At 34.2% G+C, this 72,089-nt stretch overlaps 1 protein-coding gene across 1 annotated transcript; it reads left to right on the top strand.

The window, feature by feature from the left end:
* The first annotated feature begins 46,874 nt into the window (after positions 1–46,874).
* LOC137920012 (adhesive plaque matrix protein-like) lies at positions 46,875–47,837 on the top strand. Its single transcript, XM_068763246.1, has one exon. The coding sequence runs from the start codon at positions 46,875–46,877 to the stop codon at positions 47,835–47,837; it is 963 nt and encodes a 320-aa protein (XP_068619347.1).
* Positions 47,838–72,089: the final 24,252 nt, after the last annotated feature.

Genomic DNA, 72,089 nt, shown 5'->3' with positions numbered 1-72,089 from the left:
AAAACTGTATAGAATAAGGTACTTAATAAACTCTGCACAAAATAAATTGTTAACTAATAATAAGAAATGTAAAAAGAAATGTGTAATAAAAATTAAGAAAGTAAAATAAATGTGTAAATAAAGATAAAATAAATGTAAAGAAATGTAAAGAAAAAAATTAATAAAATGTCCCTAGCCACTTTAGAGTAAGAAGATGATGGAAGAAAGGCGAGGAAAGAAAGAAGGTATAAAAGAGCAAAACGAAAGATATTGAAATGTGAAGGAAAAAAGTAAAGAATTAAAGATATTGTGACGCGTGAAAAAGAGTGATAAATAAAGAAAAAATTTTAAAATAATTATTGAACAATAAAGTCCCTGATCCCAAAAAGTTAGGGGTACGAGAGGCCCCCAATAGCGGAGGCCATACAATAAAAGGCTAACAGCATTAACATCTAGATACAGTACATTACAGAGGCAGTTTCCAAGTGCAACTTGATCGCATCGAGCAACTTCTATGTTGTCGGTCCACTTAAAGGGGAGTCTGTCTATATACGCCGCTTCTACTGAATTTTGGTGGCCGCTTGAGAAACTTTTGGTACCAGCGAAATTCCCCTTCCACTGTCACTTTACTTCATGTATTATTATTAATAAATATGTATATTATATTATATTTATTTATTACAGTATACGTCATAATTTTATCTAAGTAAGGTTTAAACCTTCTTTTTTTTCTCTTTTATGATATTTACTAATTTCACCTAACTTCAATAAATTATGCCTGTGCCAGTAAAACGTTTAACTGATAAAAATGTATGCGACCTTGAGATCTGCGTTATGCTTTGTATAAAAATTGGTTCCAGGGTACAAATTTCATATCTTCATGCCTTCGGAAACGAAAAAACTTAGTGAAGTTTTTCAGAAAATTTATTATAGATCATGAACATCCTTTAAGAGGCTGTTAAATCGAATTACTAATAGCCTTGACACTACTCGGATTGTGAAGGCTCTCATTGTGTGAAACACAATAGCAGCTGCAATATTGATATCATAGTGCTTGAGATAACGCCGTGCGCTCAAACTTTACAAACCTGAGCTCTAGTCCGTGAGAAACTGAACTTTCGGCTCAATAACGACTAGTTATTATCCTTCGGTTTTGCATGAAAATATTTGTTCACTACATAATTGTTTTTATTGTAGATGGTGCCTTGAGGATCTGGAGTGGAAGACCACGGACCAACAAACTCAGCGTAATCTATCATCTTAGTAATATACATCACAAATACAAAAACAATATTATACTCTAGCGCATGCTAAAACAATAATATACCCTTATGCTTCTTCTTTTCAGCTGCTGAACGCCCACTGCAATGTACAGGCCTCCCTCATAGATTGCCCTGATATCCCATTCAGTCCATTGTCACTATAGACATACAAATCTTCGAGCTACGTCGATGATGTTCTTCTGCAGATATCCTCATTTATGATTCGATCCTGCAAAGAAACTCCGAACATAGCCCTCTCCATTGCTCTCTGGGTGACTCCTTGACCCTGCAACGAAACTCCGAACATAGCCCTCTCCATTGCTCTCTGGGTGACTCCTTGACCCTGCAACGAAACTCCGAACATAGCCCTCTCCATTGCTCTCTGGGTGACTCCTTGACCCTGCAGCGAAACTCCGAACATAGCCCTCTCCATTGCTCTCTGAGTGACTCCTTGACCCTGCAACGAAACTCCGAACATAGCCCTCTCCATTGCTCTCTGGGTGACTCCTTGACCCTGCAACGAAACTCCGAACATAGCCCTCTCCATTGCTCTCTGGGTGACTCCTTGACCCTGCAGCGAAACTCCGAACATAGCCCTCTCCATTGCTCTCTGGGTGACTCCTTGACCCTGCAGCGAAACTCCGAACATAGCCCTTAACATTGCTCTCTGGGTGACTCCTTGACCCAACTTATGAAGCTCGTGGTAAGTGACCACGTCCTGGATATGTATATCATCACCGACAACACACATTGGTCAAAGACCTTCCTCTTCAGATTATAATATCCTGACAAATACTAATACTTAATGGAATCAGGCGTTACCTCGCGGAAGTCCATCGTAAGTAAGAAAAGGACCAATATTTAGCCACTTCATTAGTGCCAAACACAGAGTCTAACTAATCGGTGTAACATAACTCCTGAAGATGCCCCGTGGAGGGGTGAAACACGTGTTGAGTAATTTGGTGGTGGCGGTTGTGTGATTCGCATTGTTTGCCGCATATGCATTTATCAGCAGGCTGGCGGGCGGTGCATTTCATTGCACGACTACCACTGCATGTGCGGAAGTGGCTAAATATTGGTCCTTTTCTTAAATACTAATACAATACACTCTAACAAATAATAAAATGAAAAGATTAATTATGACAAATACTAAATTAACATTATAAATCGACAAAAACAATATACATATATAACAACGAATACTACATGAATAAATATTAAATTAAAATAATATAAATAAAATGCTTACACAGACGGACAAATGAACAACCCAAATCGGCATAAATAGTAATTATAAATAGTTCTATTTAAAACGATACTTCATGTTCTATCCACCGCTGCAGCTTTAAAATCTACATGAATAGTAGATGCATAGACGTTTTTATTAGCGCAATTATTATCGAATTTTATTTACGATATTGGACTCAAAGGATCTCAACCGGACTGCAATCCTAGACAGGACATTGTCCCATGGGTGATGATACATGACAGACATTATATCTTTGAGAGCATAACTGGTAGACGGGGCGTGGGTAAGCCCCACAAGATGAACAACATAGTTTACCTTTTGGCCTATAAACACGAGTCTGATTCGTGGTGACAAATTTGTGCCATAAACAAAAGCCACGAATCTATCTCGTGGCAAAGAATTTGTGCCATAAACAAAAGCCACGAATCTATCTCGTGGCAAAGTATTTGTGCCATAAACAAAAGCCACGAATCTATCTCGTGGCAAAGAATTTGTGCCATAAACAAAAGCCACGTGTCAGACTTGTGGTGAGGAACCAGTGCATAAGATGCCGCGTATTATTTTTGTCTACTCATTAATTAATTATGATTGCACCCTAGATGTCTAAAAATTACTATTTGTACCTAAACATTGTTTATTACATCACAATTCTTTTCATTTCCCTGAAAAATATAAATCATTAAAGTTATGTACTGTATATTGTACTAAAATTATTTAACATCTGTTTCAAAAGGTAATATTTAAAAACACGGAGAAAAGATTTTAATATCATGTACTTATAGATTAACAACCTAGCTAAATACGAAAGGCGGGTACAGTCGCGCACAAAGGTTGATCTAGTTTTAATCGAACAGTTAAATAGGGTTGTCGGAAGTATAAAATATCCAGTTCGGATACGTGTGTGGATATTTTTGCACAAGCTACGGATATTGGTTTTTTTTTAATAATTAAGACTCCCATTGCGAAGCGGTAATAACGAAAGCAGGGAATAACAACTCGGTCATAATTTTGTCGGAATGCTAAATGAATATTACCGATGAGTGACAACCCTAGCTGAGGTCTCTACAGGGACAGGCGCGTGGTAACTCCACAGAGCGATACATGGAAACGATGTAAAAGCTTGACAACCTTCTAATCTGGTAGTAAAACAATATAAGCTGCAAGAGCCAACTCCTGAGTTAGGCCTGGAACTTAGATACTAAAATTAGGTTTACAATAAGCATCATCTAAGCCATACCTTGTGGATAGTGACTATATAATGACTATATATATATATGTATATATACACACATATATATATATATATATATATATATATATATATATATATATATATATATATATATATATATATATATATATATATATATATATATATAAATTTAAGAATAATTGGGACGTTATCTTATAACATTTGTTGATTTATTTGTATTTACGTTAAATGTTTTCCATGTAAAAGTTACACGAGTAATTTTATATATGTGCGTATATATATACATATAAATACACATATATATATTTGTTTATATATATATATATATATATATATATATATATATATATATATATATATATTTGTATATATATATATGACAAGAAAATGGTTTAAAATGTTCTCCTCGCAAGTTTTTCAGTTTCCTTTTCGCGAGTACTTTCCTGGTGTCTTTTTTTTTTAAAAACCAGATGGATTTAAATAGTTGTCCTCTAGTTGTACACTTATTCACAATAATAGCGATACATTTAAATTCATTTATATTCAAAATAAAAAACAATAATTCTAGTTGAATGGACAGTTTTAATGCGACGGTTTCGGATATTTTTGTATCAGATATCCGATACGGTGACGGCACGTAACATCACTGCGTGAAGAGTATCTCGGCGAAGTGATTTAACGGTCAGACGGTGGTCTCGTAAAAACTAAGCCATCTCTACCGTTACACGCAACTATTAAAAATCAACCAGTACGTTTATTATTACAATAATATCTGCGTGTTGTTGGCACTTTGTTAAAATAGACAAATTGTGAAATGTCTAGATAACCTAGATAACTTACTTATGTTTTATAACATTTTATTTTTAAATACATGTAAAATTTACATTCTTAATTCAAAAACCATATTTAGTTGATGCCTCCGGATTAAAAATGGTAAAAGTTTTAAAAGGATAACTCATGTGTCAGCAAAAAGCTTGAAATCTTTCACACCTATTACTATTCATTCTGTATAAAGTGTTCACCTTGAAATATATATATATGATTGAAATATATAAATATATATATATATATATATATATATATATATATATGAACTCCTCCGAAACGGCTTGACCGATTTTTACCAAATTTTACATGCGTATTCAGTATGTCTGAGAATCGGCTACTATCTATTTTCCATACCCCTATAGTGATAAGGGTGGTCCACTCCTAAATTTTATTTTTAATTTTTTAAACTTTTTTTTTGGTTTTTATTTTATTATGATACAGCATACAAAAATACATACAAACCTAAATTTTCACCCCTCTACGATCAACCCTTATCTTACATTTGTTAATTAAAAACATTAATTTTTTTGCAAAACAACGTTTGCGGGATCAGCTAGTATATATATATATATATATATATATATATATATATATATACTATTTTTCTATTTCAAATAGACAGATCTATAACTTCTGACAATACAAAGTCTACAGAGACAGATAGTAAATAATAATTAAAAAATTTAAAATATAGTAACTTAAGTTATTGAAAAGTTTTTTCTTATTATATAATCATATCATTGTTTATTTTTTCTAAAACTGTTGTCTTTTGCATAGAATTTACAGTAGATTGATTGAAAGCAAATGAGCTATAAATTAACTCTTAGTAGCCTTTTACTCCTATAACCAAACACGCAGTATATTTCTAGCTTTTTATGCTAGCTTACTTAGCCATATGAGACTATCATTTCCGAGACTAGATAATCATCGGTGTCTCAATGTAGTCTTATAAATGCAGGATCCCGTTTGTAGCGCACATAAAATATATTTCGTTTACGATATGATCTTTTATTTTTCGTTTGTTGTAATAATGCTATATATTAAAATATACTATATACTTTTGTAACACATAAAGTCTACGTATATGACGACAATTTCATAACATAAGGTGCTTGCACACTCCTAAGCTACCACTGTCCCACATTTTGATTACCACCATTCCCATAGACACCACCTGCAAGGCATTGGTCATTAGAAATGTAAATTGTAATATAGACATTAAGATAAACAAGAATTAAGAATAAATAAATTGTTAACTAAATGATAAAAATAATAAACGTAAAAATTGTAGAACTCTGGACGGAAAGCGAAAGAAGTGTGGATATGTGGAAGGGAATGAATGATATTGTGAAGAAAATACGAGGGAAAAGAATATATACATTGAGAAGAACTAAAAATTAGTTTGGAAATCAATTTAAATCACTTAAAAAATCTTAAAAAAACGTAATCGCCACGCTTAGCGGGTGAATTGGCGATCGCATTGTTATATTATGGTACGCAGACGACGCTGCTGCCCATCTTCTGGAAACTTTTTTGTGAGAAGAGACAATCTTGAATACATGTACCAGTAATCGAATCCGCGACCTACAATTGCAAGTCTGTCTTATATCTCTGCGCTACCATTGTTCATTTTTGTTATTCTTTCGTCACAATTATTGTTGCCAAAAAAAACTGTCTGCATATGTTGTGTATTGTTTCTTCGACAGCATTATCGTAGCTTTAAACTGAAGGATGGCATCTTAAGAGGAGACCAATATGATTCAAAATTCTATCAAATTGAGCTGTTTTGTTTTCTTTCGTATGAACCTTTACGTATGAACGAATGAATAAATAGTAATGTCGCGCGCCAAAAAAGATTTTTTTTAATTTGACAGCTGCAGACAGATAATAAAATGTAAATGTCAACTTCATTTATAGATTCGAAATTCAAATTAATTACGGCCGACTTTCGAAAGAGGGCGCGGCGTTTAGCAAAGCGTTTCCCTGATTAGAAACCGGAATAGAGATGTTCTGGACTTGGTATAATAAATGCTATATCATTTTCGCAGCTGCTAGAAATTAATGAAGGCGCAACCTTTTCGGAATGGATTATAAATTATTAAATAAATCATTTAGTTATTAATATTACGAATGCTATTGACTAATTCAATTTCTTGCAATGTGGCTCCAATGATTAATTTTCATGTTAATGTTTTCTAATTAAATAATAATGTAACTTGTCAATTCACCTATTTATTATCTGTGGATTAGCCTAAGGCAAAGCAGATTTTACTAATAGTGAACTTCGATATATTGGTGATGCAATGCTTATTATTTTTTAATACGTCTTAAATAAGTTATTTTAATTGGTTTGTTACGACATAGTTCCTGTGAGAAACAACACGAAAAAATCTGTGCGTCACAAAACAGAAACAAACAAGAATTTGTGTTCGAATATTTAGTAAATTTACTAGGCTAAGAAATCTTACGTCATATATATTATGTATTAGGGGGACCGGAAAGTAATGTCGTTTCTTTCGACATATTTTACAGAAAATCCGATTAATTTTCACCACTCCGGCATAGAAAATTTGTATACTAGATGGAAAAAGGTTGTTGATAACGGAGGTGAATATATTGTTGATTAGAATTAAAAACTTGTTAAAATGTGAATTTAACTTAAAAGCGACATTACTTTTCGGTGCCCCTAATATAAACCGTGTTGGACAATATTTTTCATTTAAAAAAACGTGTGTAATACTGCATTGTTATAGGAGATTTTTTATTATTTTTATTATTACGTAATGAAGGGGAAATTGATCCTGGTGTCGAAGCCTTGACGGTGGAAGAGGATAGGATGGAGGAAGAGGACTACTGGGCATCCGTAGAGGCGGCTATCAAACGCGAAATAAAAAAAAATATTGTGGTAGCAGACACGAACGCAAATGTCTGTGGAATATATAAAAAAGTATGAAATGTAAAGAACGAATGTATGTACTGAAATATCGAGATGAAATTCTGTGTAGTTTTTACGCAACGACTGTACTGGTGCGTGATCATACTTTGATGCTGTAACAATGGCTTAGCTGATTTTAATTATAGATAGCGCAATTTGGAATTGACGCTAACGATCTTTGTTAACCTTAAAAAGTACAGATTTAGCCTCCTACACACAGATGACCGATTGTTGTACTAATATTTTTTTAATAAATCTTTTTTTCAGACAGTTATTTATATTTATATATAAAATAAAAACGTCAAAGTTCAAAAAAACGGAACTGCGAGTATTATATGCGATTAAACTTAAAACAATACTCGTAGGTATATGGATGTCTCTGTACACCACTAACGACACCTATATCTATCCCTAAGATAATAGAGACCTACATCCGTTAATTAAACGGTTTTATTTAGTTCGACCCGTACGGAATTTATTTATTTGGCTCAAAATTAGAAATTAAAATTTAAGCACCTTCTCGTTGTCAGATTGATATGAAATTTGATACACACATTTCATTTAGATGACAATACAATATAATAAAATCAATAACTTTATAAATCTAAGATGGCCGCCGATACAAAATAGCGGATTACATATTTTTCCTTAACCCCCTCAATATGGGTATCAAATGAAAGGGCTACATTAGTAAAACACGATGATTATGTCAAAATTTAAAATTCAAGATGGACGCCGTTCCAATATGGCGGACTAGGTACATATTTTTCCACAACCACCACAATATGGATATTAAAAAAACCGTTTAACTTAAAAGTTTTTTAAATGTATTTATTATTTTTAATATACTACGAGAACCACAAGGTTCACTTTTGAACACAGGCCTACCTCTAAAATTTACTATAAGATAACTTCCACTTCATCTTGCTACGTATTTATATAATCATATGTTATCTGTTTCTACCATTTAGTATGTTTACAAACATTACTAACTAGATTTAACATTTTTCTTAATACTTTCTTATTCGAGTTTGGTCATCAACTCGCCCGATGGAGAGCGACGATCTGGTTGAAGATATTCACTCTGACCCGAAGATACTTGGGTTATGATTCTCGAAAAATAAATTCAGTGGAAACGCTTGATACGCTTTCAATAAAACTCTACAGTGAAAATGTGATAGAGGGCCGACGTCCTATATGGGTATTCCTACATGTGTATAACTAAAATTTATCAATATGGTGATGTAAAAGATTTTGTATTACAAAATTTTGGACCAGAACGTCCTTCAAGATGTGTCTAGGCATAGTACGAAGAGATACATATACGTTATAATGTAGACCAAGGTAGCTTTAGAAAGTTCTACATAAAAAGGAGTTCGCTTCAAAATTTTATATTCAAAAGGATTCAGTTGCACTAGAAGAGATTCAGATTAGAGTTCTTGAATTTAATTTTTCTGATAAAATTTATTCGTCATTGATCTACCGCAGTGTAAGCTTTGACTATAAAAGAATCCTTCAAAGAAAAAAAATAAACTTGACAGTCGGCAGAGACCTAGTGAAACAGCAGTAGCCGCGACGGTCACGCTACGATGACGTCACCGTGACGGTGACCAGCCGACAACACGCCGACACGATCTTACAACAACCGAGAAATCGCTCCTTAAAGAATCGAATTACATGCTCTTGGGAGGTAACAAATTAGATTATTCGTAACGGGAGTTTATTCCTTTTTCGAAACCACTTCTTTTTTAACAACAATTCTTTTTTTAAAACTTTTTAAATTTGGTTACGTGTAGAACGGGACGACCACCCGATGTCACACTTATTACACGGTTCATACATATCACACATAGTCACGTACTTTATGCAATAAATTAAAAAAAAATAAAACTAATAGAAAACATAGCCTTTCAGATCAGGAAGCCTTTGAAAGTTTTAAGTTAAAAAATGTCATCATGGGTTTTAATTGGTGTTAATGCTGTTAGCCTGGGGGCTTTTATAGCTTCATCGGAACTAAGTTCACGAAACGGAAGAGTCCGAGAATTTATCAAAAAAATATGTGTTCGCACATAGCAACTACTTTACCCGCGTAGAGGTGAATAGTGTTGTTGTTGTGATTGTAGCCGGATTCTCTCCCGGTTCGCCAAAAGCTGTTTGCGGTCAGGGGGCGGGTCGCCTCTAAATTGAATTATCTTGTGTAGTGTGTCATAGGTGCAGTGACTGTTGATATATCATCATAGGGGATCTCAATATGATTCTAGTTTGTATGAAATTGGGCTCCTATGAAATTCCATGTAGATCTTGCTGTTGTATGTTTCACAAACCATTCTGATGGCCGCTCGAGTCTTATGTTTTTGGAGTGAAGACCAAAGATGACAAGCGCAACAAGGAACGTCTACCCATAAGATATTAAGGTCCTATTGGAAATCCGTTGGAGGAGCCCATATCCAACAGTGGACATCCAACTGCTCAAATAATGATCATGGCATAGACCTGATCACAGTTAATGTTTCGTATTTAAAAACAACATTAATAAAATTATATATTATATAAAATGCGTTTAATTAATTGATATTTAGAATACATTCTTGCCTTTCCTAAGAAATAAGTCCTAAAACAATGTTGACTTCCTTAGGACATGGCAGAAAGACCTTCTAGACGTCATTTATTTAAATTTCCGATAACTTTCAAACGTGTAAAATATTAAAATAACTAACTTATTCCGTAGGAAACAAATATCTAATTACTAAATAAGTAAAGTGAATACAAAACGTGGACTGCGACGTAGTCAACAAAATAATTTGGAATAACTTCATAGTGGTGAACGGTGAACAAATGATTGAAATTGGTTTTCAAAACGCTATTAGTACGAATAAGAAGAAGAAAGAAGAAATCCCTACAGAAAAAATTTATTCGTATTTATCTTTACCGCCCAAAGCGAGGTGTCTGTCGTTTAAAATTTGTTAAGTTAAACTAAGGTATCTAAGAACGGGAGTCGCGGGAGTTTAGGGTGGGGGCCCTAAACTGCCACGAGCTTCGGCGACTCTGAGGCGGACGATGGTTCGACGTGGTCTCGAACCATCGTGATAGCACCACGAGGGTTTCGGGGGTAGCGTATACACGCATACCCCGGGACGGGCTATGGGGAAAATAAGCACGGCGCGGGAAGACTGCGTGGCGATCCCTGACCGGGAGATACCGCGGTCCCCCGTATAGCGCAGAGCGCGACCATCGGGGGGGGGGGGTTAGTGGGTAGGAATCCCACATACTCCTGTCCTCCCCCCAGAGGCAGGGCATCTTGAACACCGGAAGATTTCCCTCACCGAAACCAAAAAAAAAGGTATCTAAGGAGGCCTGCTATACCCGGCACCTCTGTGTGAGAAGCGACGGACCCAACAACCGCACGATGTATCAGATGATACATACAGAGAAATTACGTCTCTTCAATTATGGATGGTTTTAAAGGTCACAAGTTCCCAGAAGAATATACAGAGGCCGTGTCTTTATCTAAATGCGCACCCGGAAAGGCATCAACGCCAAACAAATCGGTTCGGATAAGAAATTAGTGAAATTACCGATCCGGTCATCGATGCGCCTAATTGTAGGTTGTGGGGTATCGTGTCTGTATACCACAGAGTAATATATTAACAGAGAGTTTAAATTTACAAAATTTTTCGAACGAAAAAAAGTCTTTTGATCACAGGCATATAATCATATACAGGTTAAGGTAGAACGAATTCTAAAATTTTATGTATATTATTACTTCATTAATATAATTTTTAATGTAGTAATAATATACGTCGTGTCGTTGTCGAGTCTTTTTTCAAATGTCGAATCTATCGCGCGGTGTCGTATTTATACGTTTACGAACAACTAACGCCATCTGTCGAAGCCTGCCGAAAATACAAACTTCCGATACAGTATAAAGTAAATGTGGTAAGTATTGTCATCACCATAGCTGACAAATCCCCACTGAATGGCATAGGCCTCACCCGACTTCCTATGACGTTAACTATATCGTTGACCTACCTACGCCGTGTCCTTTCGGCCCCAAACGCCATCAGTACCACAAGCTATGTGATCCAATGGTAATTATATATGGCGTAAATTGTGATTATTCGCTTCCAACAGCTTCTAGGTTGACATTATTTTATGCATAGTATCTATATATGGCAATATAAAATAATAATAAGACATCATCTTTCTGCTCCATTCATCTTTTTGCTCCGGCAATATTAATAATTTAACCTTTTATTTTAATTGCCCATCTTCACATTTTTAAAATTCTTACACTCTCTTATGTAACATATATATTTATTAAAATTAAAGTGAAAGGGTTAAACTCGTGTCGAGTCGACTTTCGAATTGCCTCCATTGACAATCGAATTGTCCCCCTGTGAGGCGTTTGCCCCACGTTGGGAAGCACTGGTCTACACAAATCCATATGGAATAGTTGAAGCTGAACAGTCAGCATATATACTACACCAAAATATTCCACAGCGTTTGGATCGCCTATATAAATTGGGCGCTGCATTCTAGCTCAATATTGACAATATATCTATTTAAAAGAATAGAAACCTTCGTTATTCGCCTATTTTTGCCATCTACGGCCTAATAACTTTCGACAATAAATTTTTCTAAGTAAGAAAAGGACACATTTTTAGCTACTTCCGCACATGCAGTGGTAGTCGTGCAACAAAGTGCACCGCCCGCCAGCCCGCTGATAAATGCGTATGCGGCAAACAACGCGAATTACACAACTGCTACCGTTAAATCACTCAACACGTGTTTCACCCCTCCACGCAGCATCTTCAGGAGTTATGTTACACCGATTAGTGCCACTCATATTTTTCTAAGTCTGTCGAGTCAGCCAGTATTATTAATAATAAACTTTTATTTGTTTTACTAGTAATTCAGCTTTCTTCGATAAAAGACATGAGCATTATAATAGCCTATTCATTCTTATAGTCACTCAATTATAATTTTTTTCATGAAAACACTGACGTATGTAATACTTTTAAGTTCCGCTCCGTGAAATCAGTTCAAATGATGCTGTAAAAGCTTTACGGCTAGCAGCAACAACTTCTACAGAGAAAATGCAAATGCAATGAATGTAATACTATGCATTATTTCTGAAGAAGAAATTTAAATTAATATTTAAATAATAAAATAATTTCAATAAAATAATAATATTAAAGATATGTATTTAATAATTCTTTTCTTTCCTTCCCCATAACACATAGTTATCTAACATAACAAATATATTTAAGTAGGTAATATTATTTGCTACCAAAAATAAAATGTAAAATAGAATATGAGATAAAGTAAAATAATGTGATAGACAAAACCTGTGATATTAAACAACGAGGCGAAGGAAGTGAAACGATGAATGAAAAGTAATTATTAATGAAAAGAAAAACAGAAGTTGTAGAATGTAAGTAAAAGAAAGATAGATGATGTGAAGAATGACTGAAGGGTATGGAAATAAAAAAAGAAAAGAAAGTGGTTTTCTTAAAAAAACGCCCATGTGCCTAAATAAAATAAGGGAACGAGATGCTCCCAATAGCAGGGTCCATAAAAAATCTATCTAAGATGCGTTAATTGATATTTTATATAAGTTATTATTTAGAACGATAAAAGTAACTTCAAAATTGTCAAAATAGTTTTCATTATAAAAGAAAAACATTATTTTGAGTAATAATTGCGTCTCTGCGCATTTATACTCTGTGCATTCATTATAAAATGGCTGCGGCGGTGGCAGTGAAATAAAATTGATTCGAGCCAAGCATTTAATCATTTGTATAGTGATTTACCTATCACAAATTAACAAGAGATTCGCAGACAAACGGCCGACACCGCCGCAGGCGCATATTTGTGATTGATAAAGATTTATCTGTGTTAATTTAACGCTTTTGTAGTTTTCAATTTGTCTGATACCGTTATTTCAACTATTAGATATTATTTATAAGCGTAATATAAGTGACAGTCGCCCGAGGGTGCCATTCTTTGCTTACGAAAACACCTTACATACCAGAACCTCATTTATTTAGGTACACAACAGTACATGTAAGTTAAAAACACATGTTTTATTCTCGTCATGCCTACATGTTTATTTGTCATCTAACCGACAACATTAGATATACTATATATTCATTTAGATATGTAGCAGCGCAGTGGTAAAAGACAGAGATTTGCGATCGTTAGTCACGGGTTGATTCCCGGCAATATATAAGATTACAAACAAGCTTGTAGAAGATGGGCAGCAGCATCTTCTGCGTACCATAATACCAATATTATGATCGCCAACCTAACCAAGCGTGGCGATTAAAGTATATCCCAACATAGATATCTTTGGGACAGTTCTTTGTACCTTGACATTATTATGCTGTTACTAGCTGATCATTAAAAAACAAATAAAAAATAAGGTTTGATCGTAGAAGAATGAAAATTTAGAGTTGTATGTATTTTTATATGCTGTATCATAAAATAAAAAAAAATAAAAAAATTAGGAATGGACCACCCTTAACATTTAGGGGGATGAAAAATAGATGTTTTCCGATTCTCCACCCTGGCCGATGGTACTAAGATTCACGAAAATCGGTCGAGCCGTTTCGGAGGAGTTCAATCACGCACACCACGACACGAAAGTTTTATTTATTAGATATTAGTAATTATACATGAACTGTTGTGGATTGTTTAAATGTTGCAGAATCAAAAAGAATCTAGGATGTTTTATCTGTATAGTTTTTGTCTTTACATATAGCGTTCAAATGTAATACCATCGTCATTACAGTAAAATAATAATTACGTTTTTTATAATTAACACAAGGTGCCGTATTAATAATTGTTCTATTATGTGTTCCTTTATAGATGACATAAAATTTTAAATTTCCTATCTATAATCCTGTAAAAAATATCAAATATGGTGAGAAAAGTGATTGTATGTAAGAGGAAACATTTAGCTTACGTCTTAAAACATAAAAAGAGTTTTTTTTAGGCTAGATACGTGAGCTCGGCTCAGGGTCGACACACCATAGGACTCCTTCTGAAACTCTATAACATAAACAAACTGCAAAGACTAATGAAAACATTTTTCCATCTCACACAACTACTAAACGGACACGGGTACTGCAAGCAGTACCTGCACCGTTTTAAAATAATCGATAATGAGACTTGCCCATGTGACGACTCCACAGTACAGACTTTTCACCACTTACTCAGACACTGCTCTCGATTCGCATCCTAAAGACGTAACCACGTGACCTTATGTGAAAACCTTAATATACTCACATTCAACTTACCGGACCTCCTCAGGAAAAAAATACGGCAGAATCTTTTGATTAGTAGGCCCGGCACTTTGTCCTAAGCCTCAAGGCATTTAACGGTCTGTAGCGCTTGGGCAGCATCAAGAAATAAATTAATGTATCAACTAATGTATAATTGAGTAAAACTTCCAAATTGTATTATTTACATGTATAAATTTTAGCTGTATTTACTCATAAGAAATATTGTAAATAGTGATAAAACGCTGTCATGCCTCTAAGCTGGGAGAAGAAAGATCCGTATCAAATAGCGGCAGCCCTCTCCCAACTGGCTGCGTTTAGTAAAAGCGAAAAAAAATATTGTAAAAAAACACTAGCGATACAAATTACAATTAATAAATAAAAATATACAAGATCGCGTATCGTACATTAATAAATAATACTTTGTATATTTTTTTTACATGACTACCTCTCAGTTCTAAATAAGATGCTTTAAAATTCAATAAGATTTAATTACAAGGCACCTTTAATAATTCTGGAATGGATACGACGAACCTGCAAGCGCAGCCTGGAAAAACCGCCAAGAAGATGATGGGAGCAGGCAAGTCCTATTGTAAATGTTTGCGGGAAGCCTGTGTGTATTGATGACGAAATTATAATACTAAATATCAGATACCTCGGTAATTAATGCAGGTGATTCATGCCGCGGTAATAAACGCTTTTACCGTACACCTCTCAAATCGAATAATCAAATGAAAATTATCTAAAAGTGTGTAAGAAATGATCATATGACCTTACGAATAGACAGCAATGTGTTATTTACCACTTTGATGGTAATAAAATTTATAAATGCACATATATTATGTAATAAATTATTTATTTATTTTGTATAACGCATATACTCATGATGGCAACACAAATCAAATTCGATAACCCGACTTTATAGTTCCCACACATAATTTCATTCCAATTCAATAAACTTTATGTTTAAATGGTGTAGCGTTAGCGCATAAACACGTCCCGGTGTATATGCTCGGCCGGTTGACAGCGATTGCGTCTTGTTGCATTATATTTTTATCGTAACAACTCAAAAGCTAAGTGTCTTGGCCCTATCGAACATTAGGGTGAGATTTCTTCATCATATTCTAGCGAATAGTCAAGGAGACAGTGCTTATATTATTTTATATATAATATATCACAAAAACACAGGCCAATTTATCAGCAATTACCCTGTTTAAATTGATCACCCTTAAATATAGTTACATCATTTTTTTCTATTGCAATGCGAACTCAATAACTTCTGACAGTACAAATTCCGCCAAGATACATATAAATAAAGAATAAATAAATGTAATACATAGTATATCTAACATTGAAACGCTTTTTCATATTATAATATCATTATGTTATATTATACCACATTGAACAGTCCTAACGTATTTAATTTTATTTGGAGAACAAACATGTTTAGATACAGACTAAATAATATAACCTAAAAATTGAATATCTTCTCTATCTATATATTTATTATCTACATTCATTTAAACGTTTTACGATTTCATTTGTGAGTTTTTTTGTAAATTTAGAAATTTTAACGAGAATACATCATAATTATATCTTTATCACTCCAGCCGGTTGGAGTTGCCAGCAAATAGCGTCTTTTGATGACCATAGGTCTATCTCCAAGATCATTAATCTACTTTTGGGATGGACGTCGTTCGCTGTCGCCTACGAGGATGTCCCTAGATGACTTTTAGGCACCAACATAGCTCAACATATTTGCAAATTGAAGTGACAGTGTGGCCAGAAGGGCTGAACAGATGGCCGTTGAAAACTTATGGAGTAAAACCACGGACCAGCAAAAGCATCATAGCACGTTGATCCGAAAAGGAATTTGTATAAAATTCCTATTACAATGTAAAGGGTTTTTAAGTGACTATAAATCATGGAAATTCATTGCTCTGGTACTGTAAGTATTGTAAAAATTGTCACAAAAAAATCCGATTCCAAGAAGCCGAATCGGTATGTTGTGGGTTGTTCTTATAAATTTTAATTAGTAAAGATTGCTATTGTATGGGGAACTCGATCCGATTTTAGTTCTAGCGCTAGGCGGCAGCACATGTGAAGTTATAAATGATAACGGATAAACACGGTTTACTAAAAATCGCAATTAATAACACACAATTTTTATCATTCTTTTTCACACTTATTCCGTTCATTCGATGCCTTACATCCTTCGCCTTATTCGTCATCACATATCCGGGTTATATCACATTTCTTCATCTTAATTCATATTTATTTTATGCTATTTTTTATTCTTATTTAATGTGCTAATTTATTACGAATTATCACTTTTTCGTACAATTAGATTAGATAGTACGATTTATCACAGTTTCCAATCGTTATTTTATTTACCTAACATTATTTTGGGTTTTTATTATTTGTTCCTATTCCTTTTAATTCTAGTGTAATTTTCCTTTTTTCTTCTTCCTGTTTATTTGTTTGCTTTCCCGACCTGTTTTATTTCTTTTTATTGAATCCTCCACTATCTTCCTGCAGCATTTATGGAACGCTGGCCTGTCATCATCTTTCATTAGTGAGACGATGCTATCCTCGCTATCCTTTTTGCCCAACTGGCATTCAGAGTCGAACAGAAGTCGATCACCATGGTCTGGTCCACGCTTGGTTTACAGAAGTAAGCAGGGCCCTCCGTGAGAACCCTTCCTCCTTTAAACCAGAGACTGGCTTTATTCTATTAGTGCAGGATGCTGTTAGCCGTTTTCACTTTTACAGCTTTATCGGACTAAGGTCTTGCGTATACGAATTCCGCTAATCCGCGTCATTAAATTAAAAAAAATCTACGTCACATGCATTGCCTGATGTGTATTGGATAACTAGTGAAGGTACTCGGAGAATCCCTAAAAAAATATATTGTTAAAAATTTTGACAGCTCCTAGACTATAATGCTTATTCCAGAATCATCGGCCATGTGCGTAGGTGTTGGGGCAATGTCGGTAAATCTTTCTCGCGTCAATACGCTTCCCTGCCGCTCTTCGATTCACCTCTTACAGCTCTCGAATCTGCTTAAATCTATACATTAAAGTAGGATTACTAAGCGGCCGATGTCAGATTCAGTCGAGAAGTGACATCTTCATATTCTAACACCGATAGAGATGTAGACGTGGGTGTTGATATGAATTTACTGTTGTATTATAAAATAATATTTTTATTGCCATCGATTTAGTGTACTGGTAGCCATACAATGTCCTGCCACGCACAGAATGAATATCACATATTTTTCACAAGAAACTAATATATATATATGTGTGTGTGTGTGTGTGTGTGTGTGTTTCTTCGCGATGTTTTAATTATGAATGTCGATGTTTTATGAACTGTTTAAGTATCTAAACTTTGAACTTTGATTTGAAATAAATATTACTGATATAAAAAAGGTGAATTTGTTCATATATGTAAATTATTTAAAAAAAACAGTAGGAATAGTGTTCACAAAACTTTCCTAAATTCAGTTTTTATCTCCACATACTCGTGAAATTAAGTATCCGCATTAGTGTTTTGAATTTGCTGAGTAAACAAAAGTTGCACGGAGACAAATCAAGCGAATACGGTGGTATGAGTCGAGTTTTTAACCAAAAAAAAGTCGCATATGTAAAAAAAGGACCAATATTTAGCCACTTCCGCACACGCAGTGGTAGTCGTGCAATAAAGTCTGTGTTTGGCACTTATCGGTGTAACATAACTCCTGAAGATGCCCCGTGGAGGGGTGAAACACGTGTTGAGTAATGTAGCGGTGGCGGTTGTGTGATTCGCATTGTTTGCCGCATACACATTTATCAGGGGGCTGGCGGGCGGTGCACTTTGTTGCACGACTACCACTGCATGTGCGGAAGTGGCTAAATATTGGTCCTTTTCTTACTTAGGATGGACTTCCCCGCAAGGTAACGCCTGATTCCATTAAATATTAATGTCGCATATAACTAATGCAGTATGATATCGACCAATTGAGACTTGACGCGTTTGGCACATAAAACATCCTTCAAAATGGTTTTTGCTCATCCAAATGATATTCCAACACTATCAGCGAAGACTAATTGTCAATCTAATTTCAAGCATATTTTTTTGTACATGGCTCTCGTCGGTTTTAAATACCAATTTCACTTTACTTTTATATCGCAGTAGTATTTATAATCTTTAGATTTAGATATCTAAAAAATGTAAACAATATTGTCAAACTGCAATCAAATTATAATACACAAGACTTAGTTAAACTATTCAAGGAATACATGTTTCATATCTATGTTTTAAATAGATTCTATCACACTTCGTATTCTAAGTAATTTAAATTATTACATCTAACAAGTATACTTTAAAAACCATATGTTTAAGAACTTGTTCCATTATATATCTTTTAGATTTCGAACTATTGGCAATGATATTACCATCGATTATAATACATATCTATTAATTCTTCTCTTTTATACCTTTATATAGTTTTCTTCTATATTTCGACTGCCTTCTCATGATTGATTTACATTTAAATAGAATTCTTTTTATTTTTGCATTACATTTGTAACTACTATGTTTTGAACTTTGAACCATTTTCCGTAGTATTACATAGTATTTGTGTGTACTTCGTATCGTCCCAAATAAAATAAAATAATCGTTCAAAATAATAAAACTGTAACTAATAAGGCAGGAACTTGATATGATCAATCTTAACCGACCGATTATTAAGTATAAGAAAGTGGTCATTGAAATAGTGGCTTTAAATGGCAGACAATAGCGAAGAGCCCGAGGCAAAAAGCGTACATGTTGATTGCAAATATCTAAATAGTGATAAATAAAAGCCTCCAGCATTACTGAGCTGATCCGATCTCTATCAGTCTCTGAATGAGTAGACAGGCGTCAACAGATAAAGGTTAACAAGTGATCAAAACGGAACGAATGAAACTAGTTCAGTCACAAACATCTTCGGGACTACCGCTCTCTAGAGTTACGTTTTAGATCTTATCAAATTTAAGATGTGATGTGTACATTTCAAATATTTATTTAACCTACCTTTACTTATATACTTTAAATCATTACCTTATATATGTACAGATAATCCATTCACGACTGGTTAATGTATTGTCATTGAAATTATTGCATTACCATGAAGTTTTTACGTGTGCAACGCCTACGAAATATAACACACCTATTGACTCCGATTACCATAAGAGATTTTTCAGACATATTAATAGAACTTTTAGATCATCCTGTGCTTCTTTTGAAATTAAAATGAACCTCATACAGTTTCTAGCGCTCCTGATGTTTTTATTTATAATTGTATTATATTTATAATATGTATTATACATTATTTATTACAAGTATATATGTGATATACAAATGTATGTATATCTATGTATATTTTTTACGCGTTAACCACCCATTATTTGTCCTTAAAACTTTTTCATACGATAGTTTTCTGTAAGAGGTTGCCTTGTGTGATAAGACCATTCATTGTACTTTTTTTATTATTATGAAATTATTTAAATATATCATATTGTGTATACTGAGAAATACAAAATTAAAATGAATAAAATAAGGTGATTTGAGAATACACAGCAAACACAAATCGAGTCAAAACTTGTGAACACAAATATACATAGTAGTATTACTATTACAACTCCATCATTATCATATGACCAAATATATGACATAAAATATAAACTTTATAATTAATCGAAGAAAAAGTAAATTAACTAATCAGTTGCTCATAATTAGCTCCATTTTGTTGAATAGAAATTAGTTATTTTAATTTCATTCCCATTAACTTTTAATATCGAATTGTAATAAATATTTAAAATCGTATTGTGTATACAGTACGTTATATTTACATACGTTACAAATACATATAAACGTTAAATTTTTGTATATTGTACCCAGAAAGACACATATACAAATTATTATTTATAACTAATGAAAATACGACAAGGCAACTTGGATGAACACTTTTCTGAGAGAAAAGAAAAAAAAATTATATAGTACAAAGCAAAATTGTAATGTCGATTACAAAAAGCCAACATCGATAATATCAACGGGACACAGTAGCACACCCTGGGGGAACCACCTGTTAACACGGCAATACAAAGTTGCAGAAAATCCTGACGCCTTCAGGCTGTTTCATTATAACATCAATACCACAACGAACCATGTAGAACGACAACATCTTAATGTATACTATACATTGCTCTCTTTACATACGTCAACTTCATAGACACTCATACTAAAATCGCCTTGGATAACTAGTTAAAAATTAATGTAATAAAAGTTTTCTTACATGGTAGAGATAAACATAAAATTTTATTAAAGGCATTATCGATAGATAATGAACGATGTCCCCCGGCCAGTGACACTTTATAAAGTCATTATTCTTGTTAATGAGATAATGGATATCCTTGCGGGCATTTTTGTATTGTACAACACTTGTTTTCAAAATGAAAAAAAAATCATACACTTTTAACAAGACATATATAACATTAGTAGTTTTTTTTTTTCTGTATTACATGTTGTGATGCCATTTATGGCCACCGAATTGACTGTATCCCCCCATTTTGTTTTCGGGACAGAGATATACACCCCTCTACTTTCACCTTCCCTCTTTCGTACTTCATATTTTCTATCATTCAACATACAGCATTCACCCACATTACATTTACTCGCCACACTTCTTAGTACACGGTTTTGTTATGCCTAGTTACGTCATCAACTTATGACTGCGTAGTAAATATCATTATGTGGCACCACATAAAGTGGTACAAAATGTATATACGATAATTGGTTATAAATGTGAAGGCTTTAAAGGAGTAAATGTAAAGCTCGTTTGTCAATTAATGTATAATCGAAAATCAACCAACAAAAATAAAGATTTCAGGAGTAATAAAAAACGTAATGGTAATATAATAAAAAGCCTTTTTTAATTTGTGTTTCTAGATATTACAATTTATTATTACCAAAAGTCATGTCACCTATCACCTACCAATACAGTTTAAAAGAGATAATTTTATACAGGATGATTGACAAGTGAGCTATACATTCACCCATTTCACTTATTTTTTCAATTATCCTTTATGTACTACTGTGATCAAAATGTAAGGTAAAATTGTTATTTAAAACTCTCGGGAAGTCATGTACATCTGTAATCAACCGCCCTATATATAACTTAAAACATGCATATATAGTTAAGTAGAAATAACTTATGCATTATGAATTATAAATTAATAATTACATTCTTAAAGATTATGAAATGTAAAACGTAATGTGCCATTTTATTGAACGATCAGAAAGAAATTTAAGAAACTGATGAAGGAAATCATAAAATATAACGATGCAATTATATCTCGGTATCGGCTACATTATGATTCACCGCAACCACCGACAGCGAGATAACATCTAAAAACAATTTCAAACAGGCTATTCCAATTCGAAACATCCTATTTCAAATTCCGAAGCACGAATTAAATACTTCTTAACTAACTTTATTAATTTATTCCAACTAGCAACACTGTAATTATACGTTTAAGTTATTTTGGGTTTTACTCAATGGGCATTAAAGCCTAAATTGCTGTAAACAATTTAATTAATCACATTAATCACTAGCGCCTCAGATGGTACGTAATGATGGTCCAGAATAATTGCGAGATCGTCCAATGTCCAATTCGGAGCACGATCAGCTGACGCCCACGCAACCAACACGACGCAATGTATAGACAGTCGCTTTGTCAACTGAAACTGTACTTGTTAATTCATTTCCTAATCCTTTCTGTATTAAACTATTATATTAAAGAACTAGAAGAAAGAATTAAAACATGGAAAGTATATAAATAGAAAAAGAAAATATATAAAAAGGAAAAAAAATACAATTCATAAGACTGTACTGTGATTAAGAAATCACCTGTACATATTTTGATATTTTGAGCGGAAGAGCAGTAAGAACGGTGTTATTTAAGACGACAAGTAAGCATTCTGGCTTAACATAAGATATTGTTACGAAAAATAGATGACGAATAAGAGAAACTATGAAGAATTAAGTAAGAAAAGGACGAATATTTAGCAACTTCCGCATATGCAGTGGTAGTCGTGCAACGTTAACTAGGTTCTTCGTTTTTATCAATTTTGGTGTTATCGAAAAGTCCTTGAACAAAAAAGACTCTTGAACATAATCTACTTCAATCAAAATGGACATTTTGACCAATTTCTTTCAATACAAATTTTGTTTTTGCGTTTATTTATTCAATATTGAAAGTAATTTACATCTCCAATGAGACATACTATTTATCGTTAAGATTTTATAACTCGATAAATTATTCTTTTTCATTATAGGGCAGATACGAATTGATAGACAGATAACTGTCTAGAACATTTCCATACATCATAGACATGAAACAAATCACGCAACGCTTCACTTGGAGTATAATTTGCACAAATCATTGTCCGGTCTATGTTGCGAGAGCAAATAATTTCGTTGCCCACGTGTTACTTGATATTGCAACACCTAATAACACTCGTGAGAGATTCGAATTGTTTCTGAAAATTGCAGGTTTCGCTGCAACGATTTGTTATGATCTAATGAATACGTACTTTGGTTGACCAAGGGACTTATTCCTGTTTACAACGTAACAGTGAGGTCGACATACAATTCTATTACTTCCTTTATACTTGAGAAAATTTATAAAACTATGTTATTTTTGATTGGTTCATTTCATATCTGCATTGTTTTTATCTTTTTCTCTATCTCTCTCTCTCTCTTTAAATCTCAATTTCGTAAATTTCTTATTAAAAATTGAATTCCTATATATACATTAATAGGTATATATTTCAAAGTCAAAATCAAAATAGCTTTATTGTATAAGATCAATGCAATCATTTATAACAGTCAGCTTAAAATTAAGTTTAGTTTGGTTAGTAACACGTCATCTAATAATAAGAACTAACAAGAAACTCAGTGGAGTTTGTAATTATTTTATCGATAGAACAAATCATTTCAAATATGTTTATAATGAACATACTCTGATATATAGTAAAATTTATTTTAGCATAGACTGTAAGTGATTATCATATTCTTGTAACTGTTGTTCATATATATAAATAAATAAAAAATCTATTTTTATTCATTTAATTATTAGTATTAATTTTAAGCGACAATTACAATAATAAAAAGTACGAACAATCAAGGAGTGGAACAACCTTTTAATGCCAATATTTCTAGCAGTAGCTTGGAGTCATCAAGACAAGAATACATGGCTTTCGTTTTTTTTTGTCGATCGATTATATACTGTGATTTTAGCTGCTTTGACTATAGAATTATTTATTTGTTTTATTCTTACTTTTAAATTTAACGAAACTAATGTATCTTTCTGACTTTAATGTACAACATAAATATAATTTGTAAGCTCTTTCCAAGTAATAAGACGGTAAGTTTTATCTAAAACGGGAGCGATCTTTGTCTGTTTCACTAAAAACATAACATAAATTTTATTTATTCCTACGACCATATAAAGAACGTGTACAGTTATAGAGTAGTTCATAAATCATTCAGGGTGTTAAACCGCCTCAGGCGAAGCGTAGAAATTTAGTAAAAACTTGATCTATTAACTGTTCTAGTTTAGATAATTGACTTTCATGGAATTAAATCCGTTAGTACAACGAACCGGGTAGAATTACGAAAGGATAAGATGAGAACGTTTACGTCATTGCTATTATATAAGTGGTCAAGTAATATATTTATCTCTAAACATAGTATATATACAAGGTGATTGTATAGCTTATTTATATAGCCGTCAATAATATATTTGTAATCGATCGTGCAGAATTCCGTTGGTGCCGAAAGATTGTGGAGTGGTCACCAAGAGCTGATAGACGAATCTTAGGTAGAACCTCCCACTAAATGGACCCACAATATTATTAAGTAAGAAAAAGACCAATATATACACCAATACCTCATTTTGCGTCGTAGTTACGTTCCAAAAAAACACGACACAAATTGAAACGACGCAAAGTGAATTAAGATTTTCTATAGCAAACCATGTAAAGATCGAAAATAGGTTCCAGGGTAACGAAAATACTACTTTTTAAAAAGGAAATTGAACAAAGTAAACATTTAAAAAACGAAAATAATATAATTCAGCCAATAAATAAATTAGAAAAATATATACCTTTTTTGTAACCAGAAACAAGACGTTAAAATTTATATAAATTTATTATTCTCTTTTTTAAAAAGCGCAACACACTTCATAACAACACACTACGTAATTGAAACTGAACTCCAAAGTGAAAATAAAATTGCGTTGATTTTTAGTTAGGAAGGGAATCCCCGAGTTTTGATTGGATTAGAAACAAAAGTGTTGCCATCTTGTGGAAATTTTTTTTTTTTAAAGTTAAAGACTAGAACTCAAAACAACGCAACCTCGAAAATCTAACGACGCACAGTGAAAATTAGTACTAATTAAGCAGCGACGCAAGTTCGAAAAAAACGCAAAACTAAACGACGCCAAGCGAGGTATCGGTGTAGCTACTTTCGCCAAGTAGCTATATATTGGTCCTTTTCTTACTTAGGATGGACTTAAATAACGCCTCGATCCGTAAAGGCCTATGCATAGCTGGACGTCTATCGACTGATATGAATGAATGAATATATACTCGTAGTATATAATATAAAATAGAGTTTTCAAAATTCTTATCACTACATGTTCAAATTAATTATTTACTGTCTGTCCATACACACCTTGTACTGCCAGAAGACAATAGTCTATCACTTTATAGTAGAGTTTCAGAATGATTACTATATACCTAGTTATTACTAGATACATAGATAATAAATATTACAATATCTTATTCAATGTAAAGCAATAAAAGTTGATATATTCGTATAAATTCTAAGTTTATTTTTATAACAAAAAAATAGCTTTTCCAGAAATAATGTTAACATAAAGCTGGCAATGTCAATGCTGTGAATGCAAAAATATTCCATATTTAAATACAGGTGACAATTGTTGGTGTAACTAATTAAAATTCCAATATAAATGCGAAAATTTCCTTAACTATTCATGACAAAATCATAGATGATTCACAAGTTTTCTCAGTATCTCCAATGCTTAGTTAAACCAGTCAAAAAACGACTTCTTAGTTTTAAAATGAGTCATCGAATACCACGTTGGACGAATATCATCTGTGTTGGTTATAAATTAAAAACTTGTCATCTAATTTATTTCAAGGTTCATAGAAATAAATGTTTTCCCTGTAGTAGAGATGAAAGGAAGTAGAAAGAAAAGGACCAATATTTAGCCACTTCCGCACATGCAGTGGTAGTCGTGCACCGCCCGCCAGCCCGCTGATAAATGCGTATGTGGCAAACAATGCGAATCACACAACCGCCACCACCAAATTACTCAACACGTGTTTCACCCTTCCACGGGGCATCTTCAGGAGTTATGTTACACCAATTAGTGCCAAACACAGAGCATTCGCGTTTATCAGCGGGCTGGCGAGCGGTGCATTTCATTGCACGACTACCACTGCATGTGCGGAAGTGACAAATTATTGGTCCTTTTCGTACTTGTTATTTAGATAGTATATATGTTAGGTAATTTCATTCTAGATCACATACATGATATTTATTTTTCTTAAAAAATGGTATTGTGTTTTCAATATAAAACTAGTCAATCTCTTTTTAATGTCACGTTAAGACGACTACAGTGAAATAAGAAACCAAAAAAAAGTTTCAAATTCCCAGAATCGTAGAGAGCATTATTACCATGAAATGGTTTAGATTGTACTCGCCTAATGAAATAAGGGTTAAATGCATTTCGGCGTGCGTTGCGCTGTGGATAGCGGTAGGTAGAAATCAAGGGGGGGGGGGCGTTTGTTACCGACGATTAATTCGGTACGCCATTAAGGCGCATGACTTGCTACTGGCGTCGCGTTCGTACCAATAGTGATGTGAAATAGAATGAAAAGCAGTTTAATATATATATATATATATATATAAAGAACGTGTCGACTGCCCGTCTTTTGTATGGTTGTCAGTACATAGTAATTTTTTATTTATTAAAAATCAAAGTTTTTCCTTCAGATGTTACGTTTCCAAAAAAGAGTATTAAAATTCATGATACTAGTTTTTTGTAATTATTTATTGTAAAAATACTTAAATATATATATATATATATATATATTTATAAATATATATATATTTATAAATATATATATATCTCTATATATATATATATATATATATATATATACGTAATACGGGCCGGTAGATGCGGCGTACGTAGGCTTTTAGTTGTGAACTCATCTCAGAACAGGGTGCTATTGGAACACATTCACTGCCTTACAAGTTAACACGTTCACTGCGGGCCCAATTTTGAAGAACTTTCAGCTGGTGCGGCTGAGGTCGAATCAGCCTCAAGCTGAACTTCCTAGTAGTGCGGTTGAGGCCTTTTCTGCCTCATGTTTCTGTTGAGTGTAAACAGCCGCCGCACTAGAGAGAAAACACGAGTTTTACGCGCCGAACCAGTGCAAAGTCTACCATGAGGCTGAATCGGCCTCAAGCCGCAGTGAACGTGTTAAAGGTTGCTATTAGAGAAACTGAAAGATTTTTGAATGGCTAGAAGAGGCCCTGCAGTGAGCGTCGATCGGCTGAAAAAGAAAATACTTAATACTCTATACATTGCCAGAAGTTATTGGCCTATACCATTCTTATCATCATCACCAGAGCCTTAAGGTTCCGGAGTAGAGACTACAGACCGGCAAGGGTAGGATGATCATCCACATGGTGGACAAAAGATTACAAGGGTTAAGATCGTAGTAGGTAGTAACACCCTGGATGTATGGGAGATGTATACCTCCAACTGTGGACGACGCTCTTCAGCACAATATATTTGATCTGTCATATTTTATATTGAATGCTGTACATATATAAAATTGATTTGTTTTCACCGGAGAAAACTAAAAAAAATGTTTACGTTTAAATTTAGAACATTAACAAAGATTCCATCTATATTATCTACATGGCAAATGTATATTTTGCGATGATTCCGTGGTGATATATTAGAAATTTATGGCCAGTTATATATATTTTTATATTAAAAAAAAATTCATTATTATAACAGATACAACACTAGGCCGGTACCACAAAAACTCGAACGAGGCCGCCTCCTAGAATTTACTTATTTAACGCCTCTATCCCAATTTAATTCGACGATTACGTGCTTACGAAAACATCTAACTTTACATTTCAATTGTTTAAAAATGAACCTTGTGTGATTGAAATAGAATTGTTGATGAACGCAGATGGTTTGTGGTGAAGCTTACCTATCGGTCAGTAGCCCCAGAGTCGGGAAGTCGACGCCAGCTAATTGATGTTAATAGTTTAATTTTTACGAGGACACTTCTCGAGTAAGCGTTCCGTGGGTATGTTGACACGCATCTTACGCCATGTCAAAGGAATTTGATTGATACCGATATATATGTATACATAGACAAAACAATATTAAACACAGGCTTATGTTTACTTCTTAAATAAACTAATGACAAGCTTAAATATTTTAATGGAATCAGGCGTTACCTTGCGGAAGTCCATCCTAAGTAAGAAACTTGACTCTGTGTTTGACGCTAATCGGTGTAACATAACTCCTGAAGATGCCCCGTGGAGGGGTGAAAACGTGTTGAGTAATTTGGCGGTGGCGGTTGTGTGATTCGCATTGTTTGCCGCATACGCATTTATCAGCGGGCTGGCGGGCGGTGCACTTTATTGCACGACTACTATTGCATAGCGAAAGTAGCTATATATTCGTCCTTTTCTTACTTAGGATAGACTTCCGCAAAATAACGCCTGAATCCATTAGACATTAAAGTTGGTTTCGACGAGTGGTCTCTTTCTGGAAGTTAAACTTACCAATGTAGACGGCTTGTCCCAGGTATGTATTCTACAACTTAGCGTAGCACCTCCGACAGCTACTTGAGTAAGCATAACTTGGATATTTAATATCACTTTCGTCTTATCTATGTTTATTTTAAGGCTTGTCCGGAGGTTCTACTAAACTGATGTATACATTCGATATATACAAAGAGGAAAGTGAAAATTGTTACGAATTGAACGTAAATCACAAATGTTTCCATTTCGAAACTGAACATTAATTGGATGGTGGCGTGAACGCGCGAGTTATGGTACAAGAGTTGTCACGATTTACAGCAAATCAACTTTCCTTGTTGCGTGAGTTGTAAATAATTAATCCGATTTATATTTCACACGTTTAAACATTTTTTTTTTGTATTATTCCAAATCTGATATATAAAAAAGTAGTGGTTATGTAATACAATATAATAAACGTAAGAATAAGTGTAAACAATAAAATACCAAATAAAGTAAAATAAAAATGATATGTATATGAAACAAAACTAAGTAATTGCAAGGGCTAGCGGGCAGTACTTTTTTATTGCACGACTACCACTGCATGTGCGGAAGTGGCTAAATATTGGTTCTTTTCTTACTTAGGATGGACTTCCGCGAGGTAACGCCTGATTCCATTCAATATGAAACAAAATGTTTAAAATGAAATAAAGAAATGTAAAACTGAGGTATGAGGTAAGGAATGAATGAATTCGAATGAAATAGAAAGGCAGAAGAAATGTGGAAAGAAAGATGAAATACGAAAGATTATAAGAAGAATGCAAGAAGAGCGCGCAAATAAAAGTAGTGTAAAAAATTTATTAAATGAAATAAATATTTAATGGAATCAGGCGTTATTTTGCGGAAGTCCATCCTAAGTAAGAAAAGGACCAATATTTAGCCTTCCGTGTGATCCGATTAGTGCCAAACATAGAGTGAGCCACTGTGCTTGGCACTAATCGGTGTAACATAATTCCTGAAGATGCCCCGTGGAGGGGTAAAACACGTGTTGAGTGATTTAACGGTCAACACGTAGTTGTGTAATTCGCATTGTTTGCCGCATGCGCATTTATCAGCGGGCTGGCGGGCGGTGCACTTTGTTGCACGACTGCTACTGCATGTGCGGAAGTGGCTAAATATTGGTCCTTTTCATACTTATATGAAATAAAACGACCCTGTCCTTCCCAAAGATAGGAGAAATCCCTAATAACGTGGCCACAAAAAATCATAATAAATATTTATATTCATAGATGATTTAAGCATCGACAATCCTAAATTACGTAATTATATATATAGTTCATAAAACATATACATTAAACTTACTTTTCTAATAGTTTTATTATTGTAATTTTGTATCTATTTATACTTAGATTTGCAAATCAGTTTAACTTGCTGCGATAGATACACGCAGTTATACTCTGTTCTTAGTAAATTTATTTATTTGTCTCAACGAGCACGAATGGCGTTCGGAAAGCTCTGAAACTTCAAAACACCGCAATGTTTGAAGGCGAAGTTCTTTGACCAATGTGTGTTGTCGGTGATGACATATGGTTCAGAGAAGTGGTCACTTACGACGGATCTCATAATAAGCAATGCTCAGAGTCGCTGTGAGATATAATCATAAGTGAGGAGGTCCGCAGAAGATCCAAGATAGCCGACGTAGCCCGAAAAATTACTCGTCTTATAACCCATGGCTGTTGGAGCCGAAAGGTTTTATGCCCACGAGCCAGCAGACGCAGCGTGGTCAGATACGACACTAGGTGGACGCCATATTTACCACATACTTACGTTCAATTCGTAACAATTTTCACTTTCCCCTTTGTATATAACAAATGTATACGACAGCTTAGTAGAACTTCCGGACAAGCCTTAAAATAAACAGGGATAAGACGAAAGTGATATCTAATATCTAAGTTATGCTTACTCAAGTAGCTGTCGGAGGTGCTACGCTCGAAGTTGTAGAATATATACCTGGGACAAACCTTCCACATTGGTAAGTCCAACTTCCGGAGAGAAACCATTTGCTGAAACCAACTTGGATGTGTTCAAGAGGCTACGAAACCTGTTCTCGTCCGAAACACAGCAATTTTTGAAGACGAAGATCTTAAACCAACCTGTGTTGCCGGTGATGACATATGGATCTGAGAAGTCGACGGGCCTCATAAGAAGGTTCAAGACCAGAGAGCAATGGATAGAATTATATTTGGAGTTTCGCTGCGAAATCAAATCAGTAATGAGGAGTTCCGCTAAAGAACCAAGATCACCGACGTAGCTCGAAGAATTGCTCGTCTAAAGTGGCAGCTGTCGCGGCACAGCGCCCGTGGGTTCAAGTGGCGACCACGAGCTAGTAGACGCAGCGTGGGTAGATACGCCACTAGGTGAACGATATACATATTTAAGGTCGCGGAAAGTCGTTATCTTTGGGGAAAGCCCATTCCTTGCAGTGGGCATCCATGGATTAAAAATAACAAGAAGAACGAGTACGAAAAATATTAACCAGTATATCTAAGGGCTTAATATGTCAGACACTTTGGCCAACATTAAAAAATTCACAGTCACTCAGCTTCCCATGGAGAATGCTATACCCTGGATTTTTGAAAAAGATCTAAACAATAATGAGGGGATCCGTAGACGAACCGAAATATATCGAGATAGACCAACGGATCAGAAGTTGTATGTAGACAGGGATAGCACCCAGAACTGGTGAACACCACGAGCTGGTAAGTGAAGAGTTAAACGAACGAACCCACAAGATATATGGAGACATGGATAGACGATCTTTGTGAGGCCTGTGTGAAGTGATGACGAAATTACAGGTGAACAGGTGAAAAGACAACTTTATCTTCGGAATAAGCTGTACGCCGGCCGCTTCCAGTTGATCTTATTGGGGCACATGTGTAGTAAGTGTCCCAGGAGTAAAATGATGATAGTGAAGATTTAAGATTTAAAAAAACCTAGATGTCAAATTTAGTTTTTAAAGGTAAATATTTATTTATTTTTGAGACATATGAGCTCTAACCTAAAGCTTTTTATAGATGGATAGTATGAAGCAATTTATAAAAATTTCACTTCGTACCATCAGTGAAAATCCAATTCGAAAACGTATTAAACAATCTCAAAAGCCATTTACACCATGCGTTTAATTAAGCAATAATTTATTCGTCCGTTCGATTTCATTATTGATTATCAAACATAAATATTGTGTTGGATGATAGCTACGGGTTTCGGAATCCTTTATCTGTACGACTCCGGAACCTGGTCTCCTTCGCTTCGCTTACAAACTAACGCAACGGATACGACACGACCTATTGATATGTACAGGGTAATTGATCAGCAAAAGCTTAAAATCTTCTACAATAAATGAAATATGTAACCTTATTTTTTTTTAAGCGGCAGGCCAAATACGTATTACTACTAATCAAAATTAATAATTTATTTCTGTCTATCAAAGCAGACTTTGTACAGTCAGAAGTTATTGGTGGAATTTTCGATGTGAAAACAAAAAATGTAAAATTGGTCTTTAAAAGAGTAACTAGTGAATTTTTTGCTAGGCTATTTGCAATAAAATCAACATTTTAAACCTGGCTTGGCTTTAAAAATTTAAATCATTAATACTAGTGTCAATGTTTCATAAGTTTCAAAGAATAAATATATGTTTTCTTCCCTATCTTGACGTCATTTTCTTGGCTTGGCGAAAAGATGTGTGATAGTATAGCAAAAACTTTATCTTTTAACTGTTTGGGTCAGTTTATATTTTTATTTTTAATTTATTTAATAAAAAATAAAATAGCGTTTATTGTTGAAAATAGCTTTATTATTAATATTTATATTGATAAATATTGGTAAACGGTCGTTCCGACGAAGGCTTTCTTGAGCTTTCTTGTTGTTTATTCTTTCTATTTCTACTTCTTTTTTAGTCCCGTGGATAACATTCTATTAATATTCTTCTTCTCTCTCACCATAAAAGTTATGATTGAATTGTTTTGCTTATTTAATTTTATAAGTCCTATTGTGCATATCTCTATTTCGTTTTGACAATTTTTTATCTCATATATACATGCATACTAACTTATGACCATTAAATCTGTTACAGTAATCTAAATGAAAAAGCCTTAAAGAGGTGAAATATAGATGTAAACATATATTTTAAATCATTCTGTATTAAGTAATTATTACGAAATATGAAGTCTTAATGAACTTATGGTAATATAATATCTTAAGATAGTAAGCAACAATAAATTATGATGTTTATTTCAACATCAACATCAAATTATACATGATATTATAGAAAAAATTATAATGCTTTTAAAAATCGTTACGTCCCCGTATCGTGCCGTCTAAATAACAGCGTATGCACATAAATCCGCGTGGGTCCTGTGCCGCCACCACGCAGCGGGTAGTCGCGCCCGTACGAGCCAAGCATTCATTATCGCTACGACACTTCGATTCTAAAACGAAATATAAAGAGGCATTTATATGTTGATACTGACACTCTGAGGCACGGTTCAACTATAAAGTCATGTTTAGTTCTACCTTATATTAGACTTGAGCTTCCTCTCAGAAGGAAAACCTTAAAACATACGGATATACGGGTTTGGTATATTTCCAATTCTTTATCATACTATATAATGATATCTTCGTCATGTTTTTTTAGTCGTTTGTGTGGACTGTAACAAAGATGACTGCTTGAAGCGGGTATTAGCACTTTGCATACACTAATAAAGCCCCAGTTCGATTTCAATCAATTATTGTACATTTTTTTAGAATATCAAGATCCTGTTGAATTCTTGAGCTGATTAGAAGTCGTGGAACCTTATCGGTAATTCTAGTGTATGCGAAAAACTATTCTTTTAAATAATATGACCCTGTTTTAGGACCTCTCATTCAACCCCTATCATGGGTTCACAGGGTCTATATATATATTACAATTTTTCTAATAATTTTAATTAATTTTCATACTTCGTCCTTTTCAATCTGTTTTATTCTTTCCTCTAATTTCATCCTTCCATACGTCGCCTCACTTACTTCGCCTTCACTCCAGAGTTCTTCAATTATTAGGTCTATTATTTTTATAATTTATTCAACAATTTATTTATTCTGTATTCTCATTTATTCTATGACTATCTATTTGACACTCAATTTACATTTCTAATTTCACAGTTATTTATTTTTTATTATTAGAATGCCTTATATATGTAATATGTTTAATTCTAGTTGTAAAAGTTTTAAAGGGGTCTTTAAAATATTACACCAATCACCCTGTATATGTGGAACGAAACTTATGCAATTACTTCAAAGATTTTTAAGTTATATCTGTGTGTTATTTATATCTGTATTTTACCAATATAGAGAGAAAGAAAATATCTATAATTGTATAAAAACAAAATTAGAAGTAATTGAGTCAAAACTATGATAGTATAGCAAACTGTAGTCGAGGAACGAAGACGAGGGAAGGAAGGTGATGTACAGAAGACGATGTAAATGTGAAGTAAGTGATGATAAAACGAGAAAGTGAAATAAATGTGTAAAATTAAAAAAATACTATATCAAAATTGTAACGTCCCTACTTGAAAAATATCAGGGAATGACGAGAATACATAAGCAGTGTTAATGACATTTAAAGATTTCTAGTAAACAAATACAACACAATATGTATCTTTACCAGCTCATTTCTCATCAAAAACAAATTAAATATACATTCGCACCTTTAAAGTTTGTATACCTTTAACCAAATTAAATGAGACGTTTCAGAACTAATGAAATACTTATAAAAGTCATAAAAATATAATCATTTGCAATCAAAAAACATTTATTGTATATTCTAGAAATATCGCAAGTTCCAATGCAAGCAGTTACTAGTAATTTCCCACTCGGTTTTGCGAAGTATTCCCGCCTCGTCTCATCTAGGCATCTGAAAAATTCGTCTCCCATATCCGTGTTATAAATCTAATCTATTCGCACGGTAACTCCCCATTTTGTTTTGAATGTAAATGCGCGCATAATACTCGCTAGTGATGTCCGTTGATTGCCGCATCGGATATTTTTTCGGATAAAATATTTAAAATTTTGTTATATATTTAAATAGTTTGTAATATATATAAACTTTTTACTATAAAAACAAACATTTCCGATAAGCATTTTCATCATTATAAGTATTTCACAATAAGATCAGACATCTAGCCTTCAGCAGCACTGCTATTCCAGCCAGAGTCAGATGGTTCTAGGCATCTCTGACAAAAGGCAGTATAACGTGGTTTCTCGCTTTGAGCCTCATTGGCAAGCTGGCAGTCGCTCACCGACCCATGGAGATATACGAGTAGGTATAATACGTTTATTCACCATTGGAACACATATCAGAATTCTCATGGGTCGTCAACTTATTATCTATTTATTTTTTATCCATTTTATTTTTGATTCTACTCTGCTTGGGTAGATATTTTAGCAATAGAGAAGAAGCAGAAAGAAACTCCATAATAACACATCTTGTAATAAAATTTAACACAGATTTATATAAATACACTTTATCAGATATAGCCTGAATGAAATCAAAATAATCAGGCGATATCACTACCTAGGACTGTTTGCTTTTTTGTCAATTTATTTTTAATACGCATTTTGAATTTTGTTATGGTAGTCCAGAAGTGTTTTGCATTTTATTAAAATAGGACGAACTACGATATAAAATCTCAAGATCTTACAATGCGGTCTCGTTACCATATCTTCATCATCTTTATTATCATCTTCTTCATCAGTTCAGCTATAGGATGCCCATGGCTGGATACAGACCTCCTCAAAGATTTTTTTTCTGATGACGTTAATAATGTCATCTATCTGCCTTTTGGACACCCTCCGCCGCGCTTGTCTCGTGGTCCCCACTTCAAACCTAATACGCGATATGTAGACAGCACTGCCACTTTAGCCAAACAGAACTATGAAGGGGTACGGATCTGCTTACCTAATTCAATATCGAAGACAATTTCTAAGTTTGATGAAATATGTCTATATTCTATAGTCTCGTGTGAAGTTTGTGCTGTTAGCCTTGCGGCTTTTACAGCTTCATCGGTAATGAGTTCACGGAACGGAGGGGTCCGTGAACTATATAAAATTTACAAGATTCGAGTTTTCGAACCCGGATCAGTACTCGGCGGGGAGACGAGGAAGTCACAAAGGTAGTGGCCGCGAGATGGAGGCAGCGGGGTCAACCCAGCCAACTCTCGAGGACAGAAACCCAGCGCGACCCAGCTGGCCGGTAGAACTTACGACTAGCGCGCATGTCTGGTCAGTGTTGCTGAAGTGTACTGAGTGAGGAGTTAAGTGTTGACGGCAGCGTGGACCACTCGGCAATCTAATGAAGGATACTGATCCTACCTCGGATCGCCCACGCTGTTCGCCGTTTACGTAACGGACGATGAGAAGTGTGGTGGGTGATCTTTGTGCATCACATGAAATTTGTGTCTTATATCCGATGTACACTTCGTTACATCCCTAGCACGCACGTGAGAACAGGAACCGGCCATCTCTCTTCCTTAACTTCAAGTTGTGTAGGGACGCAATTTATGCACTTACCACCTCTTTAACATTTGAATCCGTTGAATGCCGAGCGGCTTTCGGCTCAGCGCGCTGTTTATCAGCATTATCTGCTACAGAATTGCGGCCAAGTGTCAACATACGCGTAGCTTTATAAAGTTATTAATTTCGCTATGAATATTTGAATAATAGTTTACACTTGAATGCAAGGTTCATAACTTAAGTGTCACTGCAATGGTTTTATTCGACTCGTATTTCAAATGCACTATACTAATTAATGTTTTGTTTACTTCTTTACAATCAGAACAGACATTACTTATAGGTTAATATTTATTCTTTTTATTTGTGTATTTCTTATTTTAAAAGTTTCATTTGTGATCTAATAAGTCCATAGCAAAGTCAAAGGTTCAAAAGGTCAAAGGGTCATACAGGCTACTTCCCAACTAGTCTTATTATAAATCTGTGAGATAGACGTATATCCAGTAAGCTGGAATGATGACGATAATGCATATTACAAATAAAATTGTGGGTTTTAAAGTAGGTCTTAGTCTAGAGGCACTCTGTACCCTGTCACCACAAAAACGAGGAATATGCAAATGACATTTAGGCAGCAATGAAAGTCCTGTCCAGAAGAAACTTCGACTAAGCTCATTCTTTTGTTTCTTCTTCACGGCATTCACATGGAAAAAAAAGAATAAAGAACTGGAAATAAACTTTCCTTGTAATAAGATATAGCGAATCTTTACACATATATGTAAATAAATAAAATTGGAGTGTCTGTGAGTAATATTAAAATAACTATATACGATATATATACGATACGTATACCAAAATTACATTTTTTTTAATTTTTGTCTGTATGTCTGTTTGTTCCGCCTAATATCTAAAATGGCTAGACCGATTTTGGCGGAACTAATACTAGAAGATATCAGATGTAATAAAGCGTAACTTATGTTACTTTGATTATAGATAAGAAATTACACGGAAAAACTTTTTTTTTTGTTAAACTCAACGGAAAAGGAGTCGGGAGCACAGGTAGTGATTTACATAATAAGATGATAATAAAATATGTAATGTTTTATATAGGCATAATTAGTTTTAACAAAAAACCGACCGTCAAAATAAAACGCATTCATGTTGATAAAAGTTTTTAGTATATTTACTTATAGGTATAAAATATGCTATGAGTAAATACATTTCTTTGTTCGAGAATTCGCGATTCGAAATATTGCAAATATTTACTTGTATAATTTTTATGTAATGAATGTACAAACATACAGATATCTATCATCGTCATATTTTAAGGCTTGTAATGTTCACTACTGGACATAGACTTAACCCATAGTTTTCCAATAGAACTGACAACATGCGATCTAGATTCAGCGTCCTCTGATGATCTTAAAAATGTCAACTATCCTTGTGGTATCTACCTCAGAACTCTAAGGCGGCCATTAGTTCAGCGCCCTGTCTTACACATTACCATTTCAACTTTTTCAATCTCCTGGTTAATATCTGATACTTCCTTTCGTATATGTATCTCCTCATGTCTATTCTTAAAATATTATTTAAGAAATTATTTCAATCAAGGTGACATTGATACAGGTAAAAATAATCGAATGCTCTTTCCCGACTGGAGTTTCTTTTTGCTTCTAGTATTTTTGTGGATATAACAACTTGCGAAGCAGAGTAATGTCAAAAATGAAATAAATTATAACAATAAAGTAGCAGTGTGCTGGCCATATATCGCGAAGAATAAAATCCTTCTAGACTCTTAATTTTTGGAGACTGGAGACCACAAGACTAGCGGTGTAGTATGTCTAAAAGACGGACTTTGTAAAGATAATCAGAAAACAATGGAAGCAGATCGCTTCCAATCGGAACTATTACCAATCTATGGGGAGTTCTATATTCAACTATGGGCGTTCTGTGGCTGAAATGGTAAAGATAATGATAATAATGATGATGATATGTTATCGACACCGCATTGTAAGATCTTGAGATTTAATCTCGATGAGAAATCCCGAGTAATGTCCTGTTCTATTTTTAAATCGCAAAACATTATTAGACTACCATTAACAAAATTCAAAATGCGTATTAAAAATAAATTGACGTAAAAAGCTTATTATTACCGAATATTTAAATGATAATAATCATTGGCAATGATGTCCCCTGATTATTTTGATTTTATTTAGGCTGTATCTTATCAGATATAACAGTCATACACTATCGTGTATATACAAATCTAAAACTATAAAGTTTGACCAAGATTTGTATATACATATTTTATACTAAAAGATGTGTTATTTTTCAAGTTTCTTTCTGCTTCTTCTCCATAACACACCTATTCATCCATAACACCTTGCGAAACAAAATACCTCGCTTTGTGTCGTTTCGTTTCGCGTTTTTTTTCGAAGTTACGTCGCTGCTTAATTAGTACTAATTTTCACTGTGCGTCGTTAGATTTTCGAGATTGCGTTGTTTTGAGTACGAGTCGTTAATTTTTTTTTTAAATTATCTTTTTTTCTAAAAGATGGCAACACTTTTGTTTCAAATTGCACCATGCCAACCAAAACTTGTGGATTCCCTTTCTAATTAAAAATCAACGCAATTTTAATACAGTTTTATTTTCATTTTGTTTTGCTTATTTTAGAGTTCAGTTTCAATTACGTAGTGTGTTGTAATGTAGTGTGTTGTACTTTTTTTTTAAATAGAATAATAAATTTATATAAATTTTAACGTGTTGTTTCTGGTTACAAAAAAGGTAAATATTTTGCCAATTTATTTATTGGCAGAGTTATATTAATTTGGTTTTTCAAATATTTACTTTGTTCAATTTTCTTTTCAAAAAGTTGTATTTTCGTAACCCTGCAACCTATCTTCGATCTTTACATGGTTTGCTTAAGAAAATCTTAATTCACTCTGCGGTGTTCTAATTTGCGTCGTGTTTTTTTGGAACGTAACCACGACGCAAAGTGAGGTATTGGTGTAGAGTCAAAAATAAAATAGATTAAATAAAATGATAATAAGTTGTCAACGAGTAAGTTCGGTTATAAGTTCCGAAGTTGAATAACTGAATTTAATATTTATCTTTTATCTTCACCCACAATTATTTACCCAATTCATGAACAATAAACCCCTTTTATCGGATAGAACGGTAAGCGGGTCCGCCAAACAAACGAGCCGTTCAATAGATGTCAAAACACCGGTTCGCCTATTTTCACTTCCAAATGCCGAGCATTGTCCAACTGTTGAGATGGTATCGGCTTAGCTGACGCCGCGGTCGCATATCTACGAGATCTACTCGATTCTGTGATCTACGGCCCGCGGCGTGCGCCTAATGCGGAGCTTGGGAATACGGACCTCGGAGAATCTCGAAATGACTCTTAAGCCTACATTAAAATACATTTAGTTAACGTTGCATTACATAGACTTATAATAAACAACGGACAATTATTCAAGAAATTTTTGGAACATGTTTTTTTATTTCTTTTTTGATGTGTCATTGGCAAATTGTCCCATCCTTTCTGTGGATATTACCAATCGATATAGAACCGAATAAGAGATCGATGGAACGGAACAAAATCACTCAACCATTTCATCATCATTTCCAACTGTAAATTGTTCACAGCTGGGTATAGAGGATGTTTATGCCCAGCAGTGTAACATAAATTGTCACTACGCTTGCCGGTCTCTGGTCTATATTTTAAAATAAAACTACAAGGAAGTTAAAACGGGTCTTGCGTGCATGCTTACAACGAAATTAGACAGGTTAAAACCATCATCAAAGTGATGCCTTTTAAAACTTACTATTACAGGTTCAAAGCAGCCTACATCAAGCATATTCAACTACCTTAATACACTTTCACACTTAAATTGTTTACAACTTTAACCACCTGTATAACATGTCGTGTATTCTTTGTTAGAGGTCCCTAATTAAATAAATACATAAATAAACACTCCCAGTTTATTTTCTTATATTCTCCCCTCCACTTTACTTAAGACACAGGCGGCCACACTTTTCAACTATGTCGGTCACTTTCGTTCGTCTACCAATCTCCTCATTACTGATATGATCTTGTTTTAATTGTAAAGCCCTTTCTGTTCTCGTTGAGCGGTATTACTTGTGACAGTCCAAGTCGAGGTGCTCTTGCTGGTAGCTTTAAGTCTCTCTCCGTGGAGCGTCCACTGAATCGATTTAATACCTGGATAGTCTCCCAATTATCGAGCCTTGCTGCCTTAAAATAGGTTTTAGACTAAGCACCCTCAAGGCCCTGCTTACTCGCATCCGCGAAATCTGCAAATGCCATTTGGGCAGGAGACCAAGTCAGATATAAAAGACTGTGCTTGCTGCAGCATTCCGAAGTGAGAGACCACGTTTTAGAGTCGAAATACATCTCTGATAACACATATTGATCGTAAAATTTTGTCTTAAAGCCTTGTACAGTAATACCCCGCTTTACGCGAGGGATACGTTTCAAAAAAAATCGCGTTAACTGAAATTCGCGTATAACGAGGTTCATGATTAAACATAGTCAAAAATTATTACAAAAAAAATACAAATCATTTTAATCAATCACTTTAATTCTAGGAACACTTTATGCAATACATGCTCTTATTTTTTACGGAAAAATACATCTATTGTCTTTTGGGTAACGTTTTGTTTACGTTCTTGTAAAATACGTTCATAACACCCAACACTGTTTTTAATTGTTTAACAGATGGTCAAAACACCATAGAGAAGTTGATGACTACATTATATTTATACGCACTCTTTCGCGTAATTCGAGGCAATTGAGCGCGAAATTTGCAATTCGCGTTATAGTGAAACCGCGTATAACGGGGTCGCGTAAAGCGGGGTATTACTGTATACGTACTCGAGATTAAGAAAAAAAATATAGTTTTTAGTATAGGAGCATATTACTAAAATAAAACGGTATCGAGCACTCGCAAATACCGTTCGTTGGGACCGACAGCGTAATGTCTCTCCATCTGTCACAGCGCGCCGTGAAGCCCCTATTTGGCGTCCGGTTAGCACCCGACGTATCGATGGTCGTAAATCGCGCTAACGGTCCACGCAATCACCCGTCCGCGGCGCGTGAGTTGTCAACTTATTATCCAAGCGATTATCGGCCTTGTTGATTTCCCTTTATTACTACGCCCCCGTTGTTTACGCTGAGATACAGTTACAATAAAAAAAAATTACCTATAGTATTTATTTATTTACAATTTACATTGTAATGTGTTCTTTAATTTTAGTAGATTATAGTATGCAAATGTAATACAAGAAAACATAAATGTTTCTTGACAATATTATTTCGATTTTTACATTACAATTATTTATAAATATACCAGCTGTTCATACAGAATTGTACTGGCACAATTATCTTACCCGTATTAAAGAAAAATAAACATATTAACATTTCAATATGATCATTTCGTTTATTGATTAAATGTGAAATACTTTTTTTAATACTGATATACCAGATGCAGCTGTTAAATCAGAGGTAGAGCTTATGTAATAGAAAAAATATTGCAAGTAATAAAACGCAGCTTGAAAGCGCAGTGGGTTCCAGCTCATAAAGACATACTGGGTAATAATAAGTCAGATAAATTTGCAAAAAAAGTACGTAAGGAATTGGGTTTTGCAATGAAATTTTTAAGTCATCAAAAGTTAAGAGTTACAAATAGAGCATCTTCGTATGCCGTGGTTTGCCGATTTTAAATGCATTAAAACTAGGTAATATTTATTTTAAAACAGATCTGGACAAATTACTTTAAATAAAATTTCTCATTTAATGCAATAATCGGACTCTTCCAAAGTTAGTGTGTATGGTGTGATGAAAAATGTATATCATGTATTGATGGAATATGCCAATAATTGTAATAAGAGACAATTATCGCCGAGTCGAAAGTGGCCGGACGATGTTGTAAAAAATGAATAAAACCTCAACCTAAAATTAAAAACAAAAAACAACGACAATATAAATTTATAACGAGAGAAATGGGAAACGCTTGAAATCTAAACCTAAACTGTCAAATGTACAAAGATTCAACAGAGTTTGAATTTGGAATTTTTTCAATTTCCGCTCAATTTCCTTTTTTTTTTTTGGTGTACGAACCTTCGATTAGGTCAATTATTAATTAAATTATGACGTAACCAATGTTTTGGGATTCATTTTCATATATATATATATATATATATATATATATATATATATATATATATATATATATATATATATATATATATATATATATATATATATATGTCATACACATAACTATGTGTATATATGTGAAGATTCCGAAGGAGTTCCGAGTTCGATTCTCGTCACACGCTTTGAGTAATTTTATTTTATTTTTTATAAAATCTTTAAGGAACTTTTACATCTACTTCAAATATTCTACATAAAGTGATTACTCTAAAATTAATTAAACTAAATATATTAAATTATGATTTCACTTGAAATGCAGGGACAGCATACAGGGACGGATAGTATGGCATAATTAATTTTAACATGAAGTTATTAGAATTCGGTAAATGCTTGTTCTTGCTTCTTCTTTTTCAATTGATGGACTTGCATTGCAAGGTTTACATCTTCTATAAGATCACCACGATGATCAGCCCTGTGCTGACCGTATCCTGCGAATTCCCGCGACATTAATTGTCACCATTTCACCTAATGGGGGTACCTGCCTACACCAGGTCTACAGGCACGTAGTCGCCAACCTTTCGGCTCCAACGGCCATCACTATCATTAGGCTATATATTATTTCTGAAAACATTTATTTTTGAACACGGTTACCATACATTAATTAATAGCAGTTTTATACAATCATCCTATATAATCGTAAATACTGCACACTTTTCATATTGTCTCTCGTTTCCAGAGCTTTGAACTGTAATCATTAGTTAGTATCGTTTTAAATGTCGTTACTCCAATAGAGGACGCTGTGGAACTCAACTGGCAAATTTTGTAATATTAATTTGTTTACGACTGTCGAGATACTCGGTTTAATTGGTATCTCTAGGGCTGTCACTAGTCTGTTTATCTTTTTTTATCATGACAAACCTCTTTGGTCTTGCTCTTTGAAGTGACTTTATATATTTATTTCTACGCGCAAATCAAAATCTTTATTTACAATATAGCGTTATTTTTTAACTACATCTTCTTTTTCTTTTTCAGTCGATGGACGCACTCTACCAGGCATAGTCCTCCCTCAAGGATAGCAGCGATGGCCAATTAAAGCTGCCTGTATCCATCGACTTCTAGCGATCTTAACTGTCGTCGATCTATCTTGTGAAGCGCGACTCCGCGTCTGATCGTGTTCGGCACTCTAGAACCTTCCGGCCCCAACGGCCTAAGCTTTTTTTTTTTAAATGGTCCCCGCTGTTGGGGACGTCTCGTTTCCCTATCTCGTGTGGGACAGGGACTTTTTATTTCTAGTAATTTATTTATATTTTTTATTATTATCATTCTTCTTTTTCATGTATCATCTTATCTGTCGTACTGTTTCTTTCATTCTACAATTTTCCCAGTCTTTCTCTTTCATTCCATTAGCCATACATCCATCCTCAACCACTACATCTAGGTTTCCTTACTATTTTATTTTGCAACATTACATTTATTGTTCAAATATTTAACACGTATTTTCTTTTTAATTATCATCTTATATTATACTATTTATTGCACTATTTTTGGTACTACTATATTCCTTTTATTTCTATATTTTAGTGTTTGTTTTATTTTTACCTATTGCATTTATTACCACCTTCCTGCAGTAGCTGAGAAAGCATTCTCTCTCCCCTTCGTCTTGCATGATGGCCGAGACATTCCTTTCCTCTATCTTTTTGCCCATTCGGCATTCGGAATCTGCGCGCAGTCTTCCGGACGCCGGACAGTGGGCCACAAGGAGGACCACGGTCTGGCCCACGCCCGGTTCATAGAAGCACGAAGGGTCCTCCTTGAGCTTGAACCTGTGAAGGTACTCAGAGAACCCCCCGTGACCCGTGAAGAGCTGTGCCATTATGGTATATATTAAATGTGCGAATATAGTATGGGAGACATATGTAGTATAGTAGCTGCCTTTCGCGACTTGCTATGTCGTTGGTTAACATAGTGGAAGATCTACTCACTACTCCGCGTCTCCGGATCCTTTCGGCCCCAACACCCATTGGTTGAAAGAGCGATATGCTCCGCTCATTCACACTTCAGACGTGCAATTCTTTAAACTACATCGATGATCTTGGCTCTTTTCTTAACTACATACCTAAGTAATAGTTGGTTTCAAGCCTCCCTGATAGGCGGAAAGGATACTAGAGAAGAATTCCTCTCATACTGCAAGGAAATAATTAAAAAAGTGATACAAAAAAAAATAAAAATTAAAGAAAATAAGAAAAATTTTAAATAGACAATAAGAAAAAATGTGATAATATGTAACTCAAAATGTGATAAAAATGTAAACGAAAAGAAATAAAGATAAAATGTAACATGTAATGAGGGAGGAATGAAAGGTCACAGAGTAAAAGGGAAAGATAGCAGAAATGTGGCATGAAAGAATAGATTGAAAGAATATTCCAAGAACGAAAGGAGAGAATGGAAATAATAAATAACTATGTGAAAAAAAAATTGCCCGTAAAGTTCCTGTCCCACCAAAGATAGGGGTACGAGAGGAAAAAAAAATATAGTTGGTTTCGTGTATGCCGCTTATATCTGTTGTAACTATTAGTTTATTTATAAACTATGTTCACTTCATCATCATCATCATTTTAGCTGCAGGATGTCCACTGCTGGATATAGACCTCACCGATAGATTTTAAATAAACCGTTTGGATGGTATATAATATTTTTTTTATTTCGGACACATAATTTATGTGACAAAATTAAATAAAAATAATAAAACAAAACAATCTATGAGAGATGGGCAATCTCCACCCATCATCGTTATATGGATAAGACAAACGCTTATATTAACTTAAAGATCTTTATAATTCATAGTACGTTGTGCGTTCGGGTTAAGAATGAAATGATCTAAATAGAAAATCAAGTTCACAGTAACCGACTGCAATTTTGTTCGATTATATATTGTATGTAATTTACCAATGCTATACTATCACCAAAATATAAATTAATACTATAATTGCAATGATACTGTCACGAGACATGGCACTATTAAAATTTCAAGTATAGCGCATCGCGGAAATCGCTAAATTTTTGTAGGGGCAACATTACGCCACCGTCAGCGGCGCTTCGAAAAGGGGAATTTCACAGAAATATAATTCTTTATTTACATAGTTTTTATGGCAGCAATATTACGTCACCGTCAGCGGCGCATCGAAGAGGGGAATTTCACAGAAATATAATTCTTCATTTACGATATCAATATGAACGAAGATCGAATGAATAAACACACCTTTACTTCGGGCTTAGTGTTACTATATTAAGACAGGCCCTAGGAAGAATCTCACACATTAGTTTTGCAATGGTTTAAACTTGGAAGTAAACAGAGAAGATAGAAGTGATAATAAAGAAAAAAAAATCATTTCGATATCATGTTTCAGTACTATGTACTTATAGGTACGAAGTATTTAACGTTTACTTTTAAGCAAACTGTATTTCTTGTAGCAGCGGAGCCTTCGCTCTTCCATTAAGGTTTTTACAAAATTATCTTTACGTTCCAGAACAGTTCGTTCCACCTTATAATAATAAAAAAAAAATCACAGCCCATTTTTAGTTTTAAACAACGTATTAATTTTTCTAATTATTAACATGTTCAGTATTCCTGTAACAAGATAGCTGCTGATTTGTGTATTTTACAGTGAAAAGACAAAACATAGATATATAAATGGTGAAAGCATTAGATAAGTACAACGTAAGATTTCTGCATCGAAGTACTGTTCGTTTAAACGTCGAAAGGTCGGCATGTAGCCAACGTAACAGCTCTCTCTTTATGTTGTCTGCAAATCAGATCTTTCAAGTTAAACCAGAAGCTTTTCTTCAATCAGGAAACTTAAACCAACAACAATATTATTTTTAACTTCTTTTTTGCGGCAGTATCAATTTTGTAACATCTGACGTAGAGTAAGGATAAGTAAATATAAGTAAGTAGTAAAAGTATAAGTAAACATAATATTGAAAATAATGTAAACAAAAGTAAATAACAATAATGAAGAAAATAAATCAAAATTGTAAATTTGCAAGAAGCGGCGAAAGATGGGATGGGATGCGTGACTTAAATTTAAACAAATACTGATAATGTGAAGAATGAAAGAAGAAAGAAAATAAGAAACTGTGATGGATAAGAGAGAGAGAGAGAGAGAAACAAAAGCATTAAAAAAAGAAAGAAAAAAAATTGCTAAAATGAAAACAAATGCTTGACAACCCTAGCGTAAACTTTTAATATCTATTATTATTAGTTACTGCGTACTTTTCGCATCATAATTACAGTTTTTGGGCCTTGGATATTCATGCTTGTTTCTTAGGCTGATGACTCACTATTGCGATAACTTTTATATAACGACCGTGCAAGTGTAATATATTATAATAAATAGACGGAGCGTGAAAGCGCGGGAAAACACTGAATGCGGGTGGCGCAGGGCATTGTGGCGATCTTTGAAGGAGGCCTATTTCTTGCAGTGGGCATCCACTAGATGAAAAGAAGAAGTTGCTAGTGATGTCTTACGTCAATGAAGTCATGCCAGTGATGTCTTACGTCAATGAAGTCATGCCAGTGATGTCTTTCGTCAATGAAGTCATGCCTGTGTTGTCTTGCGTTAATAAAGTCATGCCAGTGATGTCTTACGTCAATGAAGTCATGCCAGTGATGTCTTACGTCAATGAAGTCATGCCAGTGATGTCTTACGTCAATGAAGTCATGGCAGTGATGTCTTATGTCAATGAAGTCATGCCAGTGATGTCTTTCGTCAATGAAGTCATGCCTGTGATGTCTTGCGTTAATAAAGTCATGCCAGTGATGTCTTACGTCAATGAAGTCATGCCAGTGATGTCTTACGTCAATGAAGTCATGCCAGTGATGTCTTACGTCAATTTAGTCATGCCAGTGATGTCTTACATCAATGAAGTCATGCCAGTGATTTCTTACGTCAATGAAGTCATGCCAGTGATGTCTTACATCAATGAAGTCATGCCAGTGATGTCTTACGTCAATGAAGTCATGCCAGGAATGTCTTACGTCAGTGAAGTCATCCTAGTGATGTCTTACGTCAATGAAGTCATGCCAGTGATTTCTTACGTCAATGAAGTCATGCCAGTGATGTCTTACGTCAATGAAATCATGCTAGTGATGTTTTACGTCAGTGAAGTCATGCTAGTGATGTCTTACGTCAATGAAGTCATGCCAGTGATGTCTTACGTCAATGAAGTCATGCCAGTGATGTGTTATGTCAATGAAGTCATGCCAATGATGTCTTACGTCAATAAAGTCATGCCAGTGATGTCTTACGACAATGAAGTCATGCCAGTGATGCCTAACGTCAATGAAGTCATGCCAGTGATGTCTTACGTCAATGAAGTCATGCCAGTGATGTCTTACGTGAATCATGTTAAGGCGGTAGAGTCGCTCAACCATGTAAAGGGCCATGCTCAGGATTTCTGTACGAAATCGTATAAGGAATGAGATCAACAAAAGAAAGTAAGTAAAACAGCCCAGCGAATCGACAAGTTGAATATCCCTTCCTCATATTTAAAAAAAAATCTATTTAAAGCGGTTTTCGTACAACATCTTTCGACAACATTAATAAAAAATAATATTCAAAATTGGAACTTTTAACATAACTCTTATTGATCTTCAACTTATTATCTATTTATTCTTCGCAAGGTATAAGAGTTGTGGAGAAGATGCAAAAAAAACTCTTTAACATCACATTTTTTAATAAATATTCATACAAATTTTTTACACATACACTTTATTAGACATAGCCTAAATGAAATCAAAATAAGACGACACCACTGCCAAGGATTCCAATCATTTAAATATTCATCTATTAAATAATAAGCTTTCGTAAATTTATTTTAAATATGCGTTTTAAATTTTGTTAGTGGTAGTCCAATAATGTTTTGCGGCATTTTATTTAAAGAAAAAGGTTTTTTCTTTACAGTAGACATCCATCTTTCAGCTGCCTTCTATTTGTGCGCTATATGGCATTTCCGCTGCCACTTAAACTTATTAATCCTCTGGTATTCGGAGATTTTCTTTTACCTATGGATATCCTTATTACTGCTTCGATCTCTGAGAGAAATCCCTAACATAGCCCCTTCCATATTTGAACATATAAATATATAAATACTTATAAATTACTTATCTCCACAGCCAATACGACTGTGAATATATCTGCAACTCTAGTGTATTGACAACCTAATAAGATGAAGAAACCTAGTTAGCTATGATCCCGAAATTAAAATGGCAGTATAGTAATAATAACCGGTAATTTTCGTGAACGTGACAAGCTAACTAACCTCCTAGATAGGTTGCACAATGAACGTGGTACGTGGTTTTAAATACGCTCTGTAATATAACTATATTTATAATTTGTAATTAAAAGTAGAAAAGTCACGACAAGACAGTAGAAATCTTTTGGGACTTGATAAAGATAAAAATAATTTTGTTTGTGAACTTATTATTTATTTATTTTTTAATATATTTTATTTTTAACTATACTCTGCTTCACATGGTGTAGTTGTGGACAAGAAACAGGATGAAATTGCAGTATATATATCATATATATTCTGTAGTTTCTTTTTTAATGTTTTAAGTAAGGTATATATAAATATATGGTATTCGAGTTCTTATAAACATATGATGTTACAGTTTAAATTTAAGTAATAATGAAATATTTAAAGTAATACTTTTTTACAAAGTTTATAATGTAAAACTTTAACGTGCTTTTAAATAAGTCAGTGTTAACTTTATACTGTGCTGTAACATATTTCTAAACGGATGTCGGAACTTAATTTGAATTTCAAATTTTAACAAAATAATATACGTAAAAACTTAACATTTATTTACATTAAAATACTTAAATAGTTTTAAAAAAATATATACATATACATAACATTAAAATGACCACCTTTTTATTTCATATTTTCAGGAGTTTATCACCGTGAAATATTACAAAATTAAACCTTTATTAATATAATAAAAATTTTGAATTGTTACAATATTCTGGAGGGAAGATAAAGTAAGAGAGACGGTGTATGATAGGTAACAAGGTATGGAAAAAATTGAAAGAGAATGAGAAAGACAATAGAGAAATGAATGAATGGTTTTAAGAAGGACAAAAAAGGAGCGTGTTTATAAATAATGTCCCTGCTTACACATGACGTGGGAACACAAGAAAGAAAACATGTTTTACGTAAATATTTCAATCACCAATAGTCATTTTCATCGGAAAACATATTAAAGTTTCTTAAAGCATCCCATTAAACTAAAAAATAAATTCAAAAATGCTTTTTACAATCAATATACGAGTTCATAAAAATGTTGACAAATACGCTATTATAACTAGAATTTGAAATAAGATCCATTAATGCATTTTAGTGGAGTTGATGTGTTTAACTTCGATGGCGTTTTAAAGAGAGTGATGTCGACATTGTAGATCTAATTAACATAATTTTAGTGATTTCAACTGACTTCTAATATGTAGCAGTAACATAACACCTTCTTATATTCGACTCGGCACATACACTAAGAGACTAAGAGACTACGAGAGATATATACACTAAGAGTTGCAAATATTCGTCCACTCACATTTTTCACTGGACCCATTGTAAATCTATGGGGGACATTGTCGAGCCGTGAACTTAAAATAAAAATGATGACATTGATTAATCAGGTTTGTACAGCATGTTTTATCAACACTAGCATGGTTTTACAATATGTCCTCGCAGGCATAATACTGTGATCAAAATTTATTCATAAAATGTAAATTCTTTATATATTTTTCCAAATCAATTTCATCTACAAAATAATCCCCCTCCGAAAAAATGCACTTTTGCACTCAAAAGAGTCGGAATAGTATTTTTCATATATAGCCTTCAAGATCTTGTTCAGTTCGGTTTTTATCTCCTCAATCATTTGTCAATCAGACTTTTGATTTTTCTGAATATTCAGAAGTCGCACGGAGCCGAATGAAGCCGAATTTTTGACCCCTTTTTTACGAAAAAAATTAATCGATTTAGGCCCCAATCTAGACTTATCGCGTTTGACAAATTTGAAACAATTCATTTAAACATATGTAACCAGGATATAATTAAATTTTTTTACAAACAGACGCTCGTCAAATATAACAGACAATCCTACCAACCTAGGAAAACAAAATACATGCCTTCTCAATGCCCAAGAGTTTTAAATGACAATTTCACCTTACTTTTAGATCACAGTGGTTTGTATGTATATATGTCTGCTATGTTCATCCCGCAACTTTGTTTATCTTTCCGAAACATTGTGTTACGAAGGCTTCTTACAAAAGATAGTGATTTTAATATATTGTTCGTTACAAGCTTTAAAGCATTAGGTTTTGTTTATATCACGCCCGAAACCCATTCCACAATTCTGAAGAGACCATTACATATAATTTAATTGTATGTTGACATTTGGATTTGAAAATTACAAATTTTATATCCTGCTTTCTTTAGATATATACTCAAATACATACGAGATTCTTACATTTCTCGTGTTAAATCTAGGTTGGTATAATACTTTTTTGGGGTCTACCTTTAAAGGGATATATGTATATCTTATTCATCAGAAAATATCTTTGAAATTTTTCCACCTATTTACAATCACCGTTTATAAAATAATCACTCTGGAATATATTAAATAAATTGATTTTCTTCTATAAGAATTTGTCAGGCAGTACAAAATTTGCAAGGCGAGATAGTAAACATTTTATTTTTTTAATTTTAATATGTAGTGGCAGGAAATAGCTATAAATTTACTCATTTATTACTTGTACGCTTATAACCAATCAACCTTTATAAATTCTTTAAACACCATCAGTGACGCATTAGATAAATAAACACATAAATGTATTTCTCTTCACTACTTGTATTTCTAATATGATAATTACAGTGGACATTTAGATTAAAAATTAGACCACTATTATAAAAACACGTTATGCACTTATTGCTTGTGTTTAATAATTATCATATTTATTGACAATTATTTATTTAAATGAATAAGTGCTCTGTTTCTCAATATCCAATGCTTAAAACAGAGTTCCCCAAACTTTTTTGTGTCGTAGACCCCTTGCCATGTTTATACGTGTTGGGTAGACCCCCTACTTACCTGAAATTGATTTCCTGAAAATTTCTGTAGTGAAGTTTAGTGTTAAAAACATGATATTATAAGAAAGTATGATGTAAGTAAATAGGTACTATCAGTGTATGTGGTGAGATCCTGTATCGTGGACCTTTTCATTTCATGGACCCTCAATTTTTTTTTCGCTGACGTAGACCCCTTGCAAGTTGTCATAGACCCCCGGGGGTCGATATACACCACTTTGGGAATCACTGGCTTAGAATGTAAATGCAGTCGATTTCTCAATTTTATACTTAAAGACACTAAACACTAGATAATAATATCTACGTAACAACACATTTGTTTATAAAATATAAATTCATTATTTATTATCCCAAATAAATTTCAAATTCAATTCACTTTATTCCCTGTCTGATAAAACGCACTTTTGCCAAGGCTTTTTGCGGTCATCGAAACAGACGGAATAATATTTTTCAAGTATAGGCTTAAAACCTTCTTTTCGGTTTTAATCTCCTCAATTATATCAAAACGAAGCCTCCACATCAGCCTTTTGAGTTTGCTGAATAGACAATAGTCACACTTGGCCAAAACAGACATATACAGTGCTTGCGGAACGATACGAGTCGAGTTTTTGACGCTTTTTTTTCCAAAAAATTTAGTTAAAATTAATGAATTTATGCACATGCACAATGTGTTTGTGCGATCATTAAAATTAATGATCGCACAAACACATTGTGCGATCATTAATTTTGTTATAAAAATTATTTTAAACCAACATATAATATATAATACTGTAATGTATACAGGTCGCAATGAAACATATATATCTCGACTCAATTGTACACTGCAATGTTCAAAGGCACAGAATTGACATCGGACATCGATTGCGATATCACTGAACGCTTGTTTCACTTATTTATATCCTGTTCAGACGTTCAATTGCCTGTTTATACGTCACAGTGCTTTATACGATAATTGTAATTCTATTTGATTTTATATTTCATTCTAGAACGGTCTATTATAAGGTGTTACTATGTATGCGGTGTTTGTTATAGAAATCGAACGAATTTGAAGTGGAGATAAAGAACCGACATGCGCAATATATGATGCCGCCTAGTACATACGACCTTAACATTTTTTCTATTCCCTCTTTTCAGCCGATGGACGCCTACTACAAGGCATGGGCCTCTCGGAAAGATCGCCACGGTGACAAGTCTTGTTCTGCCCTTATCCAGCGGTTTGTGGTCGCCTCTCGAATACCTTTCTCGGCCCCAAGCAGCCAGCGGTTGCACGAGCGATATGTCCCAACCAGTGCCACTTCGGATGTCCAATTCTTCGAACCACGTCGGTGATCTTTGTTCTTTAGCTGATCTCCTCATTTCTCTTTTGATTTGATCTCTCAGCAAAATTCCGACTACATCTCAGATCTATATGTCATCACCAGCAACACACGTTGGTTAAAGACCTTCGTCTTCAAACATCGCGGTATTTAAAAGAAGAAGTTTCGGTGTTCCTGAACATTGCCTATCCGAGTTGGATTTTGTTATATTTTATTCTATTCTTATGTATGTAGCTAGGATGTTAGGTTTTTAGTTATAATGTATTTTGTACTTTATATTCGCGCAAATATAAAGAAAATTGTCGCATTTTATTACGGATCTTTCTCACAAATGTGAGTGACTCAACGGGCTTTTCTTGTATACAATTAAATTTTCTTTTATCTAATACAGAGAAGTGCTTGTTTAGTTACAAGAAAAAACAAAACAGTTATTTTTCAGCCTTTATTAAAACCGTTCCAAGATGATGCGTGCTGCTTCCTAACGTTCGTATAGATCTCGGGAGGCAGATTTTGCCCAGCAGTAGATGTCTTAAAATAATAACATAAAATATATACTTATCACATTCAATACTATCTTGTTAAAAAATCCCATTGATTACACTTTCGATTTCACATCGATTTTTGTCCTTCTTTTGTTTCTATTTTGTGATTCTTTGTATTTATTTATTAACACTTTTTTGTACACCATAGATAATTAATAAAAGAAACTATTCATAACAACAGGCGGTCCTATCGCTCGAGGCGATCTCTACCAGACAACCTATGTACTATTTTATTTAATATAAAGAATATTGAACATCATTCATTTTTGCAAGTTTATTTTTAAACTTAAAGTTATTGATCTATCTTAGTTAAAGAACGGTTTGTTTATGGTCAGGTGAGTGGCTAAATGCTGTGTCATTTGATTGAATTAGAAATGATGTTAGAAAGAAATCCCGTGAGATTGCATCAACCCATCACTTAGGAATATTAGACGTGAAGATGTTACGTAGTTTTCTAACAACAAAGAAAACTAATTCATGTATAAATATAAAAATGATTATTAAAGAAGTCGAGTTATCGATATGATTTATGTTATCGACGTCATCAAAAGCGCAACAAGATATATTTTCGTTGAACCCGTCGAACCGGATTGTCTTAACAATAAGTAATTTAATTTTTACCGGGACCACTATACGGAGAGGACAAAGGCTTCGCGGCGGACGTCTCTCATAACTATATTTGCGAGGAAATCTCAACGGGTTCGTACAAAAACTTTTCGCCTGTTCCCAGAGCTCGCTGCTGCAAGTAGAGATGACAAGATTTTAGAAATAATCGGACCGTCTGTACATATACATGATTGATTCTATATATAAAAGCCTTAAAGGGGTGAATATATAGTTCATTAGCTGTAAATTTTTGTATGATGCACCCTATTAGAGCAGTTTTAGTCAAGTGGTTGCGATCGGAAGGCGCGTTTTCGTTACCCGGGATTCAATCTTGGACTACTCGGCTGTCGGAAGCAACGCAAGCCTCGCACCACCCTCGCGGGCACTGCGGACACTTTACTTCACTGTAGCTGTTTTTATAGGCGATCTATATCTTTCAGTGGGCATCTATCGGCTGATATGATGACGATAATAGTAATTATTTGTTACAAATTTTGGGACTGTCCTGAAAAAAAATTGTCACCCTAACTGCATCGCTCGCCGATCAGTATGCGGTGCGCGCCTCCGGCTCTTATCTCGCGATTGTCCTCTGACAAATAGTCACGAACATACTTCTGCCCCTAATGAATGCGCCGAATATTTATGATCTGCTTAACTTTCGAGATTAGTGATGTGAAATGCTATATTAATATAGCAGTTATTATAACTTCAGGTTTAAGTGCTATTTTATTTTGTATTACATATGAAATAATCTATTAGCTTAAAAACATTTTTTATAATTTCAAACATAGGTAATCATGCTTAACGCAAGTCTTGTCAATAGATTTCTCTTTGTGTTTGACACTAATCGGTGTAACATAACTCCCGAAGATACCCCGAGGAGGGGTGAAACACGTGTTGAGTGAATTAACGGTGGCAGTTGTGTAATTCGCATTGTTTGCCGCATACGTATTTATCAGCGGGCTGGCAAGCGGAGCACTTTGTTGCACAACTAACACTGCATGTGCGGAAGTGGCTAAATATTGGTCCTTTTCTTACTTAGGATGGACTTCCGCAAGGTAACGCCTGATTCCATTAAATATAATAGATTTCTTATAGGAACAATACACTAATGTGAAATAAATAAAGCAAAAATAAACAAGACAGAAAGTAATGTAAATAAGCGAAAATTATTTAATTGTGAAATTAAATAAGTTTTTTATGTAAGGATATTATATATTATAAATAGGATTGTAATGCCCTGTCCTATAAATACGATAGAGGGGAGCGAAAAAGGACCATTAAAACAATAGGAGCGAAAGGAAGCTGCATTGCATAGCCGTATGGTATTTACTTCAGAAACCTAAGGTCCCAAGCAACAATTTATTCTACTTACTATGTACAGGGACCTAGAATATAGTAACTTATTTTTATAGTGCCTAAAAATATATGTAATAAGCTTATCTTTAATTTTAATGATATTAGCGAAACGATTAAAATAATAAATATCCAAAAATATGTATTTAATCTATATAAAGAATGTATCCGATAAAATATAAGCATTACCAATTTGAATCTAGATAAAGATAAAGGTAAGTGCAGAACGTACCTGCAGGAGGACTAGACTGATATTTAATGGAATCAAGCGTTACCTTGCGGAAGTCCATCCTAAGTAAGAAAAGGACCAATATTTAGCCACATCCGCACATGCAGTGATAGTCGTGCAACAAAGTGCACCGCCCGCCATTTCGCATTGTTTACCGCATACGTATTTATCAGTAAGCTGGCTAAATATTGGTCCTTTTCTGACTAGACTGATGCTCAAGTACTACTTCGGTGTGCGGGAGTAGCACCTTACAGGGTTACCCGTTTTGGATAGACGGGGAGTCTCCCCGAGTTCGCCGGCAAAATCAAGGGTCTCCTGGAATTTCTCGGGGAGTTGAATTGTTTTAAGACCAACTCTAACGCAAAATGTGAGCATCGTCGCTTAGTTGCGGAAACCAGCCCGCTGAGATAATACAAGATAAAAATAAAAATTAAATTTCGATATATTATCAAATCACTAGAACATCACTAAACACTGTTTCTTTTATAGGATTATAACCTGTACGACACGTGTAAAAGCAGTAATCCCTTAAAGATTACTCTCACGAAACGAGTCCAAGCGAAGCTCGCAAATGGCCACTAAAAAGCAACGCTGTGCCAGAGGTCACAGATAAAAATTTACAGGTGGCCCTCCTTAATTTGTTTGCTGTCAATCGTTTGCAATCAAGACGGAATAAAAGATATATATATGAATCATTTGGAGACGATGAGAGCTTGAGAAATAACTTCTGGTAATGTCAAAGATTCTTCCAACCTCGCATTCAATCATTGTCCGAATTTTAATTGGATTTTGACGTTCGAGAAAATATAATTCACAACAGCGAAAATTGGAATGAGTTCGCGTATCGAAAATTTTAATTATTGACAAGCTTGTTACTAGTTTTGAGTCTGAATGTAATTATAATCGATTGATTTTACATTCATACAATTATGTTATTGTTTGACGGATTCGATATTATGTCGAAATAATTTTTAAATAAATGTTCGTTTTATTTTGTTATTTTGATTGTCATTCTTAGTTTTAATAATTATATACAAAGTTATTGGTTAAAGGGAGGAATTTATAGCCCACAAACAATTGTTTTCGAAATAATAAATAACCTAATGATAATGTTTTAATAAAAAGCCAAAATTTGAATTACTAAATAAGTATCCCTCTGCCGACTGTACTACCAAAAATTGTCTGTCGCATTCCAATAAAAAAATATATTTCATAGTGATCACTTTATATAGCGATGACAATTTTTGTTGACAAATATGCTATATACTCATCTCTTCGAGCTTTTAGATCTTTTATAGATCATTCTGTATATAATGATTTAAAATTAAAAGTTTACTCCGCATTTTTATGACTAAGTTACTTCACACCAAAGTTAATGGTGGTCGAAGTTTTATGTTTTCGTTTAAAGTATTTTTTTAAGTAATGCTGGTGAGTTTAAATAAATAAAAAAAATTAAATCGTTATAGAACGTCTGCATTTTAGTCAAAATTCGACCATTTATTTTTAAATTTAGAAGTTTTTGATCCATTTTGATATTGCAAAGATGAGCTATAGAAAAAGGTTATATTAAATTAAGAGTAAAATTTCGTAGTCCCTTCTTATCTGTATATATATATTCCTTCTAAGTTCTCTGAGTCGTATAGTTCTAGATATACCGTGATGAGACAGAGACATAGCCGGAAATCTATAGATATATAGATTTGCGAATACCGTTCGAAATTCAAATTATTTGACGGACCGCAAGTGAAACGGGCAATGGGACGGCAGCGTCATACGTCACGTCCTCAATGTTATCGGCGGATCTCGATCGATTTACGCGGACATGCGCAGGAGTAACTGCTTGTCATCGCGGATTGATTGCTTCGTGATCTGATGACGGTGCGCCGGTGAAAAGTCCACGTACTAAATACAAACATAAATATATAAGTTGTTTCTTTTTAAACCAGGAAGCTTCGTTCTTATTCTAATTTTGGAAAGTTTAAATTAGAGGTTTTACTCAGGATTTTGTAATTCAAAATGTTGCGCAGCACTACATACGTATTAACAATTTTAAAGATTAGTATAATGAGACCGTATAACGCTTCCAAAGTCAACTTATTTGCTTATTAATCATTTTTAGTAGCGTTTTTGTTTGTATCTTTATTTATTTTAAAAAAAGCACAACAAAGACAGATGCACTAAAATGTTACATTAAGCTTTATAAAGATTACATATATGGCCTATCCTCTAAGATTTATGAGTTATGAGGTATTTTAAGCCACCAGAACCCACTTGGTGGTCATCTTCTTCTTCTGCGAGGCGATCTCTAGCAGTCAACCTTTCGATGGAGATAAGAGGCATAAGGGAGAGGGTAGTTTAGAATTTACCGACAAACAAATATTTACTTAAAATACTATTCATATATATAGAAGAATGCTTATATATACATATCTGTATATATACAGTTTACGTGGAAAAGTTATTACATAAATACGAATAAATAAAAGATGCAACACAATATCTTATTTTAGAGGTCAAGGAAGTGTTCTTTTACGATTTAGCTACTTATGAAGCGATAAAAAAGAAATTCGAAATTCGAATATACTACCGTACACGAGATAAAGGTTAAGGTAATTGACAGACGTAGTTTCTCAACTGGTTCCTGCATCGAAGACCAACATATTACAGGCAGATAGCAGTGGACGGGGGTTATCGTTAGGCCGCAAACACACGAGCACGCAAACAGGCGGAGCGAAACGGCATCGCTCAGCACCATCACGACTAGCCAAGCACGGACTATTCTAAGGGCATCTACACACGTGATTTTAGATGATTTATTAGAATAAGAACTTACAACCATCCGACTATATCTTTTTTTATTATTAGAATATATATTCCACAGGCATTAGCTTACGTAATAATTTTTTTTCTCACGTTTTTTGGATATCACTGTGTTCAGTGTCTCTTAATCTATTTCAACGACGCCATAACAATGTCCAGTTTTTAAGATTACGTACTTGCGACCACTTCCTCATCCCTACTCCATATTGGTATCCTCGAGTTGTGCGCCAGTGTCTGTGCGGCGGTTGCCGTATTCGCCACATCGATGAATCTCGCGATCGCATCTAGAGTCTCGTCCGTGCTATACAGGCACGAGTTCGTGTGACGTGATATTACTACCACCAACACCCGGACAATGGGTCCAACATGCGGACACTGTCATCCATCCCAAGGGTGTCTGTTGTTCGAAAAACGATTACCGTCTTGCTTTTTAGCCCTTGACCCTTGTAGATGGTGAACGTCATTGAACCAGTCTCTGTACCAAAATCTTTGCTAATGAAAACTTGTTTTTCGGCTTGGATGTGGCTAAGGTATAATGTGTTTCAATGTTTCGAGATATTTTCCTAAAAGTAAGGGCACGTACTCAGGTAGTGCACCACACCCTTTGGATGAATATATTCTTAGTAAGAAACGAACCAATATTTAGCCACTTCCGCACATGCAGCGGTAGTCATGCAACAAAGTACACCGTCCGCCAGCCCGCTGATAAATGCGTATACGGCTAACAATGCGAATCACACAACCGCCACCGCCAAATTACTCAACACGTGTTTCACCCCTCCACGGGGCATCTTCAGGAGTTATGTTACACTGATTAGTGCCAAACACAGAGTCACAGATCTCTGATCTTACGCATTTATCAGCTGGCTGGCGTACTTAGTTGCACGACTACCACTGCATGTGCGGAAGTGGCTAAATAGTGGTCCTTTTCTTACTTAGGATGGACTTCCGTAAGGTAACGCCTGTTTCTATTAAAGAATATATTCTTTGAGATTCTTTAATTACGTATTACATTAATTTTATGACGTTGGTCCATCTAGTTAGTGATCCACCCTCGCTGCGTGTATCGGTACGCGAATACCACTCCAGGACCTTTCAGACCGCGCGGTCTTCGGCGGTCTTTTGCCCCCCCTCCGGTCCGGACCGGTCATCATAGCGATCTTTGTGGAGATCTGTGCTTTGCAGTACACCTATATCGGATAACATAATGATGATCTATTTTTATGCAGCTTTCTTTGCAAATAGATAATACCACACTGCCATCGCCAACCACAGGTGGGTATTATCGCAGGCATTAATATGGTAAGCTTTATTTTCACTTAAAACCCATTACAATGTGATGGGATTTTTTAGGATTTTTCGTTAAACAATTTATTACGGAGGTGTATAGTAAAACCGTACGCAGTTGGCCACAAAAACGCAGCAAATTTTATGAAATCAAGTACAACTTCTTTACTACATAGTGCTAATCTTATGTAAATTAATATTTTACGAACATTTGTCAAAATTCTTATACAAATTGTAAGATTTCTTTCAGTCATACAATACGTACAATACGTAGAATACCGACTGCGACTGCGTATCGCGTTTCTTTACTTGCCTGAAACGTTCCTATTACGGACATGGTATGGTACATTACGGTGGACAGACTGTTTTAGATATAGGCTTCGTTTATTTAATTAAAATACATTTTAACTATGTAATCACGTTTGAAATTATATGTTCGGATTTTATTCACATTTTCATGTCTATTATAGACATGCACAACATTAGTCTCGAGTCGTTGAAAATAAAAATAAAATGTGGTTAAAAAATTACATAATGAAAGTAAAAATAATAGTTAAAAAGAAAAACAAAGGTAATGAATATATTAATAATTAATATATATATATATATATATAAATAAATTTTTATATATATATATTTATATATATATATATATATATTTATATATTTATATATATATATATATATATAAATATTTATATGTGTGTGTGTGTGTATGTCAACGTGATGGTCAACATTTAAGCAATATAATTTTTAACAAATAACATTGCCATCATTTCTCTCTTTAATTTTAATTAAAATTAATGTTTAATATTTGTAATTACTCTTAATTTAAATTAAAAATTAAAATTAATTAATATAAAACCTTCAAAAATATGTAAACCTTATTCGAAGTGGTCACCTGGTTGGGAATTCAGTTATGAACAACAGCACTCTTTTCTGCAGTTCTCTTCTTCACTGCCAATCTTATGAATTTTTCCATGGACTCCAAATTATCACGACGTTTAGAGCAAGCCTTACACTCTTAAACCGACCATAAGTCATAATCCAGTAGATTAAGATCAGATCTAGATGATGGCCAGTCTTCAGCTCTGATGAAGTCCAGAACATTTTTTGCTAAATTTGGGTGGAGCTTTATGACCCGGCGCCGAGTCTTGCTGAAAGGACCTTTCTTGGTTATTAAACATGGTGTTTTTAAGAGGTTAATTACCTTCTCAAAAATGATATCTTGATACACTTGTGCCAATGTTTTGATATCTTTGTGATAAAAATGCGGCACAGACACTTGTTCATAGCTAACACCTCAACAAACTATCTCTAAAGTCAGATAATGCCTACATTGTAGTCTGTTGACTAATTGAGAACCTTCTTCAAAGCTTTCAACATAAATACGGTCATTTTTTCGTAAAAATGTGCTATATATATAATTACAGATCTATAACTTATCTCCCTGTAGATGAAATCCGGAACATGAAATATGAAAATTCACAATATTCAATTATCTTCAAAATATATTTTTTTTAAAACAATACATTAATATTAGAAATATAATCATTTCATATGAGAAAATATGTATATAATAAATATTATCATATTAATGGAATCGCACCTTAAATCCTGTCAATTCACGCGAATCGTGCATTACTGCTTATACATTGGTAGCTCGTGGCGCAACTCATGCGCAGCCTGCCATGTACTGCGCAGAATTATTGCGATTCAACAGTTTTATCGCATCACTTCGAACCCGGTATCTCTGTTCGCGGTCAGTTCTACACGGATTTTATTCGAATCCTCGAAGCAATGGTTGTTAAGCATTGTGACTTTATCTCTAGTCGCGGATTCGATTCCGTTGTTAAACATTGTAAGTTACGTTTATAAGTAGCAGATTTTCAAACATTCTCTATTGAATTATAACTCTATCATTGATTTCAATGGATTAAGGCCAAACTATAGAAAACTGGTGTATTAAAAATACTAAAAATTTTTTTACGTCGATATGAGAACGTTACATGTTACTGGCAACTACCGCTATTATTATTCATCATCATTTCAGCTGATAGATGATCACTGAAAACCATAGACCTCTCCCAAAAATCACCACGAAGACCGGTCTAGCGCTGCCCAGCTTCGGTATCTTTATATTTTTAATTTTATTTATTTAATTGTTAAACTATCAATATAACGGTATAGTTCCTTGTGTATTTGTGATCTTACCATGAACCCGTGGCGCACCTGATGACCGATTGTCCCGTATTTAGAGAGAGCAAAAGGACTGCCAGTTTCAGTAGCAGAAGAGAATAAAGGAGAGAAACATTTCCAAGTTCTTAGAGGAAGAGGAGAGGCGTAAATTCGTTCTTGGGGTATTGTAAAAAGTTAATAAGTAAAGTAATTAAATTTAACGAATTCTAGTCGGGTACACCTAGACTGAGAAAACAAACTATGATAGTATGTGATGTAGAATTTAATAAAGCAAAACGAAATATTAATAAAAAAATTGAAAGTGAAATATTTTCATAAAAAAGTTAATTAATAAAAAATAAAAAAAAATAGATATCTGGAGGTGAAGGCGTAAGTAAGGAAGTTGATGTAAGAAAGGAAAATAAAATATGGATAAGAATGAATAAAAGAAAAATATTTAATGGAATATGACGTTGTGTATGTGACCTTGCAGAAGTCCATCCTAAGTAAGAAAAGGACCAATATTTAGCCACTTCCGCACATGCAGTGGTAGTCGTGCAACAAAGTGCACCGCCCGCAAGCCCGCTGATAAATACGGCAAACAATGCGAATCACGCGACTGCCACCGCCAAATCATTCAACAAGTGTTTCACCCCTCCACGGGGCATCTTCAGGAGTTATGTTACACCGATTAGTGCCAAACACAGAGACAAGAAGAAAATTGTATTGATAATAATGTGGAAGGTGAATAAAGAGAATGAAAATAAAAAAGTCAGTGAAAAATTATTGTGAACTTATTATCCCAGCGTACCTAAGACTGGGAAATGCTAGCACATTCCCTTATTACGGGACCAATGTCTTGCATTGGGCGTCTATCAGCTAACAAAGTGAAGAGCAAAAAATATTCAAACGTGCAACCGGATTCTTATTGCTGCGTAAATGGTATACGGGTTCTAGAAGGCAGAGCGCAGAAGATGCTTAACATAAGATTTCTCGGTAGCAAAGGTAGAGAATTCCCGTGGAAGCCTCAACTCGGGCCACTACATACTACTTCTTCACTAGATTGGTCAAACAACAAATCAAGGAATATTTATGCGCATGCGCATGCACTAGAAACGGGCCGTATTTGAACTGGGCTTTCTTCGAGCGTCGAGTATTGTCTTGAAGATATCAACATTGTGAATACCACACTAGATTTGACGATAGGAACTGCATAGTTAAACATGTTTAAGTATACAAAACACATTATATTCTCTTTATATCATTATTTTTTTTTGTACTACGTTCTTTAAGTATTTTACTACCTGTCTGCCTACCTTCACAGGTTCAAGCTCAAGGAGGACCCCTCGTGCTACTGTGAACCAGGCGTGGACCAGACCGTGGCCCACCTTGTGGCCTATTGTCCCGCACATGCAAGGATGCGCAGTGCCCTGGAAACGTCGATTAAAATGAAAATAGACACGGAAAGCACCGCCTTAATGATGGGCGACGACAACCTTCGTCCATCATTTCTATCGTTTACTCGCAGGGTGGTAAGCAATGCAATAAAAAATAACAAAACCAAATAGGAAAACTTGAACCGAAATGAATAATATGCACATGTAAAAGAACTTATTAAATAATAATAGAATCTAAGACAAAACTCTAATGTATTAAAAAGTCTAATCTAAACAAACCTGTAGTATCAAAAGACAATGATAGAAAATGTAAGAAAGATTAGAAATAAAATTGTACCTAGCCCCCTAAGAGTAAAAAAGATGAGGAAAGGAAGGCGATGAAAGCAAGAAGGAATGAAAGAACAAAAAAAATGCAACAAAACAAAATAGGGGTACGAGAGGCTCCCAATAGCAGGGGCCAAAAAAAAAGTATTTTATTTATTGGGTCATCCAATGTGAAAAAAATGTCAGAAAAGCCAAGATGACAGAAAGTAGATTCAATACAGAAGATAAACCTAAAATTAGAAAGGGTAATGCACTCTTATGTAAGAAAAGTGCGTTTGGCAACAGACATAGAAAGTTAAGATTCATTGTAATTGTGTCATGAGTCGATATTTCGGTTACAATCGAACCCATTGCATACGATTGCAAGTCGCAATACTTAACCACTAGACAACCATAGCCCTTACCGTTACAAACCACTCTATAAACATTCAACGATTTCAAAATACCCACGTGCGTGACTCGGCGCATTTGAAGTGTCTCCTAGAGAGCAGCAAAACAGCTGGAGTGCTTTCCGAAGAGCCGACAGCTTCACTTCGAGCGCCCATTAATTGACTTCTTCGAAACGTCCCACGCTGAAGATGTCTGCTTAGACAAAACAGTTATAAACTTAGATACAAATGTACTTATTTACATGGGTATTCGTCTGCGTAAAATTCAGATTTTTAGGAACTTTATAAATCTTTCATCCTTTTCACTCTACTATTTTTTTTAATATAATGGCCCCCGCTATTGGGGGCCTCTCGTACCCCTATTTTGTGTGGGATAGGGACTTTATGGGCAAATTTATTTATTCACATTATTATTTATTATTTACATTCTCTCCTTTCTTAACTTTTATTTCTTTCTATTGCATATTGTGTGATTCTTTTGCAATATGAGAGGAATTCTTTCTTGGTATCCTTTCCGCTTATCAGGGAGGCTATCACTCTACTATTAAATAAAAGGTATTATCTTTAATAACCAAGGTTGTCGAAGTAGCTTCAAGAATTGCTTGTCTGGAGTTGCAGTGAATGGGGCGTATTGCTTGTGCAATCGACGTAGACGTGGTGTGGATAGGACCCACCACTAGGTGAGCTGACGACATAGTCAATGGTCATGGAAAGTCGCAGCCTTCTTTGAGATAGGCCTATGCCTTCAGCTGAGAGTCTGTCGGTGGATATTACAGTGATTATTTTAAAAAAAATCTTTTTATTTATTTATTTTATTTATTTAATATTCTTTATTGTACACGATAAGATACATAATATACAGAAAAATATGTTTTATTTCAATACAAAAAACAACTCAAAAGTATGTAACTAATTTAATAGAGAAAAAATTCACTGTTCAGTTTGCACACTCGAACAGACTGCGTCGGTTGGAAAGAAGAAATTTCAATCTTTTTTCAAAAGCCTAAACAAAATGTATGTTACCGGTGATGACTTACACCATAGAAATGTAATCTCTCACCTTGAAGCTTATTTACAAGTTTAAAGTTGCTCAACGAATGAAAGTAAATGATATATCTCATCAAATTGCGAATGCAATGGGTTTAAGTGGTACATAGCAGACCAAATGGCACAGAACAGAGCTGGGGACATTTGTTCACGAACAAACACTAGATGCGTAGCTTCCAAACGGTCTTATTAAGAATCTATGGGGGAGGCATATGTACATCACACGTCACACGATGGAAATGACGATTGTGATGAAATTTCCTCTCATGTAAATATTACATCACATAAACCACTTGGGTCAAGACACGAATTATATTCGAAAGTAACTTGTACATTTTTGAAATTAAAAAAAAAAAACATGTACAAATAAAGAAATAAATTCAACGACTAATCGGATAATGGATAATCAACCGTCGATAGATTTATTCGACAAGTTAAACACATAAATTTTACAATTAAAATATTTCGAACGCAACACCCAACGCCTTGCTTTATCGGCCCCCGATGTCGCATCTGTGGAATAAAATAAATGCGAATAGATACTGCGCAAGCCGCGTTACGACACCTACCGTGTATGGCTCGCCTGCAGTCGGTGAAGAGGTCCAACATCGCTTATTTGTAAAGTTTCGGCTGTTGATTGGAACGGCCTAACGCGTGCCGACCTGATAAAGCTAGCCATTCAATGCGGAATATTTTACAACAATAACACTTGTTGTAAGTCACTCTTCGCTGTTGTGATTTATCCTAAAATCACTGGATTAAAAAAAAAACTCTTTTTATTTTAATGTTAAAATGGCGTAATGATAATATATTAATAAAATGCATTTTCATTATTCAGATTACTACGTATTAAAATTACTATTTGTCATGCAGACTGTATTGGCAATAGTTATTGGCACTTTGATATAAAAATAAATTAATAAATAGGCTACATTACATTTACGATTTAAAACCTATTAGGTAAAAAGCATGTAATCTATATTAAAGACGTCTAGATATTATCGTAAATAAAATCAATTGGTTATTTTATTTCGACGTATAATCGCGTGTATGGTCAGCTTTATCGTTATAACAAACCACATATAAAACGTCGATAAGTGGCGACCACAAACACCGTGATATACGGTTGCGTTATCTCACAAACGAAGCCATACGTTACAGCGAACACGTTTACAAACAAAAATACGGACAGATAACTAATTGTTAGTAAGAAATTATGAGATTTCAGAAACTCTTATATTTATTTACGACTTTAACTGAAGGACGCGTTGGCGGGGATTAATAATGATAATAATGTTAACACAAATATTCCACTAGATAAACAGGATGATGTAAAAGCTTTAATAGAGTAATATACAGCTTATTTGTTAGCATAAGACTGAATATTTTACACCTATTTTCTATATCTTGCGTAAAATGATCTCTCTGACATATGATGGTATATATAATATTTTTTTATTATTAGAATGCATCAGTGCAATAACTTCTGGCATAACAAAAGAAATTTATAAATAAACAAGATTTAAAGTGTTTGTGATTAAAAAAAATTAAATTAATGTAAGAAACTGTGATCTGTAACTGTGAAGCGAAGAACGGAAGCACGTGTGAAGCGTAAAAGAAATAAATAAAAGATAATGTGTCGACGAAAGAGAATGTGGAATAAAAATTTAAAAACTCATCTTACCCGAATTTTATATAGCGCTTGCCCTGCACTAAGCACGGGATTTCCCCAAAATCGGGGGCCATAAAAATGTAGAAGTGTATCTAGACCTTTTAGAATTTGCCTATTTTTACATAGTGACAACAACGCGTAGATATTATTGCGGGTGTCATTAAACTAAAAAATAATAATAACTTCTGGTAGTACAAATTATGCAGATACAGGTATTAGACAGTAATAAATTTCAATATGTAATAATCCTAATAAATATCACTTCGATCTTTATCGAACGAGTGACCGAGCTTCCGACTCAATAATCAAAACGCCGTTTCAACCCCACCACTCTCAATCCTTTTATCGGAAGTTGCCACAAAAGAGTGACGTGATTAAATAGTGTTGAATAACTCTTTTTTTACGTAGGGGAAATACCTTCGCATAACCATGAACTCCCCGAACTTCGCATAAGGAAGAATTTTTATAAGAATGCCTCCTGGATTCTCATAAAAATTCGTTAAGCAGATATCGTATATTATCATTGAAGGAGCGACGTTCTCTAATGGACGCCACTACACTTAAAAATATTTGTGCTGAACATTGTAACTGTTCGGAACTGTTTTCCGAGGTAAATTTTCGCGTTCTAAATCTCTTTTTTTTATCAACTGCTAATAAAAATATCGATAAACGTGCACCCTTATATAACATGTGTGATCTCCACAATCCATATATCAGTGACATTGATACATTCTAGTGCTCTCTTGCATCTTTTAAAAGACAATTACATTCGAAATTATTGAATATACACAATACAATTTAAACTTCATTGGAATGTGACTGCTTGCTGTGACTCGTAATTATTACTGTCTGTTCTGCAGAATGCGCTGGATTATTGATCCCTGTTTGGTAAGGTTTTTGGTTTATAATTGCTTGATTTTGATTCATTAAATGACGCAAGAACAGTGACTTTTAATTACTTACTTAAAACTATGTCACTGAGAACAGTGACATAGTGTTAAGTTAGTAATTGTACCTTATTTTATATTTCCAAGTTTATAATTTCTTACTGCCTTTTGTTTCTGTTTATCTCCAATAAAGTTTAAAAAAATAAAACGGAAATGTGTAATTAAGTATATGTTTATATGTATATTGTAAGACTTTGTTGCACATCCTGTATGTGCTATAGAGTTTAATGAGTATTTTTTTATGTAGGATTATGATCCTTTAGCACGTCGTCACAATGTAAATAATGCTAAAGGCGGAAACATGTAATGACCCATTGTTGTATAAGTCGCCTGTTAAATTGTTACTAATTTTTAAACGGTTTTATTTAGTTCGACCCGAACAGAATTTATTTGGATCAAAATTAGAAATTGAAATTTAAGCACCTTCCCGTTGTCAGATTGATCTGAAATTTGGTACACACATTTAATTTAGATGACAATACAATATAATAAAATCAATAACATTATAAATCTAAGATGGCCGCCGATGCAAAATGGCGGATTGCGTATTTTTCCTTAACCCCCTAAATATGGGTATCAAATGAAAGGGCTACAGTAGTAAAACACGATGATTATGTCAAAATTTAAAATTCAAGATGGACGCCGTTCCAATATGGCGGACTAGGTACATATTTTTCACAACCACCACAATATGGGTATCAAAAAACCGTTTAACTTAAAAGTTTTTTAAATGTATTTGTTAAATTCCCTGAACGGGTAAAAATAAAAGTACATAACAAATATCTCGAGATCTATCCGCAGATTACTCACCCATGTGTTTATTAATTAAATCAACATGGGAGTTGGTCTGAAGCCGTTACTCGGTCCACATGCAATTAAACAATATAATGAATAGAGCTGCGCTATAAAACAATCGACGTCCGCCCATCCGATACTAGAGGGCACTTCATTAACCCTCTGGCAAGCTGATAGGTACACCACACATGATGTTTTCGGCTGGACACGCCTAATTTGAGAAAAGCAAGCTTAATAAAGTTAAATGCACTGTAGACATGAATGTCATAAAAAGTTACATAGTGTGAAACCTTTTTAGATAAGAGCTGTAGCAGAATTGAAGATTCAATTTTAAAAAAATTTCAAAATTCGAAAATAGAATTATTGATAATCATTTGTCAAAATTTGACATTACACTGTCATTTATTTTTACAGATTAGCGACAACCAATTACTAAAAAGTAACTTCGAAAAATCAAAATCACCCAATAAAGAACTAATATTTCTTTAAAAATAATATAACAGATATATGAGCGTCACTCTTAAAGAAATAATATAAACTTCTCACTGTGTACAATTTGTATTTATTACTTGTTCCACATTGTTGCATGACCATCTGTCATTTTTTCTTTCTTTCGGTTGTCACACTCCGTTTCTGACTTGACTAAATGTTGCCGCTATAAATATTAAACAATATTTACTTGAGTATATGGCTATTCGTCACAGATTTCTTGTTACAAGTTATGGTACATATGAAATTAAAAATAAATATCGGCTCTCCTCAAAAATTACCGCCTGTTTTACCCGCCCCCATGTAACAATTGTTAACAACAAGAAAACAGAAACATAGTTGTACACTAGCATTAGTTTGACTGTTATTTTTGGAAAGTTCGAGAACAAACGTCCAAATATCAGACTTCTCTTTCATTAGGATAATGCGTCAGCGTATTCAGCCGGAAAAAAACTGTATTTTAACTAGTATAAGCTTGAAATTATTTAATTACCCTCTTTACAGTTCTTACTTCATTTGTTTCCAAAAATAAAATTAAAACTACTTGTAATACCGTATCAAGATACTGCAAAAATTGCAGCAGCGTTCGAAAAGATCTTTAAAAAGTCTTAAATGTTTCAAAGAACGAAAATACATAGACTTTAAAGTTGTTTATTTAAAACATAAAGCTCCAAAATGAATAGGATCCAATTGATTCAACTTCTAAAATCGTCCGAGTTATTTTTCTTAAGAAATATTTTGGAGAATTATTCTTCTTTCAAAATGAACCAATATTAAAGGTGTATGTCAGTAGCAATCTCACAGTCGCTCAACGAGTTACTGAGAGGATATATGTCCGGGATTTCTCTGCGAGATATGAGTCGGGGTTGAGGAAATATGTGGACGAACTAAAGTAATTGATAGCAATGTTCCCCAATATTTTTTATGCCATGCCCCACAATAGCTTATTAAAAATTCTTACGCGCAGCATTTCAAATTTATTTTTATACATTTATATTTGATTCAGAATTTGCTTTTAACTTTAAAGTTTACATCTGGCATTGCATTTAAATGACCCGGAGCGGAAGGCTTAAACTCATATTGATTCCATTCTCGAATTGCCCCCCTAAATAATCAAATTACCCTTTTGGGGCGTGAGCCTTACGTTGGGAAACACTGGCCTAGAGGATTGACAGGTTAACAGTGGGCAGGCTACAACGTGTAGAACTGATAACCAGTGGAACCTTTATTTTCCAGAGAAACCACCAATTGTCACACGCAGCTTAGGATATCCACGCACAAGGTGTATAGATACAAAAGAGACGCTGAATGAAGACCGCTTTCAACCGTCCTAATGTCGAACTGTGGACTTCCTGCGACTGGATGAAATGATGACTTAAATATTCTCACTGATAAAATACTATTTTTGTAAAATAAATTTATTGCACACTCAAAATACAGAAGCAAGCCGTCGTCGTATTGAAAACGGTAAAGACTTTTGAATGATTGGTGAAATCACTTATGTAGAGAAAATCCATCGGCCTCGTGCGATATGGTGCCCGGGCACGAACCTGTACACCGCTTAATTACTCGTCACTATCACTTAATTGATCGCCGACAAGCGCTGAGCCGCCGGCTACCTTGCTTATTAATGTAACTGTCTATTGCCGCACATCTGTACTATCTTGTAACATATAACTGTAATTATCAATGACAAGATGAGCAGGGCATTCACCTCATTATAACTGACATGATACACAACAAAACTATAGTGAAACTATTTAATGTAACATTGACTGTATTGTTGACAAAATTCAGGACCTCGCGCGGTACAATTTCACTGTCGCAATAATATGGAATGGCATTCCGAACCTTACCTGTCTTGTCTTTTCTTTCTGTCTGCTCTTTGCAACAAATGGTATATTAAAATTTAAAAAAATGTATACATTTACCATTATACGTTATATAAATAAATAAATAATATTATTACTAGTTATACTAGTTATTATTAATCATTTTTATCTAGATTTAGGTAAAATGTTAAAAAGTATGCTGATATTTCATTTTTGTTGTTGTAAATTCAATAATATTTTCAAGTCAAGTCGTATCAGCCCAGCCGTAGAAAACTGAGACTTGCAATCGAAGGTCGCGATTTCGACTCTCGGGATACAATATTAGGTAATTTACACTTTACTGCGTAACATAATACCACACTTCGGTCAACAAATCGCCAGCCAAGGGTGGTGATTATGGTACATCCCCCATAGATACCTTTGCAGGAGGCCTTACAGTTGGTGTCTATGAGACAAATTGAAAAGAAATTACTACTAGAACTAGTTCAGTGTTTCCGATTGGAACATTATTGACTAAGTTAATAATAAAAAATTGTAGGATCTTGTATATATGGACATCGAGACACAAGAGTTTGAAACGGCATTCGTCGCAAAAACTATTCACCGACTACATTGTTATTATAAAAAGATAACTAAACGATTGCGAGGAAATATATTCAATGATTTTGAACCAGTTTACCTGAAACTTCGCGTATTTTCAGAATACGAAAGATAACGGTTACAGGTTGTACCAATTCCTTGTCATTACATAAGATAAATTATAATTTTCTTTTAATTTTTCTTTATTCACCGCGAGTGTAAATCCAAATCAAACAACAAGATATACATACTTCGTACAACACTGGTTGGCAGCCCTAACGGATCGCGGCACGGGGGTCAAGGCGTAAATTACACGAAATATTCAATTCTGACACGTTAACGGCTGAACCGATAGCTGACGGTAAACTCCGCCGTAAATCAGTCTCGGTCGTCCACTTACCGGCTAAACCGCCACGTCTAATAACCGTCTAGCTGGTACTTCGAGTAACAATGCAACGGTGAAAGTGGTTATATTCTGATTTATTTATATCGCTATTTATTACATTTACTGCATTACCATGTTATCCTTTATCTGTTCCATTCGCTTTACGCTTACTTATTGAACAAATTAAAATAATAAAAAGACGACATAAGGCGTTCAGTTTATTATTAATCATTTATCTACATATGAATGAATTTTATGATGATATAGTATCACCGGCAACACACTGTGTTTGTCAAAGACCTTCGTTTTGGATTAGAATTTTGAGAAGAAGATTCAGAGCTTCCAGAACGCTGCCCATCCGAGCTGGATTCGGCGAGTGATTTCTTTCTTGAAGTTG

The sequence above is a fragment of the Battus philenor genome, unplaced genomic scaffold (genome assembly GCF_028537555.1).
Source record: "Battus philenor isolate CCGP_79_NKW_IND1 unplaced genomic scaffold, ilBatPhil1.0.hap1 SCAF_17, whole genome shotgun sequence".
Taxonomy (NCBI): Eukaryota; Metazoa; Arthropoda; class Insecta; order Lepidoptera; family Papilionidae; genus Battus; species Battus philenor.
This window is presented reverse-complemented; position numbering and strand designations above follow the sequence as displayed.

Coding starts and splice junctions, on each gene's coding strand:
- LOC137920012 (XM_068763246.1), top strand. CDS start 46,875: ATGTCTTACGTCAATGAAGTCATGCCAGTGATGTCTTACGTCAATGAA.